At 33.2% G+C, this 70,374-nt stretch overlaps 9 protein-coding genes, 2 long non-coding RNA genes, 1 other non-coding gene and 1 pseudogene across 15 annotated transcripts in view; 7 read left to right on the top strand and 6 right to left on the bottom strand.

Moving 5' to 3' along the window:
- The window catches only part of LOC112695976 (N-acetylglucosaminyl-phosphatidylinositol biosynthetic protein gpi1), a 6,711-nt gene extending 4,458 nt beyond the window's left edge, over window positions 1-2,253 (top strand). For both annotated transcript variants that reach the window (XM_025748524.3, XM_072197989.1), the window contains exons 8-10: window positions 470-891; window positions 1,324-1,417; window positions 1,557-2,253. In XM_025748524.3, coding sequence (XP_025604309.1) covers window positions 470-891; window positions 1,324-1,417; window positions 1,557-1,668 — 628 coding nt within the window. In that variant the 3' untranslated portion in view covers window positions 1,669-2,253. The remainder of the gene's footprint in view (window positions 1-469; window positions 892-1,323; window positions 1,418-1,556) is intronic.
- Window positions 2,254-3,314: 1,061 nt separating this feature from the next.
- On the top strand, window positions 3,315-5,363 carry LOC112695977 (gibberellin-regulated protein 6). Its single transcript, XM_025748527.2, has 4 exons — window positions 3,315-4,112; window positions 4,262-4,348; window positions 4,503-4,536; window positions 4,986-5,363. Exons 1-4 carry the CDS (start codon window positions 4,044-4,046, stop codon window positions 5,165-5,167), a joined length of 372 nt encoding a protein of 123 aa, XP_025604312.1. The 5' UTR covers window positions 3,315-4,043; the 3' UTR covers window positions 5,168-5,363.
- A 7,625-nt stretch (window positions 5,364-12,988) lies between these two features.
- LOC112695975 (uncharacterized) lies at window positions 12,989-14,235 on the bottom strand. Its single transcript, XM_025748523.3, has one exon. The coding sequence runs from the start codon at window positions 13,726-13,728 to the stop codon at window positions 13,264-13,266; it is 465 nt and encodes a 154-aa protein (XP_025604308.1). The 5' UTR covers window positions 13,729-14,235; the 3' UTR covers window positions 12,989-13,263.
- A 1,044-nt stretch (window positions 14,236-15,279) lies between these two features.
- On the top strand, window positions 15,280-18,883 carry LOC112695974 (probable 2-oxoglutarate-dependent dioxygenase AOP1). Its single transcript, XM_025748522.3, has 3 exons — window positions 15,280-16,804; window positions 17,710-18,064; window positions 18,424-18,883. The coding sequence occupies exons 1-3, from the start codon at window positions 16,431-16,433 to the stop codon at window positions 18,670-18,672; spliced, it is 978 nt and encodes a 325-aa protein (XP_025604307.1). The 5' UTR covers window positions 15,280-16,430; the 3' UTR covers window positions 18,673-18,883.
- Window positions 18,884-34,877: 15,994 nt separating this feature from the next.
- LOC112695973 (probable 2-oxoglutarate-dependent dioxygenase AOP1) lies at window positions 34,878-37,100 on the top strand. Its single transcript, XM_025748521.3, has 2 exons — window positions 34,878-35,293; window positions 36,180-37,100. Exons 1-2 carry the CDS (start codon window positions 34,917-34,919, stop codon window positions 36,772-36,774), a joined length of 972 nt encoding a protein of 323 aa, XP_025604306.1. The 5' UTR covers window positions 34,878-34,916; the 3' UTR covers window positions 36,775-37,100.
- A 606-nt stretch (window positions 37,101-37,706) lies between these two features.
- Window positions 37,707-38,408, bottom strand: LOC112805307 (uncharacterized). Its single transcript, XM_025847703.1, has one exon. The coding sequence runs from the start codon at window positions 38,406-38,408 to the stop codon at window positions 37,707-37,709; it is 702 nt and encodes a 233-aa protein (XP_025703488.1).
- A 3,854-nt stretch (window positions 38,409-42,262) lies between these two features.
- On the bottom strand, window positions 42,263-44,208 carry LOC112695972 (uncharacterized). Its single transcript, XR_003150639.3, has 2 exons — window positions 43,766-44,208; window positions 42,263-42,632 (listed from the first exon to the last, which is right to left on the bottom strand). It is a non-coding gene; the product is annotated as an uncharacterized lncRNA (long non-coding RNA).
- A 2,200-nt stretch (window positions 44,209-46,408) lies between these two features.
- On the top strand, window positions 46,409-48,545 carry LOC112695971 (uncharacterized). Of its 2 annotated transcripts, XR_003150638.3 has the most exons (4): window positions 46,409-46,650; window positions 46,847-47,050; window positions 47,917-48,055; window positions 48,296-48,545. It is a non-coding gene; the product is annotated as an uncharacterized lncRNA (long non-coding RNA). The 2 variants fall into 2 exon arrangements; XR_011862156.1 differs by lacking the exon at window positions 48,296-48,545 and having other exon boundaries at window positions 47,917-48,251.
- On the bottom strand, window positions 46,837-47,060 carry LOC112700651 (small nucleolar RNA U3). The gene has a single exon (XR_003153555.1). It is a non-coding gene; the product is annotated as a small nucleolar RNA U3 (small nucleolar RNA).
- LOC112699565 (U2 spliceosomal RNA) lies at window positions 47,409-47,579 on the top strand (annotated as a pseudogene).
- Window positions 48,546-50,379: 1,834 nt separating the features above from the next.
- On the bottom strand, window positions 50,380-50,892 carry LOC112805306 (uncharacterized). Its single transcript, XM_025847702.1, has one exon. The coding sequence runs from the start codon at window positions 50,890-50,892 to the stop codon at window positions 50,380-50,382; it is 513 nt and encodes a 170-aa protein (XP_025703487.1).
- Window positions 50,893-51,729: 837 nt separating this feature from the next.
- Window positions 51,730-57,033, bottom strand: LOC112695969 (uncharacterized). Of its 2 annotated transcripts, none has more exons than XM_029287440.2 (5): window positions 56,437-57,033; window positions 56,016-56,333; window positions 54,007-55,810; window positions 52,534-53,924; window positions 51,730-52,053 (listed from the first exon to the last, which is right to left on the bottom strand). In XM_029287440.2, exons 2-4 carry the CDS (start codon window positions 56,322-56,324, stop codon window positions 52,600-52,602), a joined length of 3,438 nt encoding a protein of 1,145 aa, XP_029143273.1. In that variant the 5' UTR covers window positions 56,325-56,333; window positions 56,437-57,033; the 3' UTR covers window positions 51,730-52,053; window positions 52,534-52,599. The 2 variants fall into 2 exon arrangements, with proteins under 2 accessions (XP_029143273.1, XP_029143274.1); XM_029287441.2 differs by having other exon boundaries at window positions 52,215-53,924; window positions 56,437-56,772.
- LOC112695970 (triacylglycerol lipase SDP1) lies at window positions 56,787-61,431 on the top strand. Its single transcript, XM_025748519.3, has 3 exons — window positions 56,787-59,528; window positions 59,885-60,028; window positions 60,256-61,431. The coding sequence occupies exons 1-3, from the start codon at window positions 58,110-58,112 to the stop codon at window positions 61,147-61,149; spliced, it is 2,457 nt and encodes an 818-aa protein (XP_025604304.1). The 5' UTR covers window positions 56,787-58,109; the 3' UTR covers window positions 61,150-61,431.
- The last annotated feature ends 8,943 nt before the right edge of the window (window positions 61,432-70,374 follow it).

Here is a 70,374-nt window from a genome sequence, read left to right as displayed (position 1 = left end):
TTTATTTGGCATTATTAAAAACCTTTAGATGAGGAAGTGAGTTCTACCACTGTCTAATCCGACCACTTCTATGTATTATGGTAAATCATTCTGTCTTGTAGTAGTTCTCTTTTCAATCAATTGCAAGGTGCACATACATACACTAAACAAATAAAAGGTATTGAGGTTGTCTCAAGCTTTATTTTTAATTTTTTTTCCTCTGGAGCATCATACTTTGATACGTACATTATCCTTAATATATAATAGCTATCCGGTGAGTTAGTGAGAGAATCAATTGTTGCTAGCTGTAAGGAAGTTGATGCATTTTGTAAATTCTAGTGAATATCACTAGAGCCCTTTGTATTATGTTCGAGTGCCATCATATTTTCCGTATATCTCTATTTCTGTCCATCATTGTTTGGAAGAATAGTTGTTTTGCTGCAAGCATACTTGCTCAACTTTTCTCACAGCATTGCTGATTATTTTGCAGTGGCCGAAAGTGGAATCCTCTTCGTCAGAGGTTGGATAGCTTTGACTACACTGTGAAGCAACATATTGTTGGATCTCTTTTATTTACACCACTTATACTTCTTTTACCAACTACTTCGGTTTTCTATATATTCTTTAGTATCACAGAGACAACCATTAACCTCATCTGTGTATTGATTGAAGTCATTATTTCGGTAATTCATGCTACACCTTATGTCAAGATACTTCTTTGGTTGGTGAGACCACAAAGATTCCCTTCTGGAATATGGTTTGAAATTTGTGGTTCTCGAAGTAATGTTTCTCCAGAGGATGGTGTTACTGATGAAATGAACTCCTCCAAGGAATCAGTGCATCTGAAGGATTTCAATAGAAAAAAATCAAGTATCCTGGTTTCTTTCCTTCACAGCAACTATTTGAGCATAGGTGAGGTCTGAAGCTTGCACTTGCGGAATCCGAGCAATGCTTCTTTTGTGAAATTTTATGTGTGGCAATAGATGGTTAATGTGTAAAATGTTGCATCAAAATGTTAAGACTTGCTTTATTTACGTATGATGATATGTATTGGGGTAGTTAGGCAGTTGTCATCTTCCTTTAGTTTTGAAGCAAGTTCCTCTCTTCAATACTTGCATACCTTGGTGAAAGCTTTCCCAATATAAGTTGGACACAGACTTCATCAACTATCTCTTGAAAAAAAACCAAATCTTAAGGCTCAATTGAAATTTCAATTGTATCAGATTTTTATTTCTTAGTGGCTCTGATAGCTGTGACCTAGGAGCAGTAACACTTTCCATTATGGGACTTTTTTCCTATATGCCATAAAACATTATTTGCTGACTTCAATTGATTGTATTTCAGGAAAAGTAAGTTTGCCACATTACAGAAGTGTTTTGTTAGGGGTCTCTGGGTCATCCATCTACAAAGTAGCATATGGAATCGTCATTGGGAAAAGGTGAGAGAGATAATGGTGCTAACTTGCTTTACCATTTTCATGATTCGTTGCTCTGTCCTGTTTTATCCAATTCTTTGTTTAACAACACCCTTTTTTCTATTTCCTCCGTTTATTCCTCTTTTTTACTCTCATTTGCCAGAATGCAATCTTTACGGGGAACCCTTCTTCCTTCGCCAATGCCGTGGATGTCCCTGCCTTACAAAGAGTATTGGTGCCTCTGTCATGACTCGCTTATCGCATGCTTCAGATGATGTCCTTTGATGGGGAAATTCTTTTGATTGAGTTATATAATTTTAAGGGTGCAACTAGCTCAGTGGTTTAATTCAACTAACTTTTCTCCCATGATAGCTCAGGCTCACTCACTCAGCATTCCATGTGTCCCAACTCTTGCAAGCTCCGCAATTTTCTTTTGCTTTCATGATACTGACAGGCTGGTGTGTGATTTAGAAAATAGCATTTGGAAAATTTTCAATGGTTTTTTGCTTATTTCTAATGCCGTAGCATGTGTGTTTCACTATTAGTATCATGGAACGGAAACGGAGCCGCTCACTGCTACTCCTTTTGAATTGATCCAAATTCATTGCTCTCTAACCTCTGCATTTTAAGTGGTCCTGTTATAGTTGGGGACGAGGTACCTAGTTTAAAGGCTATGCTATACTCTGCTATAATGTGATAATGAAAATATCCGAAGCAATTATTGGTACAAATTTTGTGAAGGGATCTGTTTTCTGTTCCTGGTGTACTTATGTCAGAGCGAAGCAGTAAAAAGTTGCCCATAAACTCCGTTTTGAGTACTGTATTTACAATTTCTTCCTACGGATTTTTTTGCGAGGTAATTCTCTGGTGTCTTTTAATATCATGTCGATTTTGTCGAAATTGGTTTTGATATATGATTTTTGGAAAAATTGTTAATATGAGGTCCATTAGTATATGTTAGGCAATTAATTTTCGGCATCGTAAACACCACTTTAAATTCGTGAATGAACAAGTTACTTAACCATGTGAGAAATATGAAGAATTCGGACTCTTAGTAAAAAGTTAGTGGGACGAAAATGTTAGCAAGTAACTTGAAGAGGAATAGAGTATTACTCTATTGTTGGTTTACGCAATCAGCATCAACACATGAGGATGGGCACTGCATTAGTTTTTGTAACTTTAATCTCGTAATCAACAATTAACGATAGTATATTAGTGAAGTTGTTAACTTGCATGTCATCTCTTTGGGTAGAGAAGTCTGACACATTTTGATTTGCTTATATGGTAACCACAGGGACATTGTGGCTTTTTGAGTTAACCGCACAAACTCTGCCAAATATAGACAAATGCAAAACTCACGAGAGCAATCCAACACAACAAACTGATACCTAACGCACATTCTTTATCACTGGTTGACATGGACGGCTAACTCCTCCAAATTAATTAATGACAGAAAAAAAAGCACACACAATATTTTTTTTGTTGCACACGGTATCTCTTAATCCGACAGGCTGCATATTTGAATTTCATTTAAGGGTTTATCGTTGTCTAATGGGTCGCTGCAAACACAAAGCGAGACGAGTGAGCTATTATCCTATGCTTTTAAGATTCATTGGCTATTTATATTTTAATGTATGAACACAATTAGGAGGCAGTAATAAGTTAATATCGAGAAATAATTCTTGTTAGTTGTTACCCACCTTGATACACGGAAATTAGAAAATAATTGACTATTAAATCTTAGTAAGTATAAGTGATGATATGAATAATATTAAATAAGGAATTATACTATTGTAATTTGTAATAGCCTAATAGAGAAGGAAATTGTAAATTTTGGTGAACGTTTTTATATTATGAGTTTTGAGAGTCTAGCATCCCAAAAAGAATTATATAAAGCTTTGTGCATGATAGGATGGGAAAAGATTGAAGCCTGAAGGAGTGAAGTAGTAGAATCTAGAGCAAAGGACGGAAGAGTAAGCAACGGTTAATTTCAGTTTGAGAGTTGTGACGGTTGTTAGTAACTTTTCACACACACTGTGGAGAAGAATAGAAATATAAATAAATAAAGAAAGAAAGAAACAAGTTCACGGGAATGGTAGAGTGCGTTATTGAGCATTATTGAGTATCGAGAAGGATTCCCCATGGCGCCTTGTTTTGTGTAAAAGGACAAAGCTTCAAACAAAGACCCATCCGAGATATGCCTATGGTGAATGCTTTGCCACTTCTTCTTTCAGTTCGTTACTCTGATTGCGCCATTCGGAAAACCCACATGTGACTTCACATGTCATACTGCCACCTGTCCTTTTCATCCTAACCGCTCACATGAACTACTAATCCATATTATTATAACTAACAAAGCATTTAAGAATCTATTCTTTTTATCTTTGGTAAAAAACTAAACTATCATTTTTACGTGAATATAGCAATCATTTATTAAACAGTAACCAACATTGACCCACCTTTCATGCATAACAAAAACAAAAAAGAAAAAAGAAAAAAAAAGAAGACGACAGAAACCTCATCTGCCTATAATTACACATACTCACAAGCTCTTGAAGACCACACCATATACACTTCGAGATAACTTTTCATCACTCTTTTCTCTCTCTTAGTTTCTCTGTTGTGTGCTACTCTCCTCTCAGTGTTAGCAATGGCTACAACACTAACCATATTTATGCTCTTCCTAGTTGCAATGCTGCTTCTTCCATTAAAAAACCATGTAAGTCAACATATATAACTTTTCATTTATACTCATTCCTATGTTTAATTAGTCTCAACATGATTTTTTGTCTCTTTAATCATGGTTTATTAATTATAATCTACCATTATTAATTATGTTAGTCACAATAATTGTGGTTATGATTTCAGGCTGAGATTATTGATGCTGCTACCACAGAGGCTCCAGCTCCGCAGCCTAACACTAACATAAGCACTTCTAACCACTTCCCCATTAATGTGAGAGTTTCCAAATATTTTTGCTTTTTGTTTTGGAAAAATTCTGCATATATATATTTTTTCCATTATTTAAATTTTTAACCATGCATGTCAATTCTTTCTTTCATTATATATGAGTATATGTTAATTTGATGTTTATTTTCTTGAGTTTCAGCATGGCATAACTGAAGGCAGTCTTAAACCAACAGGTAATAGTTAAGGACATAATAATATCTTTTCAAATTAAGAATTTATTAATGATAAGTAATTAATCAGAGTAGTACGAAGTTGTATAGTTGCCAATTAAAGGTTGACTTCCTAAAAATTTTTCAATAATTAATGTTTATTTTATTTAAATTAGAATTAAAAAAAAAGCTAAAAAATTTACTAACTCTTTAATTCTAAGACATATAATTTTTTAATTAATTGAAAATATAAAACTATTTTTGATTTTTTAAAATACGAGATACTTAAATCTTTTCATCTAAAATATATAAGGACAAAAAAATGAAAAACATTTTTATATTTTTAATAATTAGTCAAAAATTTATTTATTTTCGAGATAAAAAATCAAAGACTTATTTGTCGTTTACTCGAAATTTTGACGATGATGAGTATGATGGAATAATTAAACTTAGTAAGATTTTGGTGGATGCAGAATGTGGACCACGTTGCACAACAAGGTGTTCAAAGACACAATACAAGAAGCCATGTTTGTTCTTCTGCCAAAAGTGTTGTGCAAAGTGCTTATGTGTGCCTCCTGGTACTTATGGCAACAAGCAAGTTTGCCCTTGCTACAACAATTGGAAGACCAAAAGGGGTGGACCAAAATGCCCTTAATTACAAACCTCATATTTCAATTTACTTTCTCTAATTCTCTATCATCATCATAATCATGTCTTACTTATTTAGTTAGTTGCTTAATATTATTGTTATTAATTGTTACTATCATTATTCCATGTATAATTCAGTATAAGCTAAGCATCATATGCAATTGTAATGTAACTACTACAATGAAATTACCTAAATTTCATTATGTTTGTCCTTTTCTGCCTTAAAATTATGCCTCAAGTAATATATCAGCATTGAACTTGTAGTCAAATTTCTTAGTAGAAGCAGATAAATGTACAAGGCACTAGGATACCACCAGCATCATAATAGACTAATATTCGTAGCAAACATTAAAATTAAAAATTGACTATGAAATAACTAAATTATGAATTATGAATTAGTTAAAATTAAAATTTTAAAGTGTTTTAAAAATCTTCTAATACTTTTAAGATGTTATTAACTTTAGATTTTTTTTTCAAAATTTAAATAATACAATAAATCATAGGAAAAAAAAACAAATAGGTCATTAATTTTTACCTATAGATATTTAAATACTTAAAAATAAAAAAATATTTTTAACTTCCTGATTTTCTTAAAAATTGGACAATTAGATCCCCCGTCTATCTACGTCCGTGAAACAACATAACAGAGAGGAAGAATAAAATATTTTTAAGTTTTTTTTGTTAGTGCTACAAGTGTGAGGAGTGTTGAAGTTAGTCCCACATCAAAAAAAGCAAGAAAGAGTGATAAGTTTATATGATAAGAGACCCATTTATTTGATATCTTAAGATTTTGAACAATTGGATTTAGTGTCTTATCATCTTAGTAAATATGGGTACAGATATTTTCAGATAAATTAGTTATAGTAAGACCTATATTTTTTTTGAAATAGATGGGAAGGGATTTTTATAATTGGTTTTTTCCCCCAATATTTTGTTACAAATAGCGTTTAACATCAACATGACTATTCATAATAACAATAGTAACAAAGGAATTTAAATAATTGGAAATTTTGTATAGTAATCAATTTGTAGTGTATTTGGTGAGAAACCAAATTGATGCAATAGGAAGAAAGAGATAAAATACCAATAGCTATTATTGTGAAGCTATTCAATATTAAGTACTTCAGTTTATTAATCAAAAGTCTTGGATTCGAATATTAAAAATAAAAAGGAAAAACTTCAATAGGAGGCCTCTGTTTCTTTGGAAGGGACTACATCAAGTTAAATAAGTGATTTTTTTTGTAATGTGATTAATTAAATAAAAAAACAATAAAAATTAATTAAGTTATAGAAGCAAAGTAAATCACTTGGGTACAAAGTATAAACTCTTCCACACGACGAAGAAAACAATATTTTTTTTTTGGACTCACTTAGAAATAGCTTACCTATGCCCAACCTTTTAAGGTATAAGAATAATAATTATAAAGCCCGAATTTTCATCTATTTTTTACTTTTATAGTTGAATTAAAATTTTGTTTTTGTCTTTGTTATATTTGATGAAGTATTCATGAAGAGTGATCACAATTTTCTTTAATTTGGGTTCTCACCTTTATAGGGAAGAATGACAATAAATTAAACTAAGAAATCAATCCTTCGTATTAATTAAAATAAAATACAAAATATGAACTATATATGAAGAGCGATATTAATTATAAAGGTCAAAACACTTCCCAGAAATAAATAAATGATAAGGTTAAATACAAATAATGTATGCTGATTTAAATTTTAATGAGTCATAACTACTCCTAATCTCCTATTGACTTGTGAACTTCTTTAGTTCATAGTTTCACTAAATTTGTAACTTTAGGATCTGTGACAAAAAATAATTATAATTTTATTTTGTCTGTTTAATCCTAATTTAATTTGGTCTGTTTCACTACATATATAAGTCTATGACACCATCAAAATTTAGTAACATGGTTGACAATTTAAGGTAGTGTTTGATTTTAGAAATTAAAACTGAGATTGAAAAATTAAGATTCAGTGTTGTATTTGGTGATTAGAGATTAAAACTAAAGTTTTAGTTTTAGAATACAAAATTTCAGTCCCTTTAATATTTTCAAAAAGTGAAGACTTTGAGGACTAAATTTTTTAAAAATGGAGACTAAAGCATTAACAATATTTTTTTTATTAATTGCTGTAACAATTAATAAATACTAAATAAAACAAATTTTATCTATTTTTGACTAATTTCTTTTTATTACTAAATATTTCTATTTTTTTAATAACTAAAAATATTTTAGTAAATAAATATTTTTGTTTTATCTTAATATTTATCTTAAAATAAAAAAATATTAAAATATAATTTAATTATGTATACTTTACACTAAACATAATATATATAAAAATTTAATTTAATTTCAGTCTCTAAATTTTAATTTCTGAGTCTTTTTCAAACACAGCCTAAGAAATTGAAACTTGGAAATGCTTGTGAGTGAGTGTAAAATAACTGTTATTTTGCGATCACATGATAGGTTTTCAGTTTTTCCATGAAAAGTATGCTTTCAAGTTTCCAATGAAAATAAACTTCTAAACAACCCCAAAAGTAGTGATTCCTTTTTCTTGGCTAAGAGTAAGACTTTTGGTTTTGGAATGTGATATGTCACACATAAATCAACCAATTCCTCAAGTTTCTCATTGAGAGTTCCAATCCCCACCACATGCATCTATAGGCCAATAATTAGAATAAATTAAATAAGATGGAAATATTTACTAACTAAATAAGAATAATAATAATATAGAAATTCATATATAATTATATTCACATAAATTAATAATTCATAATTATTAATTTTATATAAAGTAATTGTACGTAAATTTTTACCTATTATTATTAGTTTGATGTTGAAGTTATGAAGTAAAAATTAAAATTATAAGGAAATAAAAGAAATAGTTTATATATTTGAATAATCTAGGACAACACACATGTTAGGTGAGGTCCCAGCAAAATTATTCGATTATTTTTATGCATTATAATTGATAAGCAAAGACAGATACCGTGATAATTGGAAGGGTAGTTAGATTCTCCTTTCACTCGTTATTCAATTTCCATAAGATTGTTATGTTATGTTATGTTAGGTGGCACACTATAGACCGTTGCTAATAACCATTAACCACCAACAACCCATCATGCCCCAAAACTAAAATAAAATAAACTGTGCTAGATTTTTTTTTTTTTACACTTCTTCTGTTCCATAATCAATTATGGTTGGTTTGAACTTTGAATTAGGAATTTAGTAAGAGAATTGGTAGCCCATATATTCAAATAGATTGAAAATTTATGCAATAATACTACTTTTCAACTTTATGTACTAATATATTGATTTTTATAATTCTTATGTCATTTCAATCTATATAAACAATAATAAACAAAATACTCTAATTCATGTTTTGATAAGCGCATAAGATTATCGATTTCTCTTAGGTAAAGCATATTCTATCTTTATATTATCATTATTATTATTGTTGCGGTATATTACATTACACTATATTTAGATGCTAATAATAATGTCTTTTCTAGAAAAGAATCTCACTCAATAATATATAAGACACTAATTAACAAATTAGTTTTCACACCGGGAAAATAAAATAAGGTAATTAATTTGATGGTTGAAAATTATCACCACGTGAAGCATGAGCTGCAAAGTACAGTAATATTGATGTAATTAATGACATCATCAAATTAACTAAGAAGACAAATAAAAGAATATTCGTGGCATATTCTCATTAGGCTCCAAAAAAGTGGCTTCTGCGTAACATGCACGCCATGAGACTCGGCATGTTCATGTGTTGAAGTCATAATAAGGTGATGACTATTCAATTCAATTGATTCACAAGTTGATCAAAATAATTTATTTATTTTGAATTTGATTTTGATTTAAGAAAATGGACATTCCATGAAGAAGCGTGGTGACCGTAGCAAGCCAATCTTGACTTATATATATAATAAGTTATTGTATACAACATCGTTGACCTTATAGCTTAGACACTATTCAATATTAATAGTGTTACATATTCAAATATCAATTTGATTTCAACGCAAACATATATCTCTTGTACTAAGTCTAAATAATGTATCCTAGACTTCACTACTTATTACTTTAATTTGATATAAAGTAGTTATTAAAATCATTGAAGTTTTGAAGGAATGAACCATATAACTCAACAATTTCATCATTCTTGATTGGCATGCTGGAATTGTATATAGAAGAAAGAATAACATAACAAGCTTCAATTTTATTGATGTTTTCCATTCTTATATTTATATGACCTTTCACGTGGTAGAAGCTCCTCAAATATGAATTAAAACCCAATACCAAAAAAGGGTTGGTTTGGAACTTGGAAGAAGACAACAACCTAAAGCTATGAAAAAAAAAAAAAAAAAGAGGTGACAAACTAAGTCCCTTAAATTAACAAGTTTACAAGATTATGGAAATTAACATGAAAAGGTCAATAATATATAATTCCTTAATTAGGAAGAAAAAAAAAATTCAAAAACCTTCTGATCCCTCTTCTTGATCGATCCAATCCATCCAAGAAAGTGGGGTGTTCTTGAATTTGTTGTCGACAAGAATTGGTTGTTGTTGTTGTTGTTGTTTGTTGTTGTTGTTATGATGAAGAAGGAGAGTAGTAGTACAAGGGGTAGCCTTGACCAAGCTCCTAGGTTGTTGTTGTTGGTTGTGGTGATCCTCGGCGTTGGCGGCGATGTCGCCCCCGGTCGGGGTTTGGAGGGGAAGAACGATGGGCTTGGCGGCGGCCGGAGATGAAGGCTTTGGGTAGAAGAGATCGGTTGGGAAGAAGTTATATTGTTGAAGGCCAGCCATAGAAACAGAGAAAATGAAGTGTTTGTTGAGAGTATATCTAACTTTCTTTACAACTAAGTGCTTATGTTGCCACTTGTATTTATAGCCACACTTCAAGAGACGCCTTTTGATTCTCTTTAGCCTGACTTTTTCATAGCAATATTTTTAGTCAAATTATTATTTTAAAAAATAGATTTAATTATCCTCCAATCAAGTTTAATAATAATTAGTTATTTTTAGGTTTAATTATTCTATTCATCCCTATAGTTTCGTAAAATTTTCAATTAGGTCCTTATACTTTTTTTTAATTAGGTCTCTGCACCAATTTTTTTTAATTAAATATATATAATTTTATATATTTGAAATATATACTTATACTTTAATATATATTTTATATAAATAACTAATTTAATAATTTTTTTTATATACATATAAGATAGTTAATAACTTAATTTAGATCATTCAATAATAAATAAAAGTGGATTAACTCGATGTTGAATGCAAGAGTAAATAATTTTAATATTAAAATGTAACTTTTTTTTATTATTTTAAATTATGTTTTGCACTTTTGGGATTGTGGACTTGTGGTGGCTTGAGAACCAAGGGAGCATTTGCCTTGGAGAAGGGGCAGCTACGAATATATTATTATAACAAATTTAAAAAAATAAAATAAATAAGTTCTCCATCGTTTGGCTTACAGATATTTAAGTTTTTAAAAATTTTTAAAATAAGATAAATTAAACTTAAAAATTGATGTGTCCAAATTTAAAAAAAAAATTTAAATATGTTTTTAAATTTTTAAACACTTTAATGTCCACCTACAAAAAAATTAGGATGAATGTGTCACTTTCTTTTTTTATTTCGTCACACGTTAGTATTGTTGTGTGTTGCTTCGTCGATGTTTACAATTTTAAGGTGTGCGTTTGTTCGTTTTTTCTCACTGTTTCTTTGTTGTTAGATTACTGCAATTTTTAATTTGCAAAACAAAATGCTACAATGTCACACATCAATCATTTCACTTGCATTGCTTCTACCCTTTTTCCAAATATTCTTTGATCCTGCTTTGTCCTATTTTTTGTTCTCTGCTTACAGCTTTTTAATTTTTATTTAACTAGTAGTACTTTAAATACATGAATTAAATATATGAAAAGTAATTAACTAAGCTAAATGTATTGAACAATTTGGTCAAATGCTGATTTATTATATTAGTTCTTATCATATTTTTATTTTGGGTCAAATTATCATAAATTTTTCTTGGTCTTTAAAAAATTATAAAAATTTTAAGCATACCAAAGAAAGATACTAGATTCGACTATTCGAGAGTGCCCTAGAATTGTAAATATTTTAAAATTTAAAATGGAGTCACTCTTTTTGGACGAAGATATTTCATTAATATGTGGAATAGGAGTTGCCAATTGTTCAGAATATGGGCCACAAGTCACATCGCTTGGCCCACTAAGTCGGTTAATGGCCCATTAAGGACACTATTCTTCCAATTTTCATGGGACATATACCCCTTCCGTTGACCAAAAATTGAAGAACTCCTCAAATATAAGTGTATACTGTATAGCAACATAAACTTGGTTCATCACCATTGACCAAAAACAATATATATGTCGTAAATTTATTAAGCATATATTCACTTAGTTATGAATTTTTATAATTCTTTAATTTGAGCGTACACCTAAATAATAATCTCTTATATTTTATACCCATACAAAATTATTCCACTGCCACTCACTAATTTGACGGTTTCTCCTATTTAAATCCATAGTTATATACATCCTACAAATACCTTTATTTTTATTTTTATGTATTTGCTTTTAGATTTAATTATCTCTTATCAATACAAAAATAATTTACTCAAACATTTAATTTTATGTTACCACATCAATAAAAACAACATTTCAAATTTATTATTTACAAAGACAAAAAAAAAACTAACATAAAGTTTTAGTACATAAAAAAAAAAAAAAACTTCTAATGAAATCAAAAACGAAAAATAAATGTATTATGAAGTTAACCATTCATTCAAATTACTTGTTTTTTTAATGCAGTATTTGAATGAGTCACTAACAGCCAACTCTCCCAAAGGATGAAGCATGCCTTGCTATGTCATCAGTCATGGATCACTACTCGCAAAATCAAATTGTCAAGTAAGAAATCTATATCAGAGTGAAGGGGGAATTGGGGGATTTATGCTCTCTGCAATTTATACAAGTTCTATTGAAATTAACATTAGCACTAGCAAATTTTGTAAAGGTAGTGCTAGGGAGCCAATAGCCTAAGCGTACAATGTGTACAATAGGCTAAATCTTTGGTCCATGAATAAAATGAACATCACCCATACTATCCAGAATAACCATCACTAAGGATCGAATCCTTGACCTTTCAGATCTAGAACTCTAATACCATGTCATGAACCCACTCATCCCAAAAACGTAACCTGACAGGACAATGTAACACTAATGGTCATATCTCTAATACTTTCTAAACCTCCATTCTACACATTGTACGCTTAGGCTATTGGCTCCCTATACTTTCTCATTTTGTAATGATAATATGATTACCAAATTCTTGTTTGGTCATTGGATATTGAATATATAAGTTGAACTTCAATCTAATTCTCCCAAAAATTAAAAGTTACAAACAAATGTATATGTTTTGCTTCTGTAGTACACATCTAATTCTTGTTTTGGCATCTCATCCCCAAATAAGACCACTGATCTGATTTTTTGTTGCATACAAAAGTTTTACCCATTACTCCATATAATCAACATATAGTACAAAGGATAATCGTGAATTGTCAAATTCAAATCCATGATATATAAACTTGAACCAATGAATTGCAAATCCTAGACCAATATGGAGAACTATACAATCATCACCATCAACAAGACATGATAATCATATTATAGATACAAAGAATATAATTTTCACACTGAGAGTTGAGACTACACAAGGAATTAATAATCCAACCCAAAACCCATAAACATAACCAATTCATGAATCACACACACACCAGATTGACATTATCAATTCATATTTCTTAAAATTTCAATAAATTTTTATTGCAGTTGTTAACTGGCTAATACAACATTCTATGCAAAGATTTGCAATAAAGCACTATATAAGTGATCTAATGAAGAACAAAAAACTAAGGCTCATTCATCATGTCCAAAAAATTCACGTTCACACAAACCCTACATTCAACCATTTCACCCAATACACGCACAAAATCCAAACTTTCCAAAATATAGAAAAAGGGGGAAAATTCGCAAAACCTAGAATTTTCTTTGAATCAATCGAGGTCCCTCACAATCTGAATCCCCATGCTATTCGCGGTTCCAATGATCGACTTGGTGATTGCCTCGAGCGACATATTCTGAAGATAGTGATCGTTCTGCTTCACCTTCGCGATCTCATACACGTGCTTCAGCGACAGCGTCGACGCCGTCACGTGACCGGGGCGCCCGCTTCCGGATTCTATGCCGGCAGCTTTCTTCAGGTACCACGTGATCGACGGCGACTTAACGGTGAACTCGAAGGTGTTGTCTTTAAACGCCGTTATCGTAACAGCCATTGGGGTATCGGGCTTGTACTTCTGGGTGCGAGCGTTGAAGTCCTTGCAGAACGCCATTAGATTCAGACGGTACTGACCTAATGCGGGACCTACCGGCGGGGCTGGGCGTGCTGCGGCGGCTGGAACGGTGAGCTTGATGGTCGCCGCCACGGGGCGACGGGTTAGGATCTCCTTGGCGGCCATCGTCGTTGTGGTAGCGAGAGAAGTGAGGGTTTATGGTTTTGTTGGGCCTTAATGGGCCTTTGCCGCGGTTTTGATTCCAGGGTTTTGCCAGTTTAAGCCCAGTTTCAATATCATTTGGAGTTCAGGGAGCTTTCCCAATGCTTCTGAGTCTTTCTAAAAGGAGGAGACGCGATTGTTGTTGGGCTCAGGGTTGTGTACCGGACAAGCCCAGGAAAAAAATAAGCATAAAAAAAATTTGTTGGTGAATGATTCTTTGGTGTCTAATTGTTTTTACGCCAAGTAGGATGTTTCCATTGTATATATGCCTGTGCAATATCAACTTTAGACTTTAGTTTAAAATTTTTCCATGTCAAAACATAAATAAGCTAAACCGTTAACCCTTTCTTATTTTGGTAGTTGTAATTTATTCTTATTCTATACATTTTTTTACAATACTCTGATATTTAAAAGAGGTTAAAATATCAGGTCTGTATTTTGGTTGTTCATATATAGTAATTCAGAGAGGTGTTTATATATTTTTCTAATATCAGATTTATATACATATCTAAAAAACTGCTTGTGTTTAAAATATGAATTTAATTTTGATCTTTTTTATAGTATATCCAATTATATAATGTCAAATCAATAAAAATAACTATCTTTTATATTAATCGTCTGAATGGTTATTTAAAAAAAGATAAATATAATTACATAAGTGTATAAAACATTTTATATTTTACACTGTCAGTATATTAAAATTAAAGTTTTAAAATATAATGGATAATCAACCATGTTTACGAATTACCCAACTACATTAGATAAACAAGAGTTGTTGGATCCATATTTCTTTCACCCAATTATCAATTTGTTTATGCACAAACATTGATACAAACCAATGAGATACTAAGAAATTATTCACCGAATTCGTTGTGTTAGCTAACTCATCTTTTAAGATAGGAGGGGTTAAAAATTCGAATCTCGTATTTTATGTGTAATAATTCATTAATCAATGATTAAAATTTTTAAATGAAATTAATATGATAAATTTATTCTTGATTTTCTGAGTTGATGAAGGATATCATAAAAAAAATTATGTATAAAAAAAATTAAAATATAAATTAATTATTTTAAATATATATTAAAATATAATTAATATATATATATATATATATATATATATATATATATATATATATAAAAGATAAAAATTAAAGGTGTTTGCTATGGTACGATGATAAATTCATACGTATCGATATATTAAAAATATGGACAAGTAGTAATAAATCACGTGGAATTTATTTTTCACATCAGTATTTAATTTTTTTTTTAAATATATATTATATCACTATTTTTACTAATACATCTCTTTTAACTAAATAAAAATAAAATATATTTATAATTTAATTTTATAAAAAATCTTAAACATCCTTACTTTATTTGATGAGACAAAAATACCTTTTTAAATTAATCAAATTTTAGAATTCAATTAATTCTAATTTTATAATTTCAAATAATTTAAACAACAAAACAAAAACATATTAAAAAAACAAAAATCAATCTTTCTCCATCTTCTCCGATTCCCCTAATTATTCGTATCCTTGTCTTCCTTTTTCTCTTCTCTGCTCTCAACTCCTAACAACCTTGTCTTTCCTATTCGCATCCTTTGATCTGCGCCTCATCACTGTCATCAATTCCGATTGTGCGGCCATAATATTTTTTTCCTCCATTAAAGTTAATTTTTTTTCTATCACGGCTGATAAGATTCTCACGCTTCTCTTGCATTATTTATAGCTGGCTCCTCCTTCAATTTTGGTTACGCTTCCTCTGTGTTTTCGAACTCCTTTTTGTCCTAACCGTTGACCTCGTTTGTTTTGGTCCGATTCAGATGTTCGGTTGGGTTATGATTTTGAGCGTATCGGTCAAATGGATTCCTTTCAAAATCCAATTTTTTTTTGAAATTCGGATTGATTGATTGATTTTTATTTTAAAAAAGATTGGGTAATTTGTGTTCTTCTTTGGTTTGTTTCACCTAACTGACTAGAGAGAATAACCGGAGAGAAGTGTTGTTTTGTGGTGTCGTTGATGGATAGCGGATCCACTAAGGAAGCTAACGGACATGGTGGTTTTGTGAAGAAAAAGTCAATTTCTGTGGCTTCTTTGGATGGTGCGAAGAAAAAATGGATCCACCAATGATTGATTTTTTTTTAATATATTTTTGTTTTGCTGTTTAAATTATTTAAAATTATAAAATTAAGATTAATTGAATTCTAAAATTTGAATAATCTAAAAGGGTATCTTTGTCTAATAAAATAAAGTAAAGATGTTTAAGATTTTTTATAAAATTAAATTGGGTGTATTAATAAAAATAGTGATATAATATATATTTAAAAAGGAAAAAATTAAATGCTGATGTATAAATTTCACGTGACTTATTACTACTTGTCCATATTTTTAATATATCGGTACGTATGAATTTATCATTGTACCGTAACAAACACCAAAATTAAAAGATAAAAAACACCACATGTAGGTGTTGGTATATATGATTCGGTGGCGCATTATCTGGTGTCTTGATTGAGAACTAATCCCACCTTAGACATATAAAATTGTTTATGAAATCGAGAGTTTGAATTTACCATAGACATAATAAATTGTTTGTCCTTGAATAAGTTAAATGAGCAGCTACCTCTTTCTTGATTGCATTGAGATTTGAGAGGAGCAGGATGGGATCCGAAAGAGGGTCTCCATTTTATGTGGTTGACTTGAGAGATGAAAACATGAAGGCGGGCAGCGAGGCATGGCGGTCGGCGTGCCGTGTGGTGAGGACTGCGCTGGAGGAGCACGGCTGCTTCGTGGCGCGGTTCGACAAGGTTAGCCACGAGCTTTGCAACTCCGTTGTGACGTCTTTGAAGCAACTGTTTAGCCTGCCATTGGAGCTCAAGAAACAAAAGACAAATGATAAGCCATTACATGGCTACATAGGAAGTGTGCCATGGCTTCCATTGTATGAATCTATCGGCATTGATAATCCTTTGTCCATGGATGCAGTGCAAAATTTCGCGCACTTTATGTGGCCCCATGGAAACCATACTTTTTGGTATGTCGCTTTTTATCCCTTCATTCCTTGCATTGTCAAATATATCGTTATAGTTATCTTTGTTTCAAATAAGTGTATGTCTATCTTAAATTTTTAAGTTAATCTTAAATAAGTGTATTTAAATGAATGAGAGGGAGAGGGTGTGAGTGGAAATCGTAAATCTAGAAAAAAGGAACTCATATAACAATAATAAAGCTCATGGTTTTGTACAATTAATTTTAGCGATCTTGAATTAAAATGTGTTCAATCTTTCCTTTAATCCTTTGTATTATGTATATATAATTGTAAATGTACAGCTATTTAGTTATTTTAGAATAAAAGGAGTAACTTAATGTCTTGATCCAAATAAAAGAGTTATGAACAACAGAATAATTTAACGAAAAATGTTAGAGATTATTAAAATTTATTATTTTGGATATTATTTAACCATCAACCCAATTTTTTAGTTTAATAATTTAATAACATATTTTATTTTATATATTTTTAAATATTAATAGCTAATTTATAATAAAAAATAATATATTCTGACAACTCTTTAATATTTTTTTAGTTTAATTTCTCTAATACAATAAAAATATTTTTTGATGAATATTATGAATACTATAAAAATTAAAAACTAAAAACTCAAATACAATTATCTTTTATACAAAATTATTAATTGTAAAATGTGAGGTGTAAAATGATTTTAGTGTTTGGTCAAATTTAATTTTATTTTTGTTACAAAAAAAGAGTAAATCAAGTTTGACCGAATAGTAAAATTCTGAGTTTAATTAGTATTGTGCCAAATTTAGTTTCAATTATTTTTTAAATCTGAAATAAGTGAATCAAGTTTGAGAAAACAATGAAATTGTTATAGGTGACACATGCTCATGCATACTACTTCATGCGTATGTTGGTTGATACAGTGAAAGCATCAATGAGTATGCGAAAGTGATGGCAGAATTAGAGGTAGTGGCAAGGAGAATGGTGTTTGAGAGCTATTATGATATGAAGATGGAACGATGCGAATCATTGATAGAAGAAACAAGCGAGTATGTGTTTCGTTGCTTGGAGTACAAGCCACGAAGCGAGGGCGTAGATGAGAATGTGTTAGGGTTGGAGCCTCACACTGACTTGTCAATCATATCAGTGCTTCATCCCATTAACAATCTCAATGGCTTGCAAGTTAAGACCAGCCATGATTCTGATGATCAAGAACAATGGACAGCCATTGAAGCCTCCCCCAACTCCTTTGTCGTCATGGCTGGTGACGCACTCCAGGTACCTTACATACATATTCTGTTAGGCAGTTATTCTGTTATTCTGCTGCACCTGACATGGCAATAAGTAGTTAGAGTGAGCTGGCACAAATTGGTTAATCTGTTATTCCACTACTTTCTCATTCCACTACTATTATTTTAATAATTAACAATACTACTAGTTGTATACTAAAATCAACCACTAAAATTAATTAAGAGTATAAAATATACATTAAAATACAAAATATATGTTAAAAATAAATTAAATTATACATATATTTATATATAAAAATATAATGTCTGATTTTAATAGTTAATTTTAATGTATAAATAATATTTTAAGAAAAAAGAAATATTGAAATTAAGAAGTTGATGTTGTAGGTGTGGAGTAATGGAAGGATAAAATCATGTTTACACAGAGTAGAAATGAAGGAGAAGAAAGCAAGATACGCAACAGGAATATTCTCATTTTGTGGCAACATATTGGAGATACCAGAGGAAATAATGGTTGATGAACAACACCCCTTGCGTTACAAACCAGCATTCCACCATTATGATTACCTTCGATTCTTTGACCAGCACAGAATCAGACAACCTCAAACTCGAATAAATGCCTATTGTGGAATATAATAACAGGAATGTTAGATCATGATGATTAGCCAACTTGCTCTTATTTTGTCCAAGTGTGGTTTAATTTAGAGGAGTTGTCATACACTAACATTTGACTCGGAAATTAAGCATTTTAAATATGAATTATTGAACATCTGCAATGCTAGTTTTTTATTTTTAAAATTATATATGTATTGCATACTTTATTTAATATTTGAGAATTTGATGTTTATTATTCATATACTTAAAAATATTAAATTTATTTTATCACAATCACTAAAATTAATGTAATTTTTATTAAATTGAATAATTTCAGTGGGATCCCATGAGATAATATTTTCTCACAAAAAATGAGGATAATAAAAAATATTTTCCCTATCATGGGAGATAGAAATTAAAATATATATATATAAAATATATATATATATATATATATATATATATATATATATATATATATATATATATATATATATATATATATATTAGGTGCGGTGCTGGATGAAATTCTTTTTTTTTTTTCTGTATTGTTATCATTGCTAGAATGTTAAACTTATATCATACTTCCTTCCAAGAAAAGTTTTAAACTAACCATCAAAATAAGGTACTTATTCTTATACAAATTTAAAATATACAAAAATTAAAAAAAATCATATTTTGTGAAATTTTTTTATTTACTCTATATGCTACGTAGGCGAGTGTGAATCTCAAAATAAACTTAGAATAGTGCACTACTTAATTATTTTTTTATTGTTCTAAGTTACTCGATCCGATGAAGGGGAGAAAGAGTTTGTAATAGATATTATTTATTTTCTTTTATATTGTCATCAAAGAGACAAAGATAAACAACACCTATATACATTACATCAACTAGCAAAACAAATAAAAGTATCTAAAAAAAATATCAATAAAAACATGACAACTCACACATATAATCAAACACATAATCAACATACTTTTATCCGTAAAATCAGCACATCACACATTGTATCATGTATTTTCGAGGTGTAACATCTTACTTTTAACACTTTATTATGTTTATACTAAAAGTTTAAACATTTTTTTATCTCTTATTCGTTAATTTAATATTATAAATTATTTAATATTGAACATTCGCGAATATAAACCGAATCCTTAGTTACGAAATCAAAAAGTCTTTATGGTAATTCACTTAATCACATCATTATATTCATATAATAATAAATACGTAAACTTAATCAAAATTTTTTAAATACACTATAATCTCAAAATAACAATTGACGACAGATAAAATCTCAGTTAAATAGACAGAAAGTACAACATACATACATACATATATATATATATATATATATATATATATATATATATATATATATATATATATATATATATTAAGTTTATAGATTGGTCGCAATTTCATGCCAAAGCTTCCTGAACCTGTCATTAAAAAAGAAATTCTGTAGGAGAGTAAGAACATCGACCACGAAAGGGTTTTCAATAGAGAGTTTAAGAATTGTTATAAGAAGATACGTTTAAAGAGAAGAATTGATTTCAAGACAATGATTATCGTTCGTCCTATGAATCTTTTAAAAATCAACGGCTAATCATCCAAAACTTTTTCAAAGAAACCATATTTAATATTGATGGTTTCAGTGGCTAAGAGAAGGGGGGTTGAATCTTAGTCCCTTTTTCACTTCAGAACACTTACTGGTCTTTGAAACAACTTCTGGAGATTTATTTGATTTTTGTCTTGTCCCTAGCCACGAGACTTTTCTTTTTGTCTCGTCACTTGGCACGAGATATTTTGCGGTTTTATCTCCTGTGCAGCAGAAACAGAAAATGGAGTAGAAGAGAAAGAGATTTACACCCAGATATATCCTGGTTCAGTTGCTAAGTGCAGTGCAACCTACATCCAGTCTCCATCACAACAATGATAAAATTTCACTATAATCATCTTTGATTACATACACTAATTCTCCCTAGGAACTACCCTTTCTATCTGGGACAAGTCCAGAATTCTAAACCCAATCCTGAACTTGACTTGGTCACTGCCAAGCTTTCAACTGTAAAGTGCTAACCCAACTTGTAAGGGGATTCCCACAGAATCATGACACACAACACAGATGTACAAAGAAACTCTAAGGACATCTATGGCTTTTTCTTTTAATTTTGCACTCTTTGCCTTTTTCCGCTCTATGGATTTTTCATACAAACCTCACTATTTGCCTTTTTCCATGAGACTCAAGACATGACAAAATTAAACAGAAAAATATAAAACAGAATACATTGAAGGAGAAGAAAATCTGTTAGCTCAAGTAGCTCTGAGAACTCTGTGCCTTGCACTCTCACACTTTCTCCTTGAATCAAACCCTGACTATTCACCCTTACTTATAGGGAGAAGCATTCACGGTTGAAATCAAACAAACTGAGCTAAACTCCTTCTTCTTCAAAACAGAATCGGTTCGGCCAGAGAGAGAAAAGAGATAACCCATGCAAAGCCCAACATGCAATTACCACTTGTCCTTTCTTGGTCACCAATATTCATCAATCCAAGCCCTTCATCTTTTCTTGCTCTCCAAGATGAACTCCTAGCCCTTGATGCTTCATGATGATGATAACTTCATCTGCTCCTATCTCTGCCTCTTCCATCACGTAGCCACTGTAGCTACCTCCTGTGGTGGTTGAGTAAGATCAGAGACAAGCCATCCCTCCAAAGATCTTCTCCTTGCTGGCCGAAATCTTCTTCCACCATTTTCGGTATGGAGAAGCCAAGATCTCATCACCAAATCTTACCAAAAGTGAATGAGAATCTTAGCCACAGGCCACAGCATACTTTTAGTTTTCTTTTTCTTGCCATCATTTTGATGGTCTTGTGGCGTGCTTCTTCCTCTCTTCGGTGGCTAGGCTTAGCTCCCATGGTTTGTTGTGTAATAACCGATAAAGAAGAAAGAAAAATGAGAGAGAAGAAAGAAAAGCACTTGAGTGATCTTGACAAATTAAAAATGATTTGCTTTTACTTCTCTTTGCTTTAAGTAGCGTGCCTCATTAAGGCAAACCATCAAATCAATGACAATCTCTCTCATAGTTCCAATGCATTTATTAACTTCACTTTAATGAAATTTGAATTCCATCACTTGGTGAAGTTTGAGATCCGTTGGAGATATAAAGCAATAAAAACATTTACTTTCCTTTTCAATTGGTTCGGACCAAGCATAGGATCACTTAGCAAGGATTATAATTGGGCTTGTAGTAACAAAATTCAATCTGGCCCAGCTAATAAAACATTTCAACCAACATTCATTTGACAAAATTGCATAAGGCTAAATTTTGATTTTATTGGGTTTAGGATCTCTACTTTTCATTTCGTCCCAATAGCAAATCTGCACACACAAAATTATTAATTAAACAAGTATGAATTAAGATCAAATTAATAATTTTGTAATTAATTGTTTTTAATAATGTTTGTTCATCATCAAATTAAATTAAAGTTTTCCAAACTCATCAATCTCCCCCTTGATGACAAACATTATTAAAAATTGAAATAGAAAGAAATTAAAGATTTAGAGTATAGAATACTCCCTTTGAATATTTGAATTTCTTCCCCTTTCTAATTGTCACATGGCTCCCCCTAAATATATGCTATTTTACCAAGGGAAGCTTTATACCTGTAACAATTTTTATCAAGCCTAAGGCAGCAATGTTATTCAACATATATAATTTTGTAATGTTGAATGGCTTGATTTATGAGCAAAATTGAATGATAATCAAAACTCATTTGTTATCAATAATTTGACTTTCTGCTTAAACTCATACAAAGCAATTGTGTATATATCAACCAAAAAATATTTTTGATGATTTTGAGAGGTTGCTATTCAAGCTGTTTTGAAAATATTTTTCAATTAACAAATCAGAGCAAATTAATCATAGGAAGAAAAATATTTTTGATCAAGCATGATCATCTCAAATCATAGCAACTATCAAGCTTTATATATTACAGCTTAAAGGAACTGCCAAAAATATTTCTTAATCCAAAACAACAACATTTTACCAAGGAAACACAGATAGATCAAATGCATCACAAACACAACAAATATTTTTCCAAGGTAAATCAACTAAATCACAAACATCAAGTAGCAGCAATCATGTTTACCAAGATAGATCAAATGCATTATTAACATCAATCATATCATCACAGCAGGATATTGAAACAAGAAACAAGGGAGATCATGAATCCTCGTCACAAGAATTTCATCCCTGTTTTGTTAATTTCAATTTTTAGCACCATTTTCTTTCCCTTTTGGCATCAAGGGGCACCTGCAAAAGATGACATAGAAAACAAAATATCCAATATACCCAAAATATTAAAAGTGTATCATAGAGTCATAGGTTCAACAGTATCCAAACAGACAAATACATTATTCAATTGAGCCTAAACATGCCAATATCAAATACTAAAAATAGATTAATCATCAGATAAGTGAAACTCAGAATCATCAGCCTCTTCGTCACTAGCAGCACCCAACTCCTCCTCAAAGCTTTGTAACATCAGACTCACCCTATCCTTGCACTTCATCCAAGCCCTTTCATTTTCATAGGCTAGCTTGCGAGCCGCCTTATGGGATTGTACCATTAGCTCCGACATGTTTGAAAATTCAGTGATGATTTCTTTGACTGATTCTGTTGCCTTGGAGGATTCAGGTCGACTCTCAAAGTCACTATCCAAAGCAACAGATTTCTTCCCCTTGGTTCCCTTTACAGCTCCTCCTCCTTTGATCACAGATACCTTATTTTCTACAGCCTCATTCAAGAGATCAATTTTAAAATATTTAAAAATACTTATTAAAAACATGCCATAAGGTAGATTTGTCTTTTTGGTGCTCTTAACTGATTCCCATATGTGTCTGATCATAAGGTAACCAAATGATATGGGAGTAGATGTAACAAGAGCAAAAAGTATGAGAGAGTCAGAGAAGGTTACTCTATTATGAAAACCACTTTGAGGGGTCAGAATGTGAGTGATGATCCTGTGGAGCAGAGAGTTGGTAGGACCGAGGGCTTTGTGGGTCGGAGTTGTGCCGTCCAAGCCAGATAAGTTTTCACAGATGTGCTGCAGGACAATCTTGTAGATAACGCCAACCTGGGAATCCCACTTCTCAGTCATATAAGCTCTTGGACCCGCATCTGTATACCCTAGGGCAGTTCCAATTGCCTCAGTGTTCAGAGTGATGTGAATCCTTTTGACATAGGAGTGGATGGTGCCATCAATCAGCCGCATGTTGGCATAGAACTCTTGTACCAAACTGGGGTAGACCGGTTTCTGAATGTGCAGCAGTGGTGTCCATTGAAGAAGTTCAAATAGAGGAGCAATGTGGCACCTTTGGTTGTGAGAGAGTCGAGATTAACTAGATAGGTGGCACAAAGATGACGTTTTTTCAAAACCTTTTTGTGAAACTCGTATGAAGCACATGAGATAAACCTGGCGGGATCATAGTGAGAGTGTGGTTTGTCGAACTTGTTCTTAAAATCCAATGACTCCAAGTTTGCTGGCTCCCTGGTGTCATTCAAGGAAAACCCTTTGGTATTCTGAGTACTGCGTCCGGGTGTGGCCTTCTTTGGTGGTGATGGCAGTAGTAATGGGATAGGTGAAGTGTGTGATTCTTCTTCCTTTTCGATTGGTTCCTTCTTTCTTTCAGATTTTCTCCTTCCAGAGAATTTCTAGGCAATCACTTTTCACCTCATGGATTCGGTTTGCTTGGTAGGAGGTGAGGGAGAAGATGATAAGGTAGAATGAATATGTATGTGGGTGTGGGTTTGAGGTGTGGAAGGTTTTTGAGAGAAGAGGAGTCTTTCACTTTTTCTAGGGGCGGTTTTCTTTTTCATGATAAAGAAAATGGAGAAGTGGAAGTAGAAGAGTTGATGAGAACCGAATTGAGTGAGGGAGGAGGGAGGTTAGGGACGCAATAAATGTGGAGTGGAGAGAGAATTGGAGGGAGTTTAATGACCATTAATGTGCAGTTATTAACCAAGGGAGTTTCTCTTTTATTTGAAATAAATTGAAAAGTGGTTTCCTAGAATCAAGGGATTAGATGAAAGAGAAAGATTTGATTTGACAATAACCACTTCCAACAAGATTTGATGAGACAACAAAAGGATATTGTGATTTACACAAAGAGAAACTAACAAAACGGTCAGGGTGGGGTCAAAGAAATTTGGTGGGGCCCATAAGAATTTATTTCTGTGCAGTCTCCCCCTTGATCATAACCCTCTCAACACACTCTAATTTTTATCTCCTCCATTCCATCCGGATGAGGTACTAGTGTCCAAACTTTATTCTTGTCGAATTGAGCAAGCTCTTCTTGCATGGCTTTGACCCATGATGGATCTTCAAGAGCTTGTTTCACATTGTTGGGCTCCATTTGTGATAAGAGTGCAAAATTGCTTGGTTCGGATTGCCTTTTGGTTGAAGATCTTATTGTTACACCTTGAGAGGGGTCACCAATGATAAAGTCATGAGGATAACCCCTCATGGACTTCTATTCTCTAGGCTTCCGGAGTGGTGTTGAGATTTGATGAGCTTTTGTGGGTCTCACTGTTTCAGTTTCTCTTGCTGACTCAGGAGACAAAATGGAAATGTCTCCTCCAATCTGACGAGACAAAACTGGACTGGCAGATTCTTCATTTTGAGCAGTCTTGGGATTTTCTTCACTAGTTTCCTTGTTGACAACATCTTCACAATCTGTATCATCTTCTATCATAGCACTGGAAATTGAATTAGAATCAGAAAAAGAGACATGTATGCATTCCTCTATGGTCCTATGTTCCTTGAGGTAAATTCTATAGGCCTTGCTAGTGGTGGAGTATCCAACAAATATCCCTTCATAGGATTTTAGATCAAATTTACCAAGATTTTCTTTATTGTTAAGTACAAAGCATTTGCATCCAAAAACATGAAAATACTTAAGATTTGGAGGGGTTCCTTTCCATAGCTCATAAGGAGTTTTCTTCAACCCTTTTCTAATAATGGTCCTATTCAAAATATAACAAGCTGTATTTACAACTTCCGCCCATAGAAATTTTGGAATCTCATTCTCACACAACATGGCCCTAGTCATCTCTTGAAGGTTTCTATTCCTTCTCTCAACCACCCCATTTTGTTGAGGGGTCTAGGACATGAAAAAGTATGAGCAATTCCAAAATCATCACAGAATTTTTCAAAGTCTTGGTTTTCAAATTCTTTTCCATGATCACTTCTCAAATGGGCAACTTTTAAATCTTTTTCATTTTGAATTCTTTTGCATAGGGTTGATAAAGCATGAAAAGCATCATTTTTATGAGCAAGAAAAAGTACCCAACCAAATCTAGAGTAATCATCTACCACCACTAGACCATAGTGTTTACCTCCTAAACTTTGAGTTCTTGTTGGACCAAAAAGATCAATGTGTAACATCTCTAATGACCTTTTGGTTGAAATTCCATCTTTTGGTTTAAAAGAAGATTTTACTTGTTTGCCTAATTAACAAGCACCACAAGTAAGATCCTTATCAAATTTGATATTTGGAATTCTTCTAACCAAAATTTTCTTGACTAGCTTAGAAATTTGGTACATGCTAGCATGGCCCAACTTTCTATGCCATAGCCATTTTTCAGATTCAAGAGAAGTAAAATATGTCACATTTTGTTCTTTCAAGTCCTCAAGAGTTAATCCATACACGTTATTACACCTTTTAGCCTCAAACAAAATAGTTCCAGATTTTTCATATACAACCAAACACACAAACTTTCTAAAAACAACTTCAAAGCCAAGATCACACAATTGGCTAACACTAAGTAAGTCATGTTACAAACCATAAACAAGAGGAACATCATTTATACAAGAAGAAAAACTTTTACCAACTTTTTCAATGGCCACTATATTTTCTTTACCATCATCACCGAAAGTGACAAACCCTCCATCATATTCATCAAGCTTTATGAAGAAGGTTGTCTTTCCAGTCATATGCCTAGAACATCCGCTGTCCATATACCACATATTGTCTTTTCGCTTGGATGCTAGGCAAACCTACAAAATGAGCTCAAGTGACCTTATGTATCCAAATCTTCTTAGATCCTTTCACGTTAAACCATCTCCTATGTCCCAATCCATTGTAATAAAAAATAACTTTATTAAATTTGTCACCAATCATTCTTTCACCAAAAAAGCATTGAATGGGAAAGTAGCCATTTCGGTTGCATAGTCTACAAAACCTTGAAGTTGCTGTTTTGTTAAAGCTTGTTGGGTTTTAAAACCTTGTATCATTTGAAGATGATGCTATGTTTTCAAAATAAGGTTTTTCAACAGATTTGAAATTCTTGTGAAATCCCAAGCCAGCTTTATCATACAATGGTTTTTGACTAGCCAAGATTTGATTTAAATTTTCAGAACTTTGAGTAAACTTGGCTAAGTCATTTTCAAGATTTTTAATCTTTTTCAGCAACTCTTCATTTTCTTTAAAGCAGTTTACATATGCAACAACAGAATGGTCACTTTCACAGCTTCTAAGTTAGGCTTTTAACTGCTTGTTTTCTTCAACAAGGTTACAAGCAGTTTCGGCCTCCCTTAGCTTGTCTTTGAGAAAAACCATTTTTTGCCTTAAGAATGGTGATTTGTTGTTCAAGATCTTGGTTATCAAGTATGAAACATCTAATTTTTTCAGAAAGGTGGTCTATTATAAGATGGAGATCTTCAGTGTTAGGGTTGTGGAAGATTACCTGATCAATATGATCGGCCATAAGGCACGGTTGTGACTTGGTCTCGGATTCTTTATCATCCTCTGAGTCATTTTCCAAGTCCTCCCATGAAGCCATCAGTCCCTTTTTCTTTCATTGAACTTCACCATTTTCCTGAATTTTTTGGCAAACAACACAAATCCATTTTCAGAGGAGTTATCACTGGATTCATCATCCAGGGGGATAGTAACAGATGTAAAAGCAATTCCTTTCTTTTTTGAATCTTTTTTCGAATAAGTGTTTTCAAAAGCAATTAGGTTTCCTCTCAAGTCATCATATGTAATGGAATCTAAACCACTACTCTCAGATATGATTAATGCTTTTGTTTCCCACTCTTTTGTGAGACATCTAACACTCTTCTCACAAGCACAAATTCAGGATACTTGATCCTCATAGCATCCAAACCAACAACAATGATGTTGAATCTCTCGAACAGTTCATCAATATATTCTCCTTCCTTCATTGCAAATATTTCATACTCTCTGTTTAGCATATCTATCCTGGTCTTCTTTACAACGGTGGTTCCTTCATGAGTTATTTGAAGTTTGTCCCACATTTTCTTTGCCGTTGTGCATCGTGATACCCGTTGGTATTCCTCGAAACTGATAGCACAGTTGAGCAGATTGATAGCCTTGGCATTGAGCTCCACCTTCTTTCTATCCTCTTCGATCCAAGTTGCTTCAGGCTTGAGAGAGATTACTCCTTCTGCACTTGTGATGGTTGGGAATTGGGGACCCTCCAGGATGATCTTCTAAAGTCTGTAGTCTACTGCTTGCACAAAAATCTTCATCCTCTCCTTCCAATAAGTATAGTTTTTTCCATTGAAAAGAGGAGGTCTGTTGCTTGACTGTCTTTCTGTAAGGTTGTAGGACACTGGATTTGAGTCACTGCTTTCTGCCATCTGGATATTTTCTCCAAGCTACAAAGCTTGATCTCTTTGAGACCAAGCTTTGATACCAATTGATGGTTTCAGTGGCTAAGAGAAGGGGGGTTGAATCTTAGCCCTTTTTTCACTTCAAAACACTTGCTGGTCTTTGAAACAACTTATGGAGATTTATTTGATTTTTGTCTCATCCCTAGCCACGAGACTTTTCTTTTTGTCTCGTCACTTGACACGAGATATTTTGTGGTTTTATCTCCTGTGCAGCAGAAACAGAAAATATAGTAAAAGAGAAAGAGATTTATACCCAGATATATCCTGGTTCAGCTGCTAAGTGCAGTGCAGCCTACATCCAGTCTCCATCACAACAATGATGGAATTTCACTATAATCTTCTTTGATTACATACACCAATTCTCCCTAGGAACTACCCTTCCTATCTGGGACAAGTCCAGAATTCTAAACCCAATCCTGAACTTGACTTGGTCACTGCCAAGCTTTCAACTGTAAAGTGCTAACCCAACTTACAAGGGGATTCTCATAGAATTATGACACACAACACAGATGTACAAAGGAACTCTAAGGACATCTATGGCTTTTTCTTTTAATTTTGCACTCTCTGCCTTTTTCCGCTCTATGGATTTTTTCATACAAACCTCACTATTTGCCTTTTTCCATGAGACTCAAGACATGACAAAATTAAACAGAAAAATACAAAATAGAATACATTAAAGGAGAAAAAATTTGTTAGCTCAGGTAGCTTTGAGAACTTTGTGTCTTGCACTCTCACACTTTCTCCTTGAATCAAATCCTGACTGTTCACCCTTACTTATAGGGAGAAGCCTTCACGGTTGAAATCAAACAAACTGAGCTAAACTCCTTCTTCTTCAAAACATAACCGGTTCGGCCAGAGAGAGAAAAGAGATAACCCATGCAAAGCCCAACATGTAATTACCTCTAGTCCTTACTTGGTCACCAATCTTCATCAATCCGAGCCCTTCATCTCTTCTTTCTCTCTAAGATGAACTCCTAGCCCTTGATGCTTCATGATGATGATAGCTTCATCTGCTCCTATCTCTGCCTCTTCCATCTCGTAGCCACTGTAGCTACCTCCTGTGGTGGTTGAGCAAGATCAGAGACAAGCCATCCCTCCAAATATCTTCTCCTTGCTGGCCGAAATCTTCTTCCACCATTTTTGGTATGGAGAAGCCAAGATCTCATCACCAAATCTTACCAAAAGTGAATGAGAATCTTAGCCACAGCATAAAGTTAGTTTTCTTTTTCTTGCCATCATTTTGATGGTCTTGTGGCGCGCTTCTTCCTCTCTTCGGTGGCTAGGCTTAGCTCCCATGGTTTGCTATGTAATAACCAAAAGAGAAGAAAGAAAATGAGAGAGAGAAGAAAGAAAAGCACTTGAGTGATCTTGACAAATTAAAAATGATTTGCTTTTACTTTCCTTTGCTTTAAGTAGCGTGCCTCATTAAAGCAAACCATCAAATCAATGACAATCTCTCTCATAGTTCCAATGCATTTATTAGCTTCACTTTAATGAAATTTAGATTCCATCACTTGGTGAAGCTTGAGATCTGTTGGAGACATAAAGCAATAAAAATATTTGCTTTCCTTTTCAATTGGTTCGGACCAAGCATAGGATCACTTAGCAAGGATTATAATTGGGCTTGTAGCAACAAAATTCAATCTGGCCCAGCTAATAAATATTCCAGTCAACATTCATTTGACAAAATTGCATAAGGCTAAATTTTGATTTTATTGGGCTTAGGATCTCTTCTTTTCATTTCAGCCCAATAGCAAATCTGCACACACAAAATTATTAATTAAGCAAGTATGAATTAAGATCAAATTAATAATTTTGTAATTAATTATTTTTAATAATGTTTGTTCATCAACAAATTAAATTAGAGTTTTTCAAACTCATCAAATATTTTCAGAAATCCAAAACCTTTCTTTTCTTGTAAGAAAATTGTAATCAGTTTCCTAAACTGTATGAATGACCAACCTGTTTCACGCATAGGTTTATTAAGTCTATGCTGAACCAGCTTGATTTTTCATACTTTACTAATACCTCATTAGAAACCAATCACAACCCCCAACTCAAGCAACTCAACCAAATCAAGAATCCAATCGTCATATCAGGAAAACAATCCTCAGTTTCACCACCACTAGCATGAGAGATCTCTTAGTTGCACACTCATACAATACAAACAAGAAAAATACAGATAGGATGCAAATACAGTAAGTAGGTCAAATAGCAGCTTTTGACAATGATAGGAGCTCTGGCAGCGTCGCAAGTGGCTCTCTCTCTCTCTCTCTCTCTCTCTCTCTCTCTCTCTCTCTCTCTCTCTCTCTCTCCCTCCCTCCCTCCCTCCCTCCCTCCCTCCTCGGGCTTCTCTGGCCACAGCGGCTCGAACGATAGCGACAATCATGGATGGGAGCAACTCCTTCGGCGGCGAGGAACAAGGACCCAATGACGACGGCAACTGGCAGCTTCTTCCCCTCTCTCGTGCGACACTCTTCTCCATCTAGGAACTGGGGGTGTTCGTAGGTCGAGTAAAATCGGGTTTGATGTGACCCAGATCCAGTCTGAAATATATATCGGGTCTATTTGTTTGACCCGAATCCGGCCATAGACACAATAAAACCTATACACTTTTGGGCCACAATTATACCGGGTACAAATCGGGTGAAAATCGAACCGTTAACATTACATTATCTTGATACCTTCTTGTATACTAACATGTGAAAATATCCAAATTTTCAAGACTCCAACCATTATTTGACATGGTAAAGTTCACTTAGAAAAATATAACAAGAACCAACCCTTCTCTAAAATTAAAGCATAACCATAATCAATACTAATATTATCTAATAACACCAAATTTTAAATCAATACAAATAACACAATATTATGCCATTAGTCTAAAGTCTTATGCATTTTAAACATAAAACATTAACTTATAGTCTTATAATGACTAATTGTTGAGTTAAGAAATTAACTAAATTAATTAATGATGACAAAAATAATTTTTGAAAAATTATCTAATTAATGTCAATTATTTGTGATTAAGTGTTGCAGGCCAAAAATCAATACATAACAGCAGCCCACCAATTGAATGAAAATAAAAAAAGGTTGGTGGGCTACAAATCAATAAAAGCCCAAAGAAAAACAAAGCAAGGAATCAACGGACTGAAATAAAAAGATCCAATCCAAGCCCGATAGCAAGAAATTCCCTCTCATTTGCTTTCACCAAAAGTAGCATTCACTTTTTCCCTCATAGTCAGAAATCAGAAAAGTGAGAGAGAGCTTAGTTCCTAAACTATTCACAGAAGAAGAAAAAAAGAGAAGGTTAAGCAAGAAAGGTTGAGATCTAATCAATTATATCAAACCAAATCAAGCTAAGGCAAAGGTCAAAGGTAACACATTTAATTTCCTATTGCATGCATATTGCTTTCTTCTCCTCTTTTCAACTCTCTGCCAGTCCGAAAATGGAATATATGGGAAAGATAATCTCTGTTCTTCACTGCTGTGCATCCACGGTCATAAGTGTGTCTTGGGGACTAAGTTGTGTTTTAATGGCTAAGATCTGAATTTACCATTGAAAATGTTTATTTTTGATGTCTTGTGGCTTTCGGTCAACAAGAAAAGGTCAGAATCAAAATTTCTATTTTGATGATTAACTGGAAAAAGTGATGTGGTGAGTTGGTAAAGCACATAGCTCAAGGAGTTGACCTAGGAGAGAGCAACTCAGCAACATGCAAGGAGATACAAAAGAAGATTTCTCATCATTCAGAAGCTAAGGAGAGATAACCAGTGTTCTTGAGGTGTATGTTCTGAGAAGAGCTCTCTGAAGAAGTTCATCTACTTGGATAGTACTTCCTAGTCAAAGGAGCATTTTGCCAGAATGAAGAACTGAATCAGAGACTAGCAAATCTGGTTTATCACATAGCAAAGAGGCTGTTGAAGAGTCAATCTCCTTCATGTTTTATAGATTGTAATTCACTTTCCAATGTTTATCTTTCTGTAATTTTTTGAGGTAAAAGGATGAATGAGAGAGTTATTGAAAGAGCCTAAGAGAGGAAAAAGGCAGAGAGATACACATGAGTGAAAAGTCTAGAGTTATTTCAGATTTCTTTAGGTTGAGTCTGTGTCTTGTATCTTGTACCTGTGAGGTACCCCTTTCTTAGTTGGGTTAGCACTAAGAGGAAGAGTTAGGTATTAGCATAACCAAGTCAAGTTAGGTTAGAACTTGAGTGTGAAAGGATTGTGTCAATCCTGTGGAATTGGTGTATGTAATACTTTAACTATAGTGGAAATTCCATCACTGTTAGGGTGGAAACTAGGCGTAGGTTGTATTGCACAAGGTAACCGAATCAGGATACATGTTGGTGTCAGCTTCTCTCTTCCCTGCTCTGTTCTATTTTCTGATATTCATGAGATAAAATGAAATTATCTCATAAATTTTTTGCTATTGAGTTCAAACAGATTCAGATTATTACAAGTTTATTTTAAAAGGGTTATTTCAGCAACATAAAAGAAGGTCATAGATTCAATCCCCCATTCTCTAAACCTTCTACAACCTTCACTAATAACAGAAAATATTAAAGTTTACAATACTTAATAAATTTCACATAAAAATAGCCATTATCCATCACTAATAACACAAAATATTAATTGTGCATGATGACCGAGCCACCGGGTCGAATTCAGGTGATCCAAGTTATGGCACGACCCGAAATAATGATCGAGTCTATTTTTGAGACCCTTACCCGACCATAGACTCGATGAAATCACACCAAAATAGCCCATAAAGTGTTTGGGACCGAGTCGAGTCTTCGAGTCAGGTCAGGCCATGCACACTGCTACTGGAACTGTCTCTTTCACACGTCCCCTTCCCTCTTCTTTCTTTCTCTTCGCTCCCTCCTCCCATTTCTTTCTTTTCTCTCTTAATCCATCTCTGTGTATGTGTTATATGTGGGTGCGTTTGTGTGTGTATGTGACTGGATGGAGTACTCCTATATTTACAAATAACAATAATAATAATGATAATAATTAAGTCAATGGTGCAAGAAGGCTGTTAATGAAGTCCATTTCAAAAGCTACACATGATTTCCATATAGCTAAAAGATCTGAGAATTTAGAGTTAGGGTGAGTGGCGGTGAGTGATTATAGTAAAAGGGTTAGGATTAGGATTTTTAATTTGTGAATTAAAATTTATTTTTGAAAAAAATATAAAAATAGAAATTTTTGGATAAATTAAAATTTAGTAATTTTAATTAAATTAGGGTATAGAGTATTAATTAAAAATTTAATTTAATTACTAAACATACTTTAAAAATGTTGTTTGATTATCAATTTGCTAATTGACTTTTAATCAAATATTTTAATTTAAATTAATAATAATATAATTAATTTTCTTCGATTATAAAAATTAAATTTTAAAATTTTAAAATCTCAATTATTTAAATTAAATTATATAAAATTTTTATTTTTTTATGACTACTAAATTTTATAGTTTAAATATAAAAAATTATTTAATAATTAAAAAATTAATTAAAATTTTTATTTTAATTATTAAAATTTGATTTAATTATTTTTTTATAAAAATAAAATGTTTAATAAATAAATAAATTAAAATTAATTCATAATAAAATTTTTCAAAAGTTCTGAATGTTACACAAGCTCCTAGATCATATGTTGACATATTCCTTTCGCAGCCCATTGCTTCCCATTTTTTCCTTTTTTTTTAAATTATTTTAACATATCTCTCGTACTCATAACTCTATTTTTCAAAAATCCTTTTCTTTTTCCAACTAGTTCTATTACACCCTTTAATCCAGCCTGCCATATTCTTTTGTGATACCATCACGGTTAGATCTTTCTCCCTAATGTTAGCTTCTTCAAATAGGAATTACACAACCTCCTGAAATCCTATACAAACATAACTTCTTTCATGATCTTTTCTTGAATATCCTTTTCTAATAAACATCTTACTTTTCCATCAATTGCCACTAAATAATCTCCAACAACATATGTTATAGAGTTCGATTTATACATAACACATGTTCACAATGTCCAAACACTATCTTTTTTCACCTGTATTTTTATTTGTCTTCTAATACTCTTCATTTTGTTATCTATACTCCACAATTCAAAGGCTAATAATAACCATATGTTGCTTAGTTTAATCTCTTAATTAACATATGGTTTCATTTTCATAATACGTATGATCTCATATCAATATATAGTTGTACTTATTCTTCCACAAATTAAATCAGTATATTTGTGACATAACATAGTACTGTGGTCCTCATCAATAATAATAAAATGGACCATACCGTTAATCAATCAAATCAATGCACGCACCAAGTACGAGTAATTAAGTATATGTTAATTTCAATTATTGGTGAAGTGATGCTACATTATATATTCAGCTAAATTGTTCAGAAGCATATGATCATACAAGATGAGTGTTAACAAATTATTGAACAGATAACATTTAATAATAATCATGTTGCTCCAAGTCAACATACATCGATAGTGACCAAAATATTATCATACAAATTAAAGATGGTATTATATATAATTAAGCAGAAACTACAACATTATTGATCAAACAATAATGGGATCACAAACAAGAGTGTGTCCATTTCCTGTAATTGATTTGAGCGATGAAAAGATGAAGGCAGGCACGGAGGCATGGGTGTCGGCGTGCCGTGTGGCGAGGACAGGGATGGAGGAGCACGGTTGTTTTGTGGTGAGGTTCGATAAGGTTGGGGAGTCGCTATGCAAGTGTGTTGTGTCAGCAATGGAGGAACTATTTGGTCTGCCAGTGGAAACAAAAGCACAGAAGACGAGTGAGAAGCTTTTTCATGGTTACTTGGGACAAGTATCCTGGATTCCCTTGTATGAATCTTTGGGCATTGATGACCCTTTCTCTATGCCTGCTTGCCAACACTTTGCAAACATAATGTGGCCTCAAGGCAATAACCGTTTCTGGTATGTACCATTTTCATCTCATTTATATCAAAAATTTAAGTTCATAAAGAGATAATTAAATTGTTATATCTTTTGGATTTCCTTAAATTTATATAGGTCTTTTTTATCTGATATTATTTATTTAAAAAATTTAATAAACAGATAAGAAGAAGCACTAAATGACTATATCTTTAAATTCTAATATACTTGATATTATTACTTGTGTAAATTTTGTATAGGTCTTCTTTATTTGATGTCTATGATATTGTTTATCTAAAAAAAACTTAAGTTTATAGAAAAAAAATATATAAATAATTATATCTGATATGTTTAATAAAAAAATATTAAAAAGTCATCAAAATTTATTGATTTTGGCCAGTATTTTTAGTCATCAATCTAATTTTTTTAGTTTAGAAATCCAACAACTTACTTTATCTCGCACTTTTTAAATATTGATAGCTAATTAATAGTAGAAAATAATAAATTCTAATAACTCTCTAACTTTCTTCTTTTTGTTAGATACATAATTGTTTGAATTTAATTTTGATGCAATGTCATTGTAAAATAGTTTTACATGTGTATCTCCAATTACATAATACTATATCAATAAAAATAACTACTTTTCACATTGACCACATAAATAGTCATCCAAAAGAACTAATATAATTACACAACAATATAAAATACTTTACACTATGCATATATCAAAATTAAACTCTAACTATTTATATGTTTCCTTCTATCAATTTAACTTTTGAAAAAAGTTATTAGTTCACGATATAATATCAAAATTTATATAATATAAAAGATTAATATAAGAAAATAGATGCTTTAGAAATATAATTATTCAAATGCATTGTCCTATCTAAAGATTAATATCCGTGACAAAAGCAATGCATGTATATAGTGAAAGGATTAATGAGTATGCAAAGCTAATGGGGGAAATAGACCATATAGCAAAGAGGATGGTGTTTGAAAGCTACGGAGTGGACATGGAAAGATGCAAATTGATGATAGAATCAAGCGACTATCTGCTTCGATGCCAAGAATATAGGCCACCCAAGAACGATGAGGATGAAACAGGATTGCAGCCTCACACAGACTTAACCATCACATCAATAGTTCACCAACTCAACAATCTCAATGGCTTAGAAATCAAAGCCAGCGATGGAATCTGGAGAGGTGTTGATGCTTCTCCTTCTTCCTTTGTTGTCATGGCTGGTGATGCATTCAAGGTTTGGAGCAATGGTAGGATAAGGCCATGCGAACACAGAGTTACAGTGAGTAGTCATGTCAAGAATCTAAGATACTCTACGGGGCTCTTTTCTTTCTGCTCCAACACATTCGAGATTCCTCAGGAGTTGGTCAATCAACAACATCCCTTGCGTTACAAAACAACCTTCCACCATTATGATTATCTTCACTTCTTTGATGAAAGCAAGATCAAAGATCTTGATACTCGGATTCAAGCCTATTGTGGAATCTCATCCAATCATGAATGATTCTTCTACACTTGCTCTTGTCTGTCTATTAGGTTGGACTTATTTGCTCCTGCCTTAATTACGTGATGATGGAAATTCAGGTGCAGTTGACTTTATGTGAGAGCAGTTAGATGATTTAACTTATTTGACTAAATTTTCATCTGACGACTCTCGGCTATCAACTTCACATGAAGTCGACTGTATTTGAGTTTTCACCTTACGTGATTAGTCAAACCCGAGATGATAATCGAAAACTGTTGTATCTTAAATCATCTTTATATAAAAATAAAAAATACATGTATGTAATGAGTGACCACCTTAATTATATATGTGCTGTTCTAGTGTGATATGGTTTTCTTATGGGCTATTATTATAATTACAAACAATTCGTCCTACTATCTTAATTTTTACTATCTTAATTTAAGAATTATTAATTTTTTATTTTATTATTTTAACAATTTTTTTACTTAAAAAAATCTTGATCCATAAGTATTAACGTATACCCACAATAGAAATAAGAAAAATAGATATTATAACGTTATGCCCATGATGTGGTCTATAAATCAAATAAAACAAGAAGTTGAAGATGAAGATATTGGGATGATTATCGATAAATTTAGCTAATTGAAACCTTTTTTATGTAGTACAACTATATACCGTTATATAATTCATTGAAAACTTTGTATATATTTGGATTATTTCATTTTGGTTAAGATAAGTTTAGGGAGATGTTCTTATGCCCAATGTCAATTTTGAACAAAAAGGACGAATTGAAGGAAATAAAACAATTTATAATTAAATTAATCATTTAAACTCTACATTATTGTGCAATACAAGTCTAATCTAATAGATGTACATCTATTCATTCATGTTTGATTACATAATTACATGCTAATTAATTATAAACATCGACCATATGTATGAACAAAAAAAAAAAACTAAGGTATAGCTAACTATCGATCCAACATAGGAACATAGCATCTTATGGGTTTTTTATTTAACAACATACCAAAACCCCTATTCTTAACAAGATTAATACTCAAATCCATGCACCTAGGGTTCATGATCACACTCTTTCTCAACCACCAACCAGATTTAATTTGACCCCAAACCCCCATTTGCACACTGAAGTTTATTTTATTCCTACTTTGTTCCATGACAAGATTGTCCACAACCCAATCCTTCACACTTGGTTGATCACCATCTATATTCCAATCCTTCCTCCACACTTTAAAGCTAACAAATTTATGTTCCCTTGGTCCCAAAACAATTGCTTTATTAATCTTTACTGAACTCACCCCAAGAACTTCATCTTTGAATAGTACCATACCTTCAATGTGATCAAGATACAATGTTGAAAAGATGTTTGGATTTTTTGCTGCTAATTCCACACCCCATTTGGATGATGCATTTTTGTATGAAATATTATTGAGGCCTGAGACAGAAAGTCCAAGAATTTCCACCATGGGAGGTTTTGGTTTACCTGAAAGTTCTATGAGGATGCTTGGAGTGCAAGTAAACACCACAATTGTGCATAATAATAAGAACATTAGAAGCCCTGCTAGTTCTGCCATGAGAACTATGTAAGGGCTTTCTTTTGTTGAATGGTAATAATCTTTCACATTATGCTTCCTCAATAGTAGAGAATATTCCATTTTTGATAGAATATATATGTGACTATATATATGACGAGTAGCTTTTGAGATTGGAGATAGCTAGAAGAAGAAAGAAGATTTTTTTATTGGATTTAGATGAATGTATGTGATGATCAATTGATCATGCATTTATATAAAGGGAATTTTGTAGGGTTTTTTTTTTCTGCAAACAGAAATGGTTGTCATCTAACAATAATTTTGTATCATATTGTTGCATGTGGTTAATTATATGTAACGAAATGTTGACAGTAATAATCATATAGTAGTTATAGAACATAGTTAGTTGATAAAACTGGATCCACTTTGCTTCATTGCCTATCTGTTCACAACCATATTAGCAAATATGAAACTTTTTTAAAATATTATTTATACACTAAAATTAGTCATTAACATCAGTTACCATGTATTTTTATATAAATACATATATAATTTAATTTATTTTTAATATATATTTTATATTTTAATATATATTCTATCTTATAAACAGATTTTGATTTTGGTATTTTTATATAAATACATATATAATTTAATTTATTTTTAATATGTATTTTATATTTTAATATATATTCTATCTTATAAACAGATTTTGATTTTGGTAACTGATCTTAGTATACACCTAATATAAAACTTTTAATTTTTTATTTTATACATATATAATTATTTTTACAGTTGAAAAAATCATTACAGATAACAGACACAACAGAAATAATCTGTGGACTTTGTAATTTTATTAATGCACAGGTTAAAATGTAACCAATTATTGTTTAACTACAAAATTAATACATATTTTGATATTTATGTGTTTTTTTACGTTTATTTCATTTTGAATATAATCAACTTAACGGTTGGTTAGGAAAAAAAAAAGATATTTTTTAGTTACTTTCATGAAGTAAAAGTAAAATTTAAAAATTAAAATTGAACATAAATTAAAATATCTTAATAAAAAATATTATTTATAGATTTTATGTGATATAAGCCAAAAAAATGATATGAAATAAATTTTTTGTTATTTTCCTTATTCAATTCCGCTGTTGAACAAATTTGACAAAATCAAATAAGGCATGAGATGTAATCCCTAGTGGCAAAAAATTTAAATAGTATAGGGCGAAAGTAGCATAAAATTTGAAGAAGGACCAAAATTTAATTTTCAAATATAAAAAAATTAAAATAAGATTTTAAGAAAATTAAATTAAAATTTACACACAGTTTATAAAAAAAAAATTGAAGTTTAGGGGGCATTGTCCCCTTGCTATATGAGAGGCTCCGCCCTCAGTATACATGAGATTCTAAATTCAAATTTTACTCCTGTAAATGTAAATAATATATATGGCATCTTTCTAATTTAATTTTAAATGATATTACATGTCTAAACGTTTTTGTAACTAATTTTGATGGTTAGTTTTAATGTACATTTAATATGAAATTTTTAATTTTTTATTTTATATATAAAGTTTTAGTTACATCAAATCGATAAGTATTAACTGAAATCTAATTTCTTTTGAATTTGTTTGGAGTTTTTGCATGTTGTCTGTTCTGGGTTCTCATTAAAGAATATTGAACATATAATTATTTTTACAGTTGAGAAAGTCATTAGAGATAACAGACACAACAAAAAAAATCTGTGGCCTTTTTATTTTTATTAATGCACAGGTTAAAATGTAACCAATTATTATTGTTTAACTACAAAATTAATACATATTTTGATATTTATATGTTTTTTTTGTGTTTATTTCATTTTGAATGTAGTCAAAGGAACGTTGTGGTTAGGAGAAAACGATATATATTTTAGTTTACTTTCTTGAAGTAAAAGTAAAATTTTAAAAATTAAAATAGAAAATAAATTAAAATATCTTAATAAAAAATATTATTTATAGATTTTATGTGACATAAGCCAAAAAGAGGATATGAAATAAATTTTATGTTATTTTCCTCATTCACTTCCGTTGTTGAACAAATTTGACAAAATCAAATGAGGCACGAGATGTAATCCCTAGTGGCAAAGAATTTAAATAGTATATATGAGGTTACGTATGAAAGATTTGCAAATCTCTATCTCTTATATTAAAATTTTTCAAAGTTTATCTCATGGTATTTAAGTTAAAAGAGATAAATAAATAAGTATGGTCGTCCTCTATTAAAATATATTCTGAGAATTAGCTGAAAGTATATGAAATACATTGCACATTTGCACCCTCAAAAATCATGGTTATGAGTCTGCCGTTTTTGTGTTATGTCTTCAAATTGTCTTCTTATTGGATATAAGAAAATAATGACATATGATGACATGTAAATGAGTGATTTTGGTCCAATAGTTAAACCATAATTCAATATTTCAATTAATGTTTTCAATCATTTTCGTGTCATAATTGTCGTAACATTTTTAATTAAATCGCCTCATTTATCTCATTTGAGTTGAATTTCCAACGGGTGTTTATGACGACAAGCTAGTTAAGTTTTTCTTTTTCGGTTTTTATAATATTTTTTAACTTTGATAAATTAAAAATTAATTTAATTTATTATCAGTCAATAAATTATTATATAAATAACACATAATTTAAATTCTCGATTATAATTATCAATCAGGTTATTCCAGTGTGTTTAGGAATGTTCCACCTAAATTCGTGGATTGAACAAATCTGTTCTGTTTATGGATAAAAAATGTTTAACTTAGAGTCTTTACAAAAAACATCTTTTTTTAAAGACATATTACTTCTATCAATTAATATTCGTAGCATTAATTAAAACAAAACTCAGTTTATCTACGGTTTTTTTCATTTGTGGTTATAAACGGTTCATTTTAGATTTTTTCTCTTGCCGATCCTCCCCTCTTACCTCTGTGGTCTCTCACTCTCACGGCCTAATCGCAAAGTCGCTGTCTTCGCCTGAGGGATGAGGCAGAATCGTTGCCTTCCCTCGTCGCAGCCTAAGCGACGTTGCCTCCAGCCCGGTCTTCATCGCCATTGCAGCAGCATTTTCGCCGGTCTTCGTCGCAGCTCATCCGTGAACTTCTTCGCTGTTCGCCGCTCTTCCTTCCGATAAGTCTTTTGTGATTTTATTTAGTGTGATGTCTTTTGATATTGATGGATTGTGGTACTTGAAGACAAAGAAATGCTGAGGAAGAAGATTGGAACCATTATTATTGCAAGAATGTGTGTTGAGGTGCTGATTAGTTTTAGTGATTAATGATGATGATGATGAGATGATTGTGGGTGTTATTGCTGAAGAAGCTCTATTACTTGTGTTGTTGTTTTCAAATAGAGTTGCGAATGATTGAACAAAATGGCTCAGTGGGTGGGTGTGCCTCTTTTGTCATTGTTGAATTTGAAATACAAAATTAGTGAATTTCTGTGTAAACAACTTATCTTATGCCACTGTTAGAATTTGAATTTATCATTGTCATGCATATTTGTATCTTGAAGTTTTGTATATGCAATGTAGATATTAAAAAAAACTTGCAGTAATTCATATGATTTGGTGTTGTCTTGACTCATTTTAATATATCTTTATTTTGATTATGCTATATTTTCTTTTTTTAGTTGGTTTTTTTAAAAAAGATTAGTACTAATATTGTTGTTATAATTGATAAAGAGAAGAGAATATATATTATCCTGATTCCTAATATAATTTATTCTAAGTTTCTATTTGATGATGAGCATTGTTGGAACCTCAAAACAAAAAAGAGTTTTTATAATTCTTTACTTCTTCTCCAACTAAATGACAAGCTAACACCATAAACGAGAATCATGTATCATTTGAATTGAACTAATAATATTACATGCTTCATATGATTCTATTTTTATATTTTGCAAATGAATCAATTTATATACTAGAGTTTTGATTAAAACTAATGAAAATTGACGAAAAAGTTCAAATGTATTTGACAAAGATCATACTTTGATTACATGTATGAATTTAATATTTGCTATAAGAGAATAAGCTTCCTCAAAATAATACATTATAGGTAACTTCTCCTACAACAATGAATCAATGCCTATAGTACAGTTGATATTAAATATTTGGCCTATGTTTTGCCAATTTTTTTAATCTTTTGTTATTAATTCATTAAAATACATTAAATGGTGTAATCACGACGGATCTAAATATTAGTTAATCTTCAATTGAGAGCAGTCAAGTGAGCCTTTCACTCTATTTAAAGCTGCTTGCATTGCCTGTGTTGCATCAATGAACGTGAGGGATCTTCAATCTGTTTGGAGCTTCTACCACCTTCACTTTCGCAAGAAGATTTCATTAACAAATCTTTTCATTTGATTCAAAAGCACAAGGTACAATGATGAAGGAACACAGTACAAAATACATTAACTGCAAAGTCATACTGTAAAAGTTTAAAGGAGCTAGGTGATTATTTGAGCAAAGACTGCAACAAATTCAATGTCCAGTCATGATAATCAATAACAAATTTAACTCGGATGATTTTTAACAACAAAAAAAATTAACTCAGTGATTATTCAGCAAAACAACCACAAATTTAAACTTCAATCACTAACAAATTCTATTCAGTAATGACTTTCAGCAATAAAAAGATTTACCTAAGTAATTATTTGAGTAAAACAGCAACAAATTCAAAGTTTAGTGATGATAATCAATAACAAATTCAACCAATTTAGGTATTGAGGCAGACCCCTTATATTGTATTTGTTGAATGCACTCCTATGCTCTGTTGCCTTTGTACTGTCCCTTACTATATTCAGGATAACAAAAGCAGAACACATTATTTAAGATAAAGGTAATTGATTTCTTGAAAATGTTGACATAATGTTAAAATTAATTGTGTACGAAAATAATAAACCATTAAAAATGAAAATCCATTAGAGCTTAATGGACAAAACTCTAATGTCATCATGTCAACAACCAAAGAACATGCATGGATAAAGTTCCAAAAAACAATTATTCTGCCTCGTCTACCTTTAGATAGACTCCAAATAATATGTTAGCTAAACATGGTATGCTCACACAATGCTAATTCTACCATTGTAATTTTTTATATAAGAATATAAACGAGTAACAAATTAATATTAAATTTTATGCTTGCAGCAACAACTTTTACAAGTACTGTTTAGCATCCTCAAGATATATCTATCTAAATAAACTATTAATCCAACTTCTAGACTGAAGTATACATATAGTCACAACTAATTAGGTTCAATCCAAACACAATGTAAATAGAAAATTCCAGCTCAATAACAAATTATTCAAGGTTCAATGATGATTTTCAGCAATATAAAATCTAGTTCAGTGATATTCTCAGCAACAAATTTCAGCAGTAAAATCAAAGTGCAGTGATGAATTACAGTGATAAAATTGAAAAAGAAAGAATAGGAAAATTTGTTGGAACTAACCAAATTGGAGATCAGCTTCTGGTTGTGCGAAGGAAGTTGACGGCGAAAAGGAAGGTGATGGCGAAAGTCGAAGCAAGAATACGACAACGAATCAGTCCTGGGACCTGCTGCTTCTGCCGGCGGCGGCGACGAGCACAACAATGACCACAAAGGCGCGGGATTGAGTGTGAGACGGTGACGAGGTAGGGAGCGATGACGACCAGTCCCGGGACCTGCTGCTTCTACCGCTGACGACGACGAGAGCAGGAAAGGCGCGTGAGTGCGACTGATGTGAGATGGTGATAAGTGACGACACAAAGGGGACGATGAGCTTGAGTGGGATACCGGAGACAGTAGAGAGACCAGAGCCGAGAGAGGGAGGGAGGTTGTGCGAGAGCAGCTGAGCCACGGTGATAGAGATGAGAGAGCTCAGCTTTTGCGAAGAAGTAACATTGAAGGAGGAGATGGTGAGGGGTGAGGGGTAGGGTTTTAAACGATGTCGTTTATCAAAGTAAAAGAAAAAACTTGACCCGGTCTGGGTTATGAAAACTGGCCGGGTCGAATCAAACTTAAAAAAAATTAACCGATTTTATAAATAGACCAATCAATACGTGACACATCAACATCTTTAAGAAAAAGATGTTTGGGACGTCTTGATGGGAGTATTCGCTATGGATTAAACAGGTTTAATTTTTTATTTTATTTTTTTAAAAAATATTTTGATAAAAAATATTATTTTTAGATAAAAAATATTAAATAAATAATATTTTGTTAGTTGATAGATCAAATTTTTGAATCAAATTAAAAATGATATTAGTTAAAAATGTTTTTTATTTAAAAAATATAAAAAAATTTAAACGGACGATTTGTTTATCTCATGTACTAGTCTATATAATATAACATTTTTTTGGGTTAATGGAACTCAATCTATTTAACCTAAAATTTAAACAAATTTAATATTAAAGATAAAATTTACTCATTTTAACGGCCCACTCTAATATTTGTTACATTTTTTTAAATAGTAATACTCCAAATAGGTCCTCAAAAATTTGCGGTTTAATAGATTTGTTTTTCAAAAAAATTAACTAGGTTTCGGGTCTTCAAATAGGTCCCCAAACCAAGTTGAACTGGTTAAGACGATACTCTCTCCTACGTGGAGGTTGTAGATGTGACGTGTCAGATAAAGTAACACGCGTTGCGCTCATGATACATTAGTCCTTGGACACATGGCTAAAATGACGTCGTTATGGGACAACGACAAACAACACTGTTTTAAGGGGACAGATACGTCCCACCTTCGTTTCCTAATTCTCAAAACTTCGACGTTTTAAAGTTAAATAGGTTCCCTAAAATTTTTATTATAAGTCAAAAAGTCCCTGAATTTATAGTATATATATCAAATTGATCCCTTCAAATTAAGCAACTAGAACCAAAATTAAAATGAAATTATGATAAAATTATCCAAAGTATGTCAAAGTATGCAGTTTCAAGCACATGAAATGATAAATCTCAATTACAATTACAATCAAACAATTAGAATTTGTCAATATCCTCATTTAGCATCTTGTTCTTTTGCATAATTTTGATCTTTTTATCTTCATAAATTAGGTGAATACCAAATTTCAAGTTAGCAGAAGTGAAATCATACTAATACATTGTCTTGTGGTCAACTGGTCATGGTGACCTAAGTCCAAAAAAAATTCTATAGATCAAAAAAATAGATCAAGTCAATGGATGGGAGAAAATTTTTTACTTTCTCTATTAATGTACAAATACTTTTTTGTTGTCTCTAACAAAACTTTCAACATGATAAAATATAGTTACTATGTCTTCACTCATCTAAATACCAAAACATAAAACTCTGTCACAAGTTAACCAAGCAACCAACACAATACAACAACATCACAATAGAATAAAAATTTTAAACACTTACATTATTTTTGTAATTATTAAATACATATCCATAAACTCTTACTTAATCTACACCTACAACATACTGCCTATGAAGAATTAGTTCGTAAAATCTAGGTGAAGTTTTAGGATACTTGTAATTTTATAGAGAGAGAAAGAGGAAATTTTTTTTTATACAAGTTACCCACTTAAATTCAAGAACTTTTTTACTTATAATAAAAATTTTAGGGGATTTATTTAGCTTTAAAACGTCAAAGTTTTGGAAATCAAGAAATAAAGGTGGGAATGTATCTATCATCTCAAAACGACGTTATTTAGTATTGTCCCAAAATAATATTATTTTAGTCATGTGTCCAAAGACTAATGTATCTTAAGTACAACTTATGTTATTTTACATGACACGTTATATCTATAATTTTTACATAGAATAAAAAATATTGTATTAATCGATTCAATCTGATTTAAAGACATGTATAATATATATCTAATAATTTTTAAAATCCAAAACTTAATTAATTTTTTAAAAAAATAAATTTATTGGACTACGAAATTTTTAGGACCTATTTGGGATATTAAAAAAGGATTAATGAACTAAGGATTTGATCTTGGGTTTGGACATAGCTAAAACCCAAAGAAATGATCTGACTGGACCAGCGAAACATGCCACTTGCCACGTGTCCATTAAGAGGATTGAAATTCCATTCTTACCCATTGAACGTGGCAAGTCCCCCCCACCTCGATGAGTAGTGCAGTGATGTTATTATTTGTGTATGATACTTTTGATGAGAAACGAAAGCATTTGTGTGTCCAAAATCAAAAGCAAAACAAAAAAACACTTTGAACTGCTTCTTTGTTTCGACTTGCCAGTTGCCACCGCAATCTGCTTCATTTGTACTCCCGTTCCGACAAGGGGACTCATCACCAACGAAGCCTACATGGTGGACCCCACGCAAGTTCAACACCATTCCAATGGTTTTCTATTTTTCTGTTGCCAGGTAAATCAAAATGTGCAATCCCTCCTCTAAATATTTAGCCCCAAGGATAATATCTTTTTAGCCCCTTTTCTTTCTCTAAGATAAACGTCTAATGGTTTTTTTTTTCTTTTTCAAAATTAAAAAAAAAAATTTGTCGAGTGAAAATCATTTTGCAAATTTGTTGTAATAAGAAAAAATTTCTTGTGTGGTCTGTCAGACAACCGTGTGACCACCCCACCGCAGTTGGTGCGGTGAGAACGATCCTCCATTGCCACAGATGGAAGCCTCCAAAGAGGATTCGCTCTGGACCATTAATCACGCTCTAATCACACGGTCATGATTCATCAACCAGACTTCGGTTCCTGTCTCCTTAGAACTCAAGGATACAGTTGTACGAGCCTATAGAACAGATCCTGTTCAAGTAAGGTCGTGTCCTTCTGTTTCACTCTTTGATTATATGAACGCTCGTGTCTTGCTAAGAACAAGCGATGTCAGACTAACTTTGCTTCCCTTGTTAACCTCATCTCTCTCTTTCTGGAATTGTATTTATTGATTTAAGAACCCTCAATATATATGCCAATAATGAAATGATGGAGATAGTAATGTTTTATAAAATGATGTTGTATTTTGGGTGCATTATCAGATAAATAGCATGAGAAAGATTGTACACCAGTTAAAATTGCTGTAGAAAACTTGACTGGTGGTCCTAAACCTTTCTCGTCATTTCTCTTATCATATTATTAATAACCTTAATTGCCGCATTGTTCCAGCCTATAAGAACTACATAATCATTATTTGTCTCCTGTTCTTATCCGTTTAATATCTGATACATGGGCTAATAGTCCATTTGAATTAAATCAATTTTTATAGGGAGAGACCAGAGAGTCCATAGTGGTAGTTCTCATGTGTCACCTTTGTCTTGCACTATAGCATAGTTTGGTACATTCATCCCACCCAAATCAGTTCAAATTATTCTTCGATGTTAGATTAGGATTTAAGAATTCAAAAAATGGTGTTGATGGATTATAGGGTTCTGTTGTGACAGAATACAAAGTGTGACCCATTGATGCTTTGTTATTATTCACATTAGGTTCTTTAGTAGGAGATCAATCTTCAATCTTATGTATGAACAATTCTGTTATGAAATTCTACCTAAAATTAAAGCTTACAATGGTGGCATATATATATCTGAAATATCAAAACAAATTAATTGAATGCTCAATTCAGTTTTATGGTTGATCTTGAATATTGATGCTTGATTAGCTAGCTGTTATATTGTTATAACAGGAACAGATGGAAACCTTGAAAGCGAGTGAAATCTGGGCCATTAATCACACTCTGATAACACGGTCGTGGTTCATCGACCATGTCTTTGGTTCCTTAAAACTCAAGGATAAGCCGTACCAGTATACAATTTTGTGTTCATGTATATATACACTTATTTAGCTGCATTCATTAAGAATGATATGTAAAATGTTTGTAACCAGTCTGGATTTTCTAATAAAGTTGTAAGATGTTTCTTACATAGCAACATTTATCTCTAATCATAGACTCAGAGGCTTACTTGAAAAGAACTGTAATATATACACAATTTTTTATATATAATCCCTTATTTTGATTTATTAATTCCCTTTATAACAGGATTATGATCATTATGCTTTTTCAGGTGGGCAGCTATCATGAATTAAGATGTGAACCCCATACACTCAACTTGCACAAGTGGAAGGAGATCATAACTCAGTCCCCGATACTAGTGAATTTATTAATGAATTAGAATAAAACCCGCCCGATGCACGGACGGTAAATTAATGATAGTATATAATAAATATTAAAATTGATTATGTTTTGTAGAATCAAATTGATTATGTTTATAAAGACATATTCTTTATAAATTGTTGAGTTGTATGCATTTTCTATTGTGTTGTTTGTTTTATCTTTGCATGTATGTTCTTCTTCTGAAGATGTGTCTTGAATTTGTATGATTTTCATTCTCCTTAATCTTTTGATGTGCATGCAGTTTTCCAATGACATCTACAATAAAAAGAACAAAAATGAGTAGATTCTTTTTAAATATTTTATTTTTAATAAGAATAATTGAAATAGTATAAAACGAAATTACCTTTTAATATTTTTTTTGACCCACCCTGTCAAACAATGTCTCAATTAATACAAATTTAAAATAGTGTTGGAAAATGTTCAATTTAAAAATACAATTAAAAATATAATAAATATGTTTATTTTGTACATTTTCATCTAATATAATTATTTCTAAGAAAAGAAACTCTTCTTCATTTGTGGGTGTTAATGTTTTCTATAGACGAATTATGCGAATTTTGATAAATCAATTGTCTGTTTGTTTGGTGATATTGTCTAAAGAATAATGCTCTATTGAGTAGGGGATTTAACTTATACCGTTGAAGTAGTTCTACCATTATTGGTGGATAACTATTCTTTTTATTCAGGAGTTGTTGATATCTCTCTTTTAGAAGTGAGAGATAGCATGGATAAATTATAACTCCTTCAAAAGGGAGTTATCACTTGGTAATATTCTAAGAGGTCGATTATTTGGTAACTGCTTTTTGAACATTCTCAGTTTTGAGTCTGGTTTTGAGTTTTAGGTTAGGATATGAATAACTATTAAATCAAAATTAAAGTTGTCCACAAATAATTATGATAGAGCAATTTATAAATATCTTTGTGGTGGATTTGATTTTACCAAAAATAATGATAATGTAAATTTTCAACCATTTATACGTTGAAAAAATCATTTTTTATTTTGTGTCAAAATAGAAATCAAAAGACATTACTTGAACACTTCTGCAGGTACATATCCTAAACTCAAATTTTACTCATGCAAATGTAAATATTATATATTACAGCATCCTTCTAATTTAATTTTGAGTGATGCTACAAGTAAAAGTGTTTTTGTAGTCAATTCTAATTAAGTGGACACAAATAAAAAAATACGCATATATGCGTTATTGTTTTTTCTTTTTCGTACTTTTTCAACACATAATTTTTAATTTGTTAAAAAGCATACAAATTTATTGATATAGTACATAAATTTTTAAACATATAAAAATTTGTATTAATATAGTATGAAAATTTTCATACATAGTACTAAAATTTTTATCATAACATAGAATTTTTGTACCTAACATAAATTTTATTAATGTATAATACAAAAGTAAAAATTCAGGTGTAATTACCAATAGTAATAGAACTGATAAGAATGCACCTGAGTTGATAGAATGGATAAAAATTAATATAAGCTAATAAAAATTAATTTAAAAAATTATAGAGACAGAACGGAAATACGAGTTAGGGTGGAACTTTTACTACTAGAAATAGTAATGGGATAAAATCTACATAAAATAAAATAAAATAAAATAAAATGAAAAAGTAGTGCAAAAATGCATTCTTATTCGTTCTATTTATACTGGTCATTACTGAGCTTTTACTTTACACGTAAATAGTGGTTCTCTAGTAATCTTTCTAATTATAGATAAAGTAGGAGGAGAAGCAGGATAATAAAATTGGTTGTAATAATTGTTGAAAATCATGATAATTAACTAAGAAGAATAATAATAAAAGATACTAACAAAGGGTGACAGTTGAATTTACAAATTCTTGTATATGACTAACTCAGGCTAAAAAATTATAGACATATATTCCTTCATGTCAAATACAAATTGACGATTGGAAGAAATAATTTTCTTTTTTATTTAAAAAAAATAAAAAAGAAAGATTCTAATTATCCAACATAGGAACATAACATCTTATTGGCTCTTCATCTAACAACATCCCAAAACCCCTCATAGGGACAAAGTTAATAGTCAAATCCATGCACCTAGGATTCATGATAATACTCTTTGAAGACCACCAACTAGATTTAATTTTACCCCATACACCCATTTGCACACTGAAATTAATCTTCTCTTTATGTTTGTCCATCATGATATTTTCCACAACCCACTCCTTCACCTTTGGTTGATCCTCATCATCTATATCCCAATCCTTCTTCCACACTTTAAAGCTAACAAATTTATGTTCCATTGGTCCCAAAGCAATTAACTTTTTCTCTAAGGAACTCACCCCAATAACCTCTTCTTTGTATAGCACCATACCAACCATGTGATCCAAATACAATGTTGAGAATAGGTTTGGGTTTTGCACCACCAATTCCACACCCCATTTGGCTGATACATTTTTGTTTGTGTATGAAACATTGAGCCCTGATACAGAAAGTGCAAGGATTTCCATGGTGGGGGTTTTGGTGTACCTGATAGCTCTGTGAGGATGCTTGGATTGCAAGTAAACACCAAAGTTGTGAATGATATGATGAAGATTAGAAGCCCTATGAGTTCTGATATGAGAACCAGGGAAGGCCAATCCTTATTGCTTGAATAACAACCTCTCATGTTATTCATTAACTGAAAAAGCATCTTTTTTTAAAGTAAAGATATAAACCTATGAGAGATTGGAGAAAAAGACAGAGAGATCTGGTTTGGATTTCAATGAACATGGTCATGCATTTATATGTAGGAGTCTTTTTCATTAAATCTGCTTAGGAAATTTTAGATATGAATTTGATAGCATGTAACGGTTATTTCATGTAAGCATTTTGCATAATCTAGTTGCAATAACTGTGAATTATGGAAGTTAAAATAATTAACGAAACAATGTTAAAATTAGTCACAGGAGATATATACACAACATATATAGTTTCATAATCCATTTGGATTTGCTTTGATGTCTATCTGTTCATAACTATATTAACAAATATATAGTTTTTGTTTTAGATTAAATCTGTAAACTTAATAAATTAATTCGAGAAACAACTTAAAAATTCTTCTTTTCTTTTACAACTGAATAAATCAAGGATGAACGTTGTAAAAGGTCATGGCCGAAGCGAATCCATTTGTTTTAGAAAAATAAAAAATTGCAAATATATAGTTATTTTTTAGGTGCCATCTGTAAAGTTTTATTATTCATTTGACATCTTTAATTATTATTACTATTATTTTTTGTAATTCAGTAGTACATCATTATATAAATACGAAAAATAACTATATAAAATGTCCAACTGTGAACAGAGAATTAAAATTAAAAACAATAATCACTATTAACATAAATAAATGTGTATGACACAAATCAGGCTAAATAGGATACATTAAAATTAAAATAAAATGTATATATCTATATATTATTATACATTTGAAATTGTCCATGGTATTTGTAATCCAAAGGTCTCTAAATAGGATACATGCATCTGCTAAGTGCTAACACCGTGGATGGAAAACAAGGGAAAGAAGTAAAATTTAAAGGATCAATCAAACAGTGCTACTCACACAATGTTCTGGAAAACCAACAATATGCAGACTCATCCCAGAGGATTATGATCAAATAGATCTTCTTTTTGACCTGCAAATATAGAGGAAACCAGCAATTAGACATCTCAATAATACAGTGGCATATACATATACAACTTATAAACTATGAATTTAATTTTGATGCACTGTCAGTGTAAAGTAGTTTTACATGTACATCCAATTATATAATGCCACATCAGTCAAAATAACTACCTTTCACATTGACCGCGTGAATGGTCATCCAAAAGAACAGATATAATTGCACGACTGTGTAAAACGTTTTCCGTTGTCAGTACATCAAAATTAAACTCATAAACTATTACATGAATGTTGATATTCATGATCATACATAGTAATTAAGGTAAGCATAGGAGTATATAGAAGAGCCTGCTTGATATTTCTTTTTCTCATGTCATAGAAACTCTCTTTTTCACACAGTTGACAATCTTTGCAATACTTGAAGAGCAAGAAAAAGTAAAGCCAAAAACTAAACTAAATTGGAAGTTGCTGCCAGGGGAGGGTGGTTTCCTACCTTTCAGCTTGTTTAATTAGCTTGAATCTACTTTGCATACAAAGCTATTATGCTATTTGACCAGCTTTAGTTTTTCATGGTTGGCATGACTGTTTCAAAAGCTTCCACTAGCAGCCCCACCTTTCTTTTCCGAGCTGGGGTTAGTTGCGAAACAACCTGTCTAAGCGCATAATCAAGCATCCATTCTTGTGTGCCTTTCCTTCCTGCCATGTCTAGATGCCTTAAGTTAACCTTTTCTGCTTCTGGATCAAGCTCTATTGGCAGATATTTAGGCCCTCTTGGGTTGAATTTTCTCACTTTTTCCAATGACTTGATGAATCTCCTAAGCAGGATCACCTTTTTAAGATTGCTCCAGCTTCTAGGTAATTTCCTGTCCGGGTTGTTTCCTTCCTTTGATTCTGTTTGATCTTCCTTTTCGCGTTTTTCAGTTATTGTATTTCCAAATGCCATCCTTGGTTCCTCTTGGTTGTCTTTGCTGAACACTCTTTCAGCACCATTGGATTGTTTGGAGCCGTCGACTGAAATTGTGTTTTCAGTCATCAATTGTCTGTCTGGTGTATGTTCAAGATCATCCGGGATGATTGAATCAATTGCTTCTTCTACCATCTTGATGGCTTCAAGCTGTTGGCGTTCAACTTCTTGGTCAGCTAGACCATGATCCTTCATGTCCATACCTTGATTCATCATTGGTGTACTTTCACATGAAACTGAGGTGTCTCTTGATCTGCTACCTTCATACTCAGATTCTTTCCCATCTGCTCCATCAATTACTAACTTGGAATCATTTTCTCCTGAACCGGATACCATGTGCTTATACACCAAGTACCATAGTCCTGTGTAGTTCTGCTTCTCTGGCTGAGTCTCAGATTCTACATTAGCATTATTAGGATCTTCAGATTGCTCATGCATAGGGATATTAGCTTTCTCTGTCCTTCTTTCTGTGTCAGTTTTTGGTTCGCCTAGTTGGTCTGAAGGTTCTCCTGAACCAACCAAATTAGTTCCAAGTGTCCTGACAAGACCTTTTAGTATAAAACTTTTCGAATTAGAAAATTGTTCTGTATTGGCATCAATCTTGGTTTCAAAATCTCGTTGGGGTGAGCCAGATTGGCTTGTTGGATTTCTTTTGTTTGAATCCAGTATTGAGTCTTCTGGAACTTCACTGAGTATCCCACTGAATGGAGCCTCCTCATGATGAATATTATCATTTCCAGTTAATGCCTTCTCCCCATTATCATAACTGCTGGCTATACTGTGTGTGGCATTTGATTTTTCTTTGACAGTTCCAGATGCAGAAATAGTCTCAACTGCCTTGGTCCCAAGATTTTCAAGACATCTTTCTTTAAGCACAACAGAATTGTGCAGTTCAGGCATTGTATTATAACAAGCATTATCTGCAAATTCAATAATAATATTATGAGAACATGGATGCTTTTCCAAGCAACATATCTTATTAGAATAACCATAAATCTGTACCGTTTTCTGTTTCTTTCTTGCTGTGATTCGAGGAGTCATCAAGGGACCGAACTGGATTGGCTCGATTCTCAATTGTTGCAGAAGACAATGGGGCATTTTGAGCATCTTGAAATGGAAGAATTGTTTCAAAAGCTTCTACTAGAAGTGAAACTCTTTGCCTTTGAGCTGGTTCTAGTTTAGAAATGACCTTCTGAAGTGCATAATCAAGCATCCATTCATCAGCACTTTGTTTCTCTTCAGCTGTTTGGCGCTTGAGAAAAACTTTTTCTGCTTCAAACTCAGAATCTAATGGCAAATGTCTCGGTCGCCTAAACTTCAACTTTCTCACCTTGTCCAGTGCCTTCACAAACCTTCTCAACAGGATTAGCTTCTTCAGATTGCTCCAGCTCTTCGGTGTTTTCTGGTCAGGTTTGGATCCCATTCCTTGCCCTGTTATCTCTTCTGCTTGACTGCTCAAGTTTTCGTCTTTCGGCAATGTATCTTCTTTGGAAGATTCTTCAGATACAGAGACACTCCCTTCCCCAGTTTTATCTTCATTCTTTTCTAAGAGCTCCTCATCGGGGCCGGAGCCTCTAGACTTAGAACCATCATCAGAAGCAAGGTCTTCTGTTTCCGGAAGAAGAATTTCATCAAATGCTTTCTGGACCAAGTCAATCACACTCTTATTTTCATCATACACAGCCTGGTTCCTTTCGCACTGATCCTGAATGGAAGAGCTGTTTACTACATCAAATGAGTGAGCTCCTTTCCCTTCTCCTTTCTTATCATTCCCATCATTTGGATGCTTTTCTTCCCTCTCTGGGTTACCTAACATGGCATGCTTATACACTAAGTGCCACATTTTCATATATCTATCATTCCCTTCCTGTATTCTGTAAGCAGGCTTAGCTTCTTTCTGCAAAGAACACACCTGCATTACTTCATTATCTCCTTTTTCTTCACCACTGGTGGCTACTTCTCCCTCCAATATCTCAATATCAAAAGAAGAAGGCTTAACCACATCAACTAATGTTGATTTCTCAAAGGCATCAGACCTAAAGTTGTTATTTTCTTCATCCTCTCCCATAGAACTGCCACCTTCACCAAATGTGGAATCTTCATTGTCAACAGCCCTAATACTTGAGTCCTTTACCTTCCTTTTCCCATTCTGAATGTTAGATATGCCACTTTCAGTGTTAATAATTCCGGTTTTCTGAGCAACTTTCCTTGAATTACCAGGCTTGTTTGACCTGGTAGCAGCTCTACCATCCATTTTCATGCTCCTTTGGGCCTTCAACTGACGCCTCCTCATCGACATAAAGCGTTTCAATGGAGGCAAATCCTTGTGCCGACGACCGTGAAGGGAACAGTAAGTGTATGGACAAACCTTGACTGCTGATACTTCTTGGGAACCATTTTCGTCAAGTGACAATTCATTGTGATCAGAGAAATGGGAATCCTTGAGAGCTGAAGAACAGGTGGCTCTATGCAAGCTTGATTCTGTGGAGAGAGAGATGTGATGATGGCCTTTGTCCATGGAAGCTTTCCTTGATTTGGAAGTAGGCATCTTTGCTAGGATCCTCACAGGCTTCAAGCTCAATCTTCTTGTAAGAACTCTCTGGGGTTTGTTACCACCATCATAAGATTGTGTATCATCACTGCCACAAATGGATTCAGATACTTTTCTTGTTGATTTTTGGCCATTCAGAGTTCCAATCTTGATTGATGTTGATGACTTGAGTTTCCTCCTCACATCATTCCTTCCGGATATCTTTCTGCTCAGACTCCTCTTCAGTTTCACAGTTGTGAATAGCATTTGTGTATTCTGCAGGCAAGAATCAAGAATCCATGTCAGAGATCCAAGAAGGACTTTACATCTATGGCTTATTAAGGTACAGTTCCACAAGAATCAAGACTCAAGAAGCAATGCATATTTTTCATTTTATCCTTTTCACAAACACTGAAGCTGCCCAAAATCAAGCTTTTACAAATTTATAAATTTATCAAGAATCAGTAAACTTTCTTTTTACCTGAAAGCTCTCCTTTGCATGAGAGCTACTTGTACCCTTCATGTAATGAGGTGACGAATCTGACATCTCAATTGGGGTTGTTGGCATTTCTGAACTTTCTGTGGCAAAAGATGAGAGAATGGAAAGATTCTCATGCTTGGATTTCCCTCTTCTATTGGTTGATCTCATGCTTGAAAATCTGGGAAACCTTATTGATCTCATTTTCTTCAGTTTCTTCACTGATCCCAACCTTCCTATGCTTTCATGCTGAAACGAAAGAGAGTCCTCCGTTTCAGGCACACTTTCAGATTCAACCTCTAGATTGATCATTCTGCAGAACTGCAGAACACATTCAACACATTGAAAAAAAATTTGGTGGAAAAACAAATAAATTCTAGATTGAGTAATGAAAACAAATGAACAAAATTAAATGGTCTGGCACCTATTCGTGAAAATGCTCCAGAGAAGTGTGTGTAGTGTACTTTGTTCTTTGTTGTACAGCTGTGTACCAGTTTTCTTAGTTGCACTTTGATATTAAAATTAATGGAGGAATTAAAAAAAATTATATATCTTATAAAAAGAAAAAAAAAGCTATGGCTCTTGAGATTTACGTCTAGGAATTGGAATTGAAGTTGTCAAAAGATTTTTTTTTTCTTTAATTAAAAAAAATAAGTGAAATGGGGACATTGGAGTGCTTGACTAGTAGGCAAGAAAGGAAGATTCTGTTGCGTTTAATTGACCTGGCCTATGGTCAATACTCAATAGAAATATAGAATTCGACGTGATAACAACAACTCAAATTTATTTTATTTATTATTACATTTATTTTGGAAAGATGATGACAATCATGATTTCATGGCTTGTACGTTTCGTTTGCGAATTGTGATCTCCAAACTATATTTTAATGTTTGGTAGAAAAAGATTTCATTACGTATATATATGTGTGGAAAAAGTCTTGACACTCATCATTCTTTCTTCCTTTCTTTGATAACTACCAACTTTTATTATGGTTTGTAATAAAAAGTCATCCGTTAATGCCATCCATTTTATGGAAAAAATTCTATTTAAAGTTTTGATATATATTTAAATTCATTTTAAATTCTAATGACGATACTTTAATGAGTGAGAAAGTGAGAGTTGATGCATGCACAATGAGTGTGACAACTGACAACTGTGAGTTGTGCTGCTATGAAGAATAACGCGTATTGTGAGTCATAGGTGATGACCGAGAAGAAGACTATCATATGGATCTGGGCTCAATGGGATCGTTTTTTGAAGAAGCCCATCTAAATTTTTTCTAGGCCCATGAGAGGAGTCACTTTCGGCCACGTTTGGTTGTTCCCCTTCCTTTATCTCTGGGAAGTATGGAACCAAATGCTTGTGGGATTGGATAGGTTTGTGCATTATGCGAAAAGTTCCAAAGCTGCAATTCCCAATTCCCAAAGATATGGTTAGGTTTTCAGTTATCTCTAGTACCCACTACTTTTTGTTTAATACCAAATTTTATGACACACACCTTAAGAAAGTCTAGAAATAGTGAAATAAAATAAATAAATAAATGTTGATTTGAATGTTCAAATAACATTTTCCTATTATTGGATATGGTGCGTTCATGCATACTATATGGGACTACGTGTTGTGTTGTGTCCTAGTCATCAATTCATTTTTTTGTGATTGGGGCTCTGCTTCTGATTCTGCTTCTTGACCCATATCCGAATCTTTTTATCTAATCTCATCCTTGACTCTTCTTCCCCCAACTTCGTTGCTTTCTTTGACTCCCCCAACTTTATATCTTCTCAAATCCACCGTTTCGTTTCTCAGCTTCATTAAAGCTTTCATCTTTTCTTCAGCTTCTATACTATACCACACTTCTTGGGTTTCTCCTTGTAGTTACAAGAAACAACAAAGATTTTCAGCTGCAATACTGTAATCTTGTTGTATTTAATGTTCTGTCAATTTGGTTGTTACTAATTAGGGTTTATTTGGGAATTTTATGAGCTCTGTCGGTGGCTAAACTTAGAACTTCAACCTTTCGTTTGTTAAATTCTCTTGTTGTTAATTATTCATTTGTTTAATTTAATCTAAACCCTAGGGATTTTATAGTTTGCGATTTGAATGGATCATATTAGTAATGAGGCTCGAGTTGACCGTTTTCGAATTGGCCCTTCCGGCATACTTGGTAGGACGGTTGCTTATAGGGTTCTTTTCTGCAAGTCTATGTCAGAATTGAGGCACCGAATAGTTCATGTATTGTTGCATCTAATTTTTAGGTTTAAGGGATTTTTTGCACCCATTTTGTCATGGTTTCATCCAAGAAACCCTCAGGGGATATTAACAATGATGACAATACTTGCTTTCTTGTTGAAACGATATACTAATGTAAGGGCAAGTGCTGAACTAGTGTATAGGAGGAAGTTCTGGAGGAATATGATGAGATCTGCCTTGACTTATGAGGAGTGGGCTCATGCAGCTAAGATGCTCGATAAAGCGACTCAAAAGATGAATGAATCCGATCTTTATGATGTGGAATTGGTGAGGAACAAGCTCCAAGAGCTGCGCCACCGCCGGCAAGAGGGGTCTCTCAGAGACATAATATTTTGTATGCGTGCTGATCTTATTAGGAATCTAGGTAATATGTGTAACCCCGAGCTCCACAAGGGTAGGCTTCATGTGCCTGCCTTAATCAAGGAGTACATTGATGAAGTATCAACTCAGCTCAGAATGGTATGTGACTCTGATTCAGAGGAGCTCTCATTGGAAGAAAAGCTTGCGTTCATGCACGAAACTAGACACGCTTTTGGGAGGACGGCTTTGTTGTTAAGTGGGGGTGCTTCTCTTGGAGCATTCCATGTGGGTGTTGTACAAACACTTGTAGAACATAAACTATTGCCTAGGATAATTGCTGGTTCTAGTGTGGGATCCATAATGTGTGCTGTTGTTGCCACTAGGTCTTGGCCTGAACTTCAAAGCTTCTTTGAGGATTCGTGGCATGCGTTGAAGTTTTTCGACCAAATGGGTGGGATTTTCACAGTTGTCAAGAGGGTTACAACATTTGGCGCTCTTCATGAGATCAGACAATTGCAAATAATGTTGAGGCATCTGACAAGCAATCTTACATTTCAAGAGGCTTATGACATGACAGGTAGAATTCTTGGGATTACAGTTTGCTCCCCGAGGAAGCATGAACCACCAAGATGTCTTAACTACTTGACTTCGCCGCACGTTGTCATATGGAGTGCAGTCACTGCTTCTTGTGCTTTTCCTGGCCTTTTTGAGGCTCAGGAATTGATGGCAAAGGATAGAAGTGGTGAGATTGTTCCTTACCATCCTCCTTTCAATTTGGGTCCTGAGGAGGGATCCACTTCAGCGCGCCGATGGAGAGATGGTAGCTTGGAGGTTGATTTACCAATGATTCAGTTGAAAGAGCTGTTCAATGTCAATCACTTTATAGTCAGTCAGGCTAATCCTCATATTGCACCCTTGCTAAGGTTGAAAGAATTTGTGAGAAATTATGGAGGCAATTTCGCTGCTAAGGTACATATTCATGGACTTACAGCTTACTATTGACTATTGTACTACAAGCACAATTCATGATTTGTTCATGTGAATGTTTATATTTATTGTCATTGCATACGCTTGTTTCTGAAATATTAATAGTATCTCATCTGTATCAAAATTTTCATCCCTTAAGCAGAGGATTCTTAAATTCACACTATAATAAATTTGTGTTTACTTTCCCGGACTGATTAATGAAACAATTGTATCCCTTGACAGCTGTCATTCATAATTTCTAAATTCTAAGGCATCGTCATACATATTAATTATTGCATCTATAATATATTCTTAAGACAATGATTTTAGCATTTTTAACATTTTTTTTCAATTTTCAGCTTGCTCATCTTGCGGAGTTGGAAGTGAAACACAGGTGCAATCAAATACTTGAACTTGGCTTTCCATTAGGTGGACTTGCCAAGTTGTTTGCTCAAGACTGGGAAGGCGATGTTACTGTTGTTATGCCTGCAACTCTTGCTCAGGTATGTGTTTATGGAATCTTCATAGTTCATATTATCAGCTATGTATTTTAATTTGAGTGATCGAAGTAACTTCGGTTATATTTTAACTCAAAGAAAAAGAGCTAATGGTTAACATCAAGTCTTTATTGCAAAACTTGTTGAAATTTTATTGTACATAGATACATTCTTATATTTTGAGAAGTGTCCTGATATTTATCTTATATTATTTTACCTGTGTCCTACTCCAGTACTCAAAAATCATACAGAACCCTTCGTATGCGGAGCTTCAGAAGGCAGCCAACCAAGGGAGAAGATGCACCTGGGAGAAGCTTTCAGCCATAAAAGCAAACTGTGGAATCGAGCTTGCTCTGGATGAATGTGTTGCAGTTCTGAATCATATGAGAAGACTCAAAAGAAGCGCACAGAGAGCTGCTGCTTCTGCTTCTCACGGTTTATCCAGCAACAACAGATTCAATGCTTCAAGAAGAATCCCTTCATGGAATTGCATTGCACGAGAGAATTCAACAGGTTCCCTTGAAGACCTTACAGATGCTGCTTCCCCAGTGCATCAAGGTGTTAGTTGTTCCAATGGAGGCAATGGTAAAAACTGGAAGACCCACCGTGGCGCACATGATGGAAATGACAGTGATTCTGAAAGTGTTGATTTGAATACATGGACCAGATCTGGAGGCCCTTTGATGAGAACTACTTCTGCGAATAAGTTCGTCGACTTTCTCCGCAGCCTGGATGCTGATTCAGAGCAAAATAAAGGCCTGATGGCTCATTCTAACCCTCATGATTTCCAATATCACAGTCCTAGAAACACACCACCAGATTGTAGCTTTGATAGCGCAGAATCCGATCAGAAGGAACAAATCGGTAATAGGTTTGTTAACGGTTCTAGCATAGTGGTAAATGAAGGTGACCTTTTGCAGCCTGAAAGGATACATAATGGGTTTGTGTTCAATATTGTCAAGAAAGAAGAGTTAACACATTCAAATCGGTGTCATGATTTTGAAAATTACAGCAATGAAGCTGCTGAGAGTGTCCAAATTGAGTCTCCAGAAAAGGATATGGATGCTGCAAGCTCATCTTCTGAAAGTGGAGATGATGATCCTTTGGCAGCTAGGTCCCTAACTTAGACATAAAATTATGTTTCCATGGATCACAGCTTTATTTACAGTTAGAGATCAATTCTTTTCCACTTAGTCTTTAATTTTTAGGTCCATTTTATTCCACCTTGTAAGTAGTAGAAACTAGGAAATCCAATCTTGGGTTGCATTATTTATTTATGTAAATTATGTTTCTGATTTTGAAGGGAATATAGCTTTCAATTTGCTTTACTCATAAATGTAAGTAAGAAAAGAAAGAGATATATTGTACATTCTAATCCCAGAATGCATTGAAACTTTAACTTTTTCCTACTTCTGATGATGATTTGAAATTCAATCAGTTTTTAGTATTTTACATGAATAATGTTATTTTCTAATTTGAATGTAGGATATTGGAACAGTTGGATATGTGACATTTCTCAATAATATGATAATAATAGCCAACAACTTGACCATATTAAACTGCCATTTAATTTTTTGGTTGCCCTCCGTATTTCCTAATTCGATAGGTCAAGGGGATAGGTCAAGGGGCTTAATCCATTATGGATCTGAAGTTCATTTAAAAGTTTGTCGCATGCATCTGTCGATACTTGTTTAAATGGACAAGTGAGCTAACCATTCGACCAACCATTTAACCAATCCAAATTGATTGTCATTTATTTATTTGGTATTAATCATTTAATTTGTTTTTATTAAACCTTAATGCAACAAGTTGAAAAAACAATTGGGTAGGGCTACAAAAGTAAGCCCAACCACTTGTTTCACTTGAAAGGTGCAGCTTACTCTACTTGAACCATTAAAATCAATTGGAGAAACTATTTTCAAATATGAGGAAACTATTAAAGAAAAGGATACTTAAACCAAAAACCATTTATAGTAGACTCTAACAAGATTAGCTGTAAACCTTTATAACACTTGCAACAAGATTAGTTTTGGACAAATACAATGTTAATGTAATCCCTTCAATCATGCCGCTATATCTAACAATCTGTGTTTATTTTTCCCTCATATATATGTATATATAATTTTAAAACTGTTATGTGAATATAAAAAATTAGTTACTATGTATTTATTAATTTAATTTTAATATGTATCTTATATTTTAACCCGTATTTTAAATACTTAGTTGATTTAATAGTTCATTTTTTAGTATATATGTAGTAAGATACAATTTTTTTCTTTCTTTGTTTATGGTTGTGAGTTACAAAGAATGAATGATTGCATGATTCGGAGTTGTTAGAGTCCTAATACGTTTTAGTGAAATCAATCATTGTTGGATTTTTTATTTTTATAAATAAAATAAATGTAATATTTATCAAAATAAATAATTTTTAAAGAAATTACCGAAATAAATCAATCATTGTACGTATTTTGTTTACACTGTAAACGAAATATGACACATAAGCGTGACACGTGTATATCTCATTTACATTGTAAACGAGATATGGCCCGTACGCCCCTATATATAGAAGTCGTTTACAGCTGACTTTCGGGCCCAGTTTCACTTTCTCGACATCTTTCTCCTCTCTTTTAACCCTTTCTAACTATACCTTTGGCCCGAGCGGTGATGGCGCGCCAAGTGGGAAATGACTGGGATATAAACAGGCTAAATGAGACGACACATTATGTCGGGGCGGTCGACTTCGAAGTTAGTTTTGTTATAGTTATTAAATTTAATGATTTTGGCATTGTTAGGGTAGTCATGTATATCTAGAACGTTGATATATGAGTTAGAAGTTAGGTTTGTAGGCTTAATTTAGAATTCTATCCGTACTAGGTTCGTATGACATAAATGTTATCAGTTTGAAACTCTGTTATTCCCGTGCTATGTTGTTTGTGTTTATAAATGTAATGCCATTATAGTATAACACTATTTTTATTTTATAAGAATTTTAGGACTTTATTTAGTTGTATTATGTTATTTAATTTGTAATAAAAGTAATAATAAAAATAATTAATCTTGAGACTTTTGGGAGATAAATATTATCAAAGGTAAAATTAAATTTTTTAAATGTTAAAAAAATTTTATAAGTTATAATTGATTGTATATAATTTAAATATTATTTTTGTTTGTCATTAATCAGAGGCCTCGCCTCCTACTGGCCTGGCACGAGTGAGCTATACTTTACCTCCACCGGACGCCATCGCCCCGTATTTGACCGTGGCCGGATTTGGAGACACCGTGCCACCCAGGGATTCTACTTTTGACAACTCCCTGATTTCGACACTGGTGAAGCGATCGCATCCAGAGATGCACACGTTTCATCTCCCGTGGGGTGAGGTCACTATCACCCTGCAGAACGTGGCGTACCACCTGGGACTACGCGCACACGGTAACCCCGTTGGCGGGTGCCTCTGTGACTTTGGTAGGTGGTACCATACGGAGACGTGGGCGTTGGTGGAGCAACTCCTCGGTGCCAGGCCTCCCGTGGCAGAACAGCAGGCGGCTCAGAGGAAGGAGTAGTTCACGCTGAAGCTTGTGTGGCTACGGGATTATGTTCGCCAGATGCCCCAGACTGACGATCCCGAGACCCTCTGACAGTACGCCAGGTGTTATATCATGTTACTGATCGAAGGGTATCTAATGACCGACAAGTCCAGCAATCTGGTGCACCTTCGTTGGCTACCGCTGCTCCAGGACTTTACGGAGTGTAGATCGTTTTCGTGGGGCTCCGCTGTGCTGGCCTGGACGTATCAGTCCCTATCTTTGGCAACTCAGCGGGGCGTCGCGGACATCGCTGGCTGCTTTCCGTTGTTGATGTCATGGATATATCAGAGATTCCTCTAGTGGTGTCCACTAGATAAAGGCGTTTACCAGTATCCGTTGGCTGCGAGGTGAGAAATGTCTTTTTATGTATTTGAGTTAAATAACTTTGTCAAAACTTTTGGTATGTTACTCAATGAACCGTATATGCTCTCCTTCAATGTGTTAGGTTGGTTGGATTGCCGCAGTAGAGCAGGAATCAGCATGAGGACAGGGTCCTACATTGGAGGGTTTCCCTTGACCAGCTACATTTCGACGAGGTTAGTTGTAAAATACGCATGTTTTTTATTTTGGATAATTAGATAGAAATCGTATGCTTTAGTATGATTGTTATATGGATAATTCGAAAGTTTTTGTCTAATAATTGTATTTGTGTTACACTGAAAACTTTCTTTCTTCAGTTTGCATGGAGAGTCTACGATGATCCCACCCTGTAGGCTTTGTGTCCGCCATGGTTTCGTGAGGAGGAGGAGTGGGGGACATGGTTGTCAGTGGTCCCCCTATTGTGCTTCAATATCGTTCGTTTTCAACACGTTGATCGGGTGAAACGGCAGTTCAATGGAGAGCAGAAGGTACCAGGCACCCCGGTAAATCTTGATAGGTGAGATTGATGCTATATTTCTATTTACTTATCCGTTAAAAGATTTCAGTTATTATGACTTAAGGAAGTATCTAACACACCATCTTCATTGACAAGTACCTGACTACTACTGGTTGAGGTGAGGATGTATGGTGGCCACTCAAGCTGAAAGAGCGGTACGATATATGGCACCAGAGGTTTGAGCCCGGTCGACGTATCACTGTGCAGCACACGTTTGACACGAGGCCGACCCTGGAGTACTATGACTGGTAGCGTGGGGCTTGTCGGGTTAGACATCTATCGGGGCCCACTCAACGCTAGAGGCGGCGCACCCAGCAAGTGCCTGCCGGTACGAATAGTGGAGAGATTGGAACAAACCGCAATCACATGTGCTCTCCGTTAGCCGAACCTGAAAGGAGCCCTGACACCACCCCTCGAACGGCTCTAGTTCCTCCATGACAAACATGAAGGCCCGCCTATCGCAATGGGTCACACGCATCTTTGAAATACCTTCTATATTCTTCTCAATGGCCGCTAAGAGTCTTTGTGAGAAGCGGTTTCCAGCCGCCAACTGGCTCTGTGCTTTACTACCCTTCGTAACAAACAACTTCTGCAGTCTTTCGTACATGATACGTACGATGGCCAAAATGAGCAAGTAGCGTGTCCGCTTCAACACAGCATTGATGCACTCGAACAAATTGGTGGTCATGTGTCCAAACCTCCGACCACTATCACAATGCTGAAGCCAGATCTCCTTTCTGAAGCGACCAGCTCAGTCCGCCATCATCGGGGAGACGCCCCTCAATGCATCAATGTACCACTCAAACCCGGCTTGACTTGGACTGTAAGCAGCGTTTATGAGGTATCGCTTGCCCTCGACTGACTTGAACTGGCTCGTGAAATTTGCAGCCATATGTCTGATACAGTAAGTATGGAAGGCCCTAAGGGGATGCCACCCACTATCATCAGCTCCAAGGGCGACCTTGATGGCCTAAGATCTGTCCAATATAACTAGCAAGTCGTCTTGTGGGGTGACGTGGCGCCTCAAATTAGTAAGAAAGAATGACCATGACTCGGTGCTCTCAGACTCAACAATGGCAAAAGCAATTGGCAGTATGTTGCTGTTCCCGTCTTGCACCACCGCTATAAGCAACACTCCACCGTACTTGCCATACAGATGTGTGTCGTCTACAGAGACAAATGGCTTGCAATGCTTGAAGGCCTCGACACATGACGAGAAAGCCCAAAATACTTTGTCGAACATGCAGCAGTCGCGCACCATGAGGTGACCTTCGTAGTACGGTTTGACGCGTAGGTCACATATGGTGTCGGGGAAACAGCTCTGCAATGTCTGAAGTAGTTTCGACACCTTATTGTACGACTCTTCCTAATCATCGTAGATCCGTGCAATGACCTTCTGCTTCGCCATCCACACCTTTCTGTATGAGGGTTTGAAGTGATAGCTTGCGTGGACCGCATCTTGCAAGATCGGGATACTGACAGATAGGTTGGACTGAATCATAAGCAATATCTCTCTGCAGATGAGACTGCTATCTAACTGACGATAGTCTTGAGACATGGTGGATGTCAGACAGCAGTGTGGCCCACCAAATCTCCGAACCTCCTTAGTCACAACAACAAAATATATTCTTACACAACATGTCTAACCAAAATAACATATCATACAAAACTACTCAAATTCACAATTAAACTTGAACTTACCAGTATCCAAAATTTTGACGAAGGGCCACACGGAGGCTCCATTGACACCCACTGTCGGCTTCACGATATTGCACATGGTACTTTAACTGGTCGGACTCGATCACCTGGTACTCAGTACTCCTGCGAATACTGTAGTTCTTCACACCTTGAAGCACCGCCTCTCGGCTTTTGAACCTATGTCCGATCCGAAATTCCACACCGTCATCTAAGTTGTAATCCACTCCACAGGTGTCAGAAACTGGGATCCTCTCATACATGGCGTCTGGATCTAGACTGTGATAGTGACTTGGCACAGCCGATAGTGCCAAAATCGGGTGAGGTGGAGGCAGCACATGGCGCGGCACAGCCCCTGCAGGTGTCTCCGGCACAAACTCATCCTTATCACCACCATCGGAGGACTTACTGTCTCCACTATCCACCACGTATTCCTCGTCCGACTCCTCCTCACTCTCCTCTGCCTCATTCTCCGGAATCGTGACATGAATGGGCGGTGGTGCGAGAGGTCGGTCATCTTGCACATACGTGTCCTTTGCGGAACTCCCACTACCACTGTGGCCCACCTCGGCGGACAGCTCCATTACCTGTTCACACATGATCCTCCCGTGAATGTCGAACATCAATCGCACATGCTCGTCCCCGTGAAGTCGAAATAGCCGAAACCGGAAGACTCCATTTTCCATGGGTGCCAGCAACCTATACGCCACACTTTCGATTTTCCTCGCTTGTGTCCCCCCAAACTTGCTCAATATCAAACTCTTCAAATCCGACAACGTCTCCACATGCTGAGTACGAAACAATATCGGATCCTGACACTCAAATGTCATCCCGTTGTCGCCATTTCTCATACGACAATTCGGATAAAGCTCCACAACTATGAATAGGTTGTTACTGACCATTCAGCTTTGTTTTTGAGAGAAACGAGATAAAGAAAGGATATAAAATGTGTGTGAAAAATATCAAAGGTTACACATCCTTTTATAGATACTGAATAAAGTCATATATATATATATATATATATATATATATATATATATATCGTTTACAATATAAATGAGATGACGTTTTCATGTATCTCATTTACAGTGTATACGAGATATATACGTCCCAGTCATACTTACCATATCTCGTTACGTGAAAAATAATTTCGTTCACACTCTAAACGAGATATGATAGAATTATTTAAAATAGTAAATATTCGTAAAAATATTTATTTCGGTAAATTTTATATTTATTTTATTTATAAAAATTAAAAATCCAATCATTGTTTGTTAAAAAGACGTGTGATATTAAATACTTAAGTACATTTAACGTAAATGTACTTGTCACACCAAAATAAAAAATGATGCCCCAACAAGAATTGGTGAGCCATATCAATTGTTTATCATTTATCCTTATCTGCCCAACTCAATGAAAAAAAAATAATTTAAATATAAATAGAAAGAAAAAGATGAGCCGACTAAGATCACATGGCCGGTGCTCATGCAAAAGCCGACAACAAAATACAATGTCTTTTTTCAAACTTTTGAATTGCATTCCAAAAACATCGATTTTGTGGTTGAAGCAATAGCTAAAATGTTGCTTACTTTACAGTTCATATATAATTTCATAATATTTGTGGTTTGATAATTAAGAGATTTTTGTTGGTTAAGTTGTTATTAATTAAGAGATTTTTGTTGCGTCTTGAATTTTGGGTTGACTCCTTTGTCTCCAATTTGTTATAACATATAAACAATATGCTTTCGGTTTTCTATAATTTCATTAATTTGCCAGCTTATTTAGGTCATATATTAACTAGTTCCGCTTTGTTAAGACAAAAGTCCTAAAACTCAATTTAGTTATGAAATTTTAGTTTAAAATAACATATATTTTTTGTTCTTAAAATTTGTTAAAATATTTAAAAATATCTTTTAAATTTATTTTTAAAATTTTAATTTATATTAGATATATCTCTATTAGCTTAATTTTCAGAAAATTTAGATTCGATCTAACAATAATATATAATAATTATATTTAGTTTGTTTATATTAAAAATTATTTTTGCAAAAATATTAATAAATTGATTTTAAATTTTTTAAAAATTAATTGGTAAAAATATATTTGATATAAATAAAAAAATTTTAAAACAAAAATAAAATAAAATAAAATTTAAAAAATATTTTTAAAATTTTAAACAAATTTTAAAGATAAAAAATATACTTTTTCTTTAGTGTGTTACAATCCTAAACCTATTTATAATGATGTTAAATTTAATATCATTATAAATGTTTTATCGACACAATTTTTTTAAGTAGAGACGGGTTGTGTCCTCATTCCACTACGCATGCATTGACAGAGGTTCAGACATATGGAGTGTACTTTTATAAATGTATGGTATATATATTATTTTTTATGGTAAGTTAATATTTAAAATGGTCTTTAAAATTTGACTTCTAACTTAATTTAATCTTTAAGATTTTAGTTGATTTTAATTAAACTTTGAACTTTTGACTTACGTCTCAATTTGGTTCTTCTGTAGCTTTTCGTCACTGGAGAGCTGACTTGATAATTTCGATTGACACCTGACACTATTAAAAAGACGTCGTTTAACTCTTGACGTCCAAATTATTTAGAAACGACGTCGTGTGACATGAGAAAGGGGTTAAACAAAATCCAAACGTTAACCACTTCAAAATGAAACCCCCCTACTTCCTCCTCTTCCCCTCGTATATGTACTCTCAGAGAAGAACTATGGGTATCACTGTAATTAAAGTTTGAAACTTTTTTTACTTGTTTTGCCTCCCATTGTAAAGACTAATTGCCTGAAAATCACAATCTCTTCAAAAACAGGTAAGTAACAAAATGGTTGCTCTCAACATACGATGATCTGTTTTTTTGCAAAATGTTACATATGAGGTTTGTTTTTCAATTTTTTCGCTCTATTTTCATCAGTGAAACTCTTGGAGGACTTTGATTGATTACGATTGTTGATGATGGTAGAGTTATTGTATGCTAGGGTTTAATTTTTTTGTATGTATGTAGCTGTGGTCAACTGAATCTTATAATTTTTTGTGTTCTTCATTTAAAACACATATTGTAAGAGATAGATGATGCACTTCTTACATTCAAATGTACCCTTTTTTATACAAACTAAGCCTATTAGTTATGCACTATTTCTGACATTTTGAAAATGAATTGTTGCATACTGTGGCAATGTGTCTAATCCCACTAGCACTTGCGTTATTAGGACTAGGCTTGTTTGGGCCAGTTTGCTAATTTGCTTTGAGGTTCTAATAACCTATGGTTGCTAATACGTTTATTCATGATTAAAAAAAGAAATAAGAACAACTAAATTGATTCTGTACTTTGCAGAGTGTCAACCACAAAGTGTGTTGCAGGAGAATATTAGCAACAATTTGACCAAGACGCCAAGTTTAAACTCTAGACACTGAACTTATTGCTTACATATAAATTATAAATTGGAGTAAATTTTTAGAGATTATAAATTCTTATGAAAATACATGTAAGATTTGTTTTCGAATTCTATTATTTAATTTTTGTTTGTATTCTAAATTTGTTTCTATAATTTTACATAATTCAATTGACACTAAATTCATTTTAAATTTTGATCTAACTGTCTACTCTTTAGCATATTAGTACAAATTAAAGACTTAAATTTTCAATTCTGTTAAAAGTCTTACTAGATCCCTCTATCAGATCCATTTTCATCTCCACCTCTACCTCCACAATATGTGACAAGGCATGAGAAGCTACAATCTAAGTGAAAAATAACTTTCAAGATGGATCCAATGCAAGGAGCAAGTTTTGGGACAGGTGCACGCTTGGCATAATTTATGAAATTCGTCCCCACCCCGAACTTCAAACCACTAACAACAAAATAGAATACAATTTACAATGTTAATTAGAAGTTGTATAGGACATATTTTGTAGAGTGCATTTGATCAAACTATGCTCTTTTGATTTTGAGACTCTGTTATGTAGGATAATCTGTTCTGGCTAAGAATATTCTGAAACTATGTTATGTAGGGTATTGTGTTGTGTTACAGATACTGCTTTCGTTAATGCTACTTATCACTGATAACAATGATTAATTACTATGTGTTACTACATGAATGACTATCTTTTATTTTTTTATAACTTATTTTGTAAAATTTTATACTTCTTTCATATAATCTCAGTTTTATACAACTTT

Source organism: Arachis hypogaea, chromosome 6 (assembly GCF_003086295.3).
Source record: "Arachis hypogaea cultivar Tifrunner chromosome 6, arahy.Tifrunner.gnm2.J5K5, whole genome shotgun sequence".
NCBI lineage: Eukaryota > Viridiplantae > Streptophyta > Magnoliopsida > Fabales > Fabaceae > Arachis > Arachis hypogaea.
This window is presented reverse-complemented; position numbering and strand designations above follow the sequence as displayed.

What these genes read in the sequence shown, in the direction of transcription:
- LOC112805306 (XM_025847702.1), bottom strand. Translation starts at nt 50,892, where the DNA reads ATGGAAATCCTTGCACTTTCTGTATCAGGGCTCAATGTTTCATACACA.
- LOC112695974 (XM_025748522.3), top strand. Translation starts at nt 16,431, where the DNA reads ATGGGATCCGAAAGAGGGTCTCCATTTTATGTGGTTGACTTGAGAGAT. An exon ending in CATGGAAACCATACTTTTTG is followed by an intron (nt 16,805 to 17,709) that starts GTATGTCGCTTT and finishes TGGTTGATACAG; the next exon opens with TGAAAGCATCAATGAGTATG. An exon ending in TGGCTGGTGACGCACTCCAG is followed by an intron (nt 18,065 to 18,423) that starts GTACCTTACATA and finishes TTGATGTTGTAG; the next exon opens with GTGTGGAGTAATGGAAGGAT.
- LOC112695977 (XM_025748527.2), top strand. Translation starts at nt 4,044, where the DNA reads ATGGCTACAACACTAACCATATTTATGCTCTTCCTAGTTGCAATGCTG. An exon ending in TTCTTCCATTAAAAAACCAT is followed by an intron (nt 4,113 to 4,261) that starts GTAAGTCAACAT and finishes TTATGATTTCAG; the next exon opens with GCTGAGATTATTGATGCTGC. An exon ending in CTAACCACTTCCCCATTAAT is followed by an intron (nt 4,349 to 4,502) that starts GTGAGAGTTTCC and finishes CTTGAGTTTCAG; the next exon opens with CATGGCATAACTGAAGGCAG.
- LOC112805307 (XM_025847703.1), bottom strand. Translation starts at nt 38,408, where the DNA reads ATGGAATATTCTCTACTATTGAGGAAGCATAATGTGAAAGATTATTAC.
- LOC112695970 (XM_025748519.3), top strand. Translation starts at nt 58,110, where the DNA reads ATGGATCATATTAGTAATGAGGCTCGAGTTGACCGTTTTCGAATTGGC. An exon ending in GAGGCAATTTCGCTGCTAAG is followed by an intron (nt 59,529 to 59,884) that starts GTACATATTCAT and finishes TTCAATTTTCAG; the next exon opens with CTTGCTCATCTTGCGGAGTT. An exon ending in TGCCTGCAACTCTTGCTCAG is followed by an intron (nt 60,029 to 60,255) that starts GTATGTGTTTAT and finishes GTCCTACTCCAG; the next exon opens with TACTCAAAAATCATACAGAA.
- LOC112695975 (XM_025748523.3), bottom strand. Translation starts at nt 13,728, where the DNA reads ATGGCCGCCAAGGAGATCCTAACCCGTCGCCCCGTGGCGGCGACCATC.
- LOC112695973 (XM_025748521.3), top strand. Translation starts at nt 34,917, where the DNA reads ATGGGATCACAAACAAGAGTGTGTCCATTTCCTGTAATTGATTTGAGC. An exon ending in CAAGGCAATAACCGTTTCTG is followed by an intron (nt 35,294 to 36,179) that starts GTATGTACCATT and finishes GCATGTATATAG; the next exon opens with TGAAAGGATTAATGAGTATG.
- LOC112695969 (XM_029287440.2), bottom strand. Translation starts at nt 56,324, where the DNA reads ATGATCAATCTAGAGGTTGAATCTGAAAGTGTGCCTGAAACGGAGGAC. An exon ending in ATGCAAAGGAGAGCTTTCAG is followed by an intron (nt 55,811 to 56,015) that starts GTAAAAAGAAAG and finishes TCTTGCCTGCAG; the next exon opens with AATACACAAATGCTATTCAC. An exon ending in CAAGAAAGAAACAGAAAACG is followed by an intron (nt 53,925 to 54,006) that starts GTACAGATTTAT and finishes TTGAATTTGCAG; the next exon opens with ATAATGCTTGTTATAATACA.